The following is a 67,138-nucleotide window of genomic DNA, read 5'->3' as shown; positions in this document are numbered from 1 at the left end:
TTGCCCTTTTCATCTTTAAAACAACAACAACAACAAAACAGAAAAGCCAAAAACCGTCTCTCAAAATGGTTGCTCATATCCTTTAAAAACATTTTTATGACAACATAAGGGCAGAAAGCTAAAAAGTGACACCACCAGCCTCTTAGCTTGTGACCAATTTGCCCCATTCTACTATTACAAGTGGCGGCGTGTCTGTGTTGATTTGAATGCCGAAAACATCTTGGGTGTACTGGTTTGACACTGGTGCCATAAGAAAAATCATAAATATGTACAGATTTGAGCACATTCAACTTTCTCTTAAGATTGTTAAACATTCGTGAGCATATAAAACTGTCTGGTTTGCATGTTAAGTCTCATGAGCACACATTTTTTTACTTGAGAGCATAAAACTTGTCAAACTTTCGTACAAGCTTGTAAAGTTTTCTCTGGAGCACATTAAAATTTCTCTTGAGTGCAGAAAACCTTCTAGAGATGTAAAACTTTATCGGTACATTAACATTTCTCTTGAGCACTGAAAACTTTCCTGTGAGCATGTAAAACTTTGTAGACTGCTCCAGAAGCTTGTTTATTTGTTCCCAGTTCATGTCCCTTGAGGGGCTACAAGACAGACGGCAAGAGCATGTGAAATTTAATTAAAGTGGTGTACATTGTCTCAACTTGTCACAGAGAAACTCCTTTTATTTAAGGGTTGCATTGCTTTAATCACTGTGCAGAATCCCTCTATGATAAAACAGCATGTGGTTTAATCAAAGTTCCTGAAAGTCAGTGTCAATACACTCTGTCACGATACGAGGAGATGGTGCTCAATAATTACAGTCATTCATACACTTCAAATTTGTTTACTCACTTTCCCCTACCTTATCTGACAAATGATGTGCTTCTTCATTGCTTTGAGGTCATTATCTTAAATGCAGGATTGAAGTAAAGTGTACACAAAAGACCTGATTGATTCAAAAGAAGCTATCCCACCGTGAATAGGTGGATCAACAGTGAAAATCAACAGTTAAAATCAACAGTTTAAGCTACCAAGGAGTGAAACCAAAGTTTATTCTTCTTGATTTTGGAATGCACAAACAAAAAAGTGTAGAGCAAGTAGAGCCTTTGGTGAATCATACTTTGCCTTACTCAGTATTTTTAAAAGGATTTCATCAGACCTGTGTAGATGACATTTTATCTGAGTCAAGGCCAACAGGTGAGGCAGTAAACATTCTGGAGTAATTGGCAACATATCCCTGAAAGACACAAATACCCCATGGTGTAGCCGGAGGAAAACCAGTCAGATCTGATGTAGAGGAGGGGTAGAGAGAGAGAGGTGGAGGTGGATGTGGCACAGGCTGAGCTAAGTGGCACCTATGGGTGGTACACAAGTGCATATAAGTCATATTTCAGCACATGTTGACTAAATTCCAGGCCTCAGGTTTAAAAGGTGGCAATAAAATTGTTCTCAATCAATCTGAATGTGCTGGGCGCTTTCTATTGATGCGGTTTAAAATCTGTATCAGGAAAAAGAGAATTTAGAAGTTTACTAGGGTTATGCAGAATAATATATTTTATTAGTGACAAAATATATTGAAAAAGTTAACATTCTGTTAACTTAACGTAAGGATGTTTTCATTTTCCCAGGGCCCGGGTCATTTATGGTGGTTTTCTTGCTGGCAGTACTCAAGACCTCAGGCCTTGTCCACACATAGGCAGGTGCTTTAAAAAACAAAGGATTTTCTTTGCATTTTGTTCTTCCATACACACCCAAGTAGTGTTTTAGATCACTGTATACCATGTTTCTGTGTAGACGAAGAAAACTGAGAATTTGTAACGATACACTGACCTGATGATTTTTTAAATTGATCATCTTGTTCATCATTGTTCATCTATTTTCATAAAGAAAATGATTTATACATAACACGGGGCATGACTGATTTAGGTGCAAGTAGTCATGATGTAACTGTTTGTCAGGATACTTGAGACCTGCCTCAACTCAGCCTCTTTGTCTTGTAACTAGGGTTGATTAAATTAACTTGACAGTGTTTCAATATCGCTGCGAAGGCGCTATGAACTCAAAGGCCACCATAAGCCCCAGCATCAGGCTTCTTCAAACGTTTTCTACGGTTTATGTTCCCAGGAGTAGGAAATTTAAAGTCAGCCATTATCACACCGCTGTAAAAAGGAAAACCACATCATGGACTGGAAAAGCAACAGTGCTATTTGTTCAGAGAGCAACAAGTACCAAAGATGGATCAAGGAGGTCATCAAGATGCAGAAACAGGCCCACAGGACTATGAACTGGGATGAGAGGGCTTACATGTTGCCCCACACCTTGGATGCTGTCCTCAAGATGCTGCCAGGAGGCGTGGTTGTCTTGTCAATCAAGACAGGTCCTCTCTGCCATTTTACTATCTCAATAAGCTTGCAATGCGCATACTGACAAAGCTGCATTTACCTTGCCGCTGGCAAATGTGCGTACAGGAAAGAAGGAAGGACAAACTGTGCTTAGGAGTAAGGGGCTTCTTTTTTTCTTTCTCTTTTTTGTGATCAGAAGAGAAAGAAAATAGGGCATTTTTCTTTTAGTAACAGATTAGTTTTGTGAAAATGTAACTAATAATGGATTACTTCATTAGTAAAACTAACACATTACATTACTCGTTACAACAGAAAGTAATCTGAGTACTCTACCTGATTAATTTGTAACGTGTTGCCTCCAAACCTGGTCATCATAATCCTTTAACCACCTCATTATGACCTCTGCAGACAAAGTCTCCAGCCTTCGATCACTGGTGCCCCACCTAAGGGTTCTCGGACCCCAGTATAGGAACCAATGTCTTAAGTATAATAATAGTAATGGATGCCATGGTGCAGCTTTATAATTTATTTTTAATGTGTTGAAGTATAAGAACAAACAGGTTTATGACAGTTTATTGAACTGCTATTTTGTGTTGAAAAACTGAGAAATGAGGGTGCAAGTTATTACTTGGAAAACACCCAGTGCACTATATCAATCCAACATAATATTGCTACATTGAAGTGAAAATATCCAGCTTTGGTGCAGTTCATTTTTTCTAATAAATTAGAAGAAAACAATGAAAGTCTTTGCAGTCTGTTCCTGAATCTTTGCTACATGAATCATCTTCTGCTGTTATTTTTATACTTTGAAAAATGCAGGGTAGTTAAACTTCCAATATTTATTTATTTATTTTTTCTTTTTTGGAAACTGGTCCTTCAAATCTTTGCAGCACTATAAAATAAAAAAATAAAGAGAGCAACATAAACACCTTAAATATGCAGAGAGGTTAGAAGGTTGCTCTCTGTTACATCCAGTGCAAAAAACTAAGTCAAAGTTCAGGATATGTCGGATTGACGCCTAAGTTTAGTTCAGTGTGCAGCCATGAAGTCTCGTTTCTCTCCCTGACGATCCGTCTGCTCTCTTGGCGGGTGCGGCACAGGTGGTCCTCACTGAAGCCTCATTCAGGTTTTTTAAATTTGAGCATGAAAGAAGACCCCTGAAGATGAAATAAAAGCTTTGATAAGGCAGGGGGAGACAGCTGCATCTTGAATAGGAAAGCTAAAACTACAACTAGGAGAGCTGAGCCTATAGATCAGCACAAACCATGCCCGACCAATGAAAGACTGGTGGTTATCACCAACAACAGAAAAAGACTTTTGGACTGAAGCTGTCAGAGCTGTGAGTGAGAAATGGCCTTCCTACATAAGGAAAGTCAAAACTTACTCAGAGTCTAGTCAGCCTCACTCCATATCTGTGGAAAGGTTTAATATAAAATGACAGGAAAGAGGTTATAGTATCTTGTCACTGCAAAAAAGATGAATTTTGTTTAAGATGGAAACAAATGAGTAACAATTTTAGCACTTAAGTTCCAACTATCATATCTGCTTGACTATACACTATATAGCCTCAGAAAATATGTCAAACATGTAAATACATTTTTAAACTAGAGAAATGTCCTTGCTAATGCTATGTACTCTGTCTTTACGGAAGTAAAACTGAAGAAAAATATTATCTCCTTGTGTTTGACTCAAAAGTTGGATCCAAAGTGCTAAAAGTGCGCCTCATTCATTAAAGTCTGGAGTTGCTGTGGAGGAGAGCAGGAGAGCGGCTGAGACAGAGTGCACTCATAATACTAAGACTAAACACTAAAGCACAACCAAGGAGTCAGTGTCTTTTACTTACACAGATACCACTGCACTCACTCACTGCAGAGCTTACTTCTTCTTCCCGCCTAATGACATATTTTCAGTTTTTTTCTTCTGTGCCTCATTGAACAAAAGACACACCTTTATGTTAGCAAGTGGTTTGATGGAAATGTGACACCACCCAGTTAAAAAAACAAGGTGTAAAAGCCACTATTTTTTATTGTTAAGTTCAGTTGAACATTTCAGATAGCAATGAGCAGCCAGATTTAATTTACAGTTTACCTTATCCCTCCTTATGGAAAACGGAATTACTACATGTTTCTAATCAACTTTAAAAGAATCATGATTTATGATTGCAGCCTTAAGAAATAACACTAACATGCTAATAATGTACTGCAGCACCCCATTATTAGGATATTTTTTAAAGATACACTATATGGACATAAGTATTTGGCCACATTGAATTCAGGTGTGTCAGACTTGTTGCCACAGGTGTAAAAAATCAAGCTCCTAGCCATGCAGTCTCTATTTATAAATATCTGTGATACAAAATGGATCATTCTGAAGAGTGACTTCAAGTGTGCAGATGGGTGCCACTTTTGCAATAAGGCAGTGTGAAATTTCATCCTTGCTGGATATTCCACAGTAAACTTTAAGTGATATTATTAAAAAGTGGAAGTGTTTAGGAACAACAGCAACAGAGCAACTGCTCAGGCGCATGGACGTAAAAGTCACTAGCACTCTGCTCCCTCCATAGCTGAAGAGTACTGAACTCTCACTGGCATTAATAACAAAGATTGTGCAGTGGAGCTTCATGTAATGGGTTTCCATGGCCAAGCAGCTGTAAGCAAGCCTCACTTCACTGAGGCCAATGCCAAGCATCAGACGGAGTGGTGTAAATCACTGGACTGTGGAGCAGTGGAAATGTGTTCAATGGAGTGACAAATCACGCTTCTCTGTTTGGCAGTTGTGGGTGAGTCTGGGTTTAGCAGATTCTGGGAGATCTTTGCCTGCCTGACTGTATTGTGCCAGCTGTGAAGTTTGGTGTGGGAGGGATAATAGTATGGGACTGTTTTTCAAGGTCTGGGCTAGGCCCCTTATCTCCAGTGAAGGGAAAACTTAATGCTTCAGCATACCAAGACATTATTGACAATGCTACGCTTCCAACTTTGTGGCAACAATTTGAGGAAGGCCCCTTTCTATTCAAACTTGACTGTGCCCTAGTGCACAAAGAAAGGACTATAAAAACATGGTTTGATGAATATGGTGTGGAAGAACTTGACTGGCCACTCTGAGCCCTGACATCAATTCCATCAAGCACCTTTGGGATGAACTGGAACAGGATGAATGGGCCCACATTCACACAGAAATACTCTTTAACATCTTCCAAGAAGATTGGAAGATGTTAAAGCTGCAGAAGAGGGACCAACTCCATATAACACATATTTGAATACAATGTTGTTACAGTCCCTGTGGCTGTAATGTCAGGTGGCTGAATACTTTTGATCATATAGTGTATTTCTGGTTGGTTTATTTTTCAAATTTAATCACCTATCTGGAAAGTACCAAAAACTTAGAGACCTGAAGATAATATGTGTTGTCTAAAGACATTAACTTTATGTTGGGTGGGCCTCAGGCTTCTGTATCAGGCCTGTTTTGTTTGTTCTACATTAATCATCTTCCGAAACCCTTTTTAGGATTGTTGTATGCTGATGACATGGTTCAATGCAAACATGCAAAAACCAGCCGAGCTAGCAGGATTGTCTACTCAGAGCTTCTGTAGAAACACACTGGTTCCCATGGTAGACTTAATGGAAGAGGACATGCTTATCTAAGGCTACGAACCAACAGAAGAGGATTACAACCATGGAAAATAGTTCTGACTTATTTTTCATTCTTCAGGATTTAAAGCCAGAGAATATATTTTAATGGCAGCTAGGTTCCTGTGACATAACACCATATTCATATATTTATTAAAAAATATCTCTATATTTACTACCATTTACCTGTAACATTACGTTACACTTATTTTAAATGAGCAAGGAAACTGCATGTGAGATGTCTTATTGTCAGCATAGAAAGATAGACAGACAGATCTAGATGGATGGGTGGATGGATAGAAAAGACATACCATACAAGAGAACACAAAGACAATAAGTTCTACCTCTGTCATAGCGTCATCGATCTGCTTCAGCTCCTCATAGTGGTCACGAGAGTCTCTCAAAGGTTGAACCATAATCTCCTCTATTTGCGGAAAAAGCTGTTGGATAGCAAAGTTTTGTTTATCGGTATGTATGTTTTCATAAAGAGGCACACAAGTACAGACGTGATCCAACCTTCATGACGGTCTCAAACATTGGGATGAGGACAAACTTGATGAATCCGATCTGGGCCGTGGGCTTGGTGACTTTATCTCTGTCCATGAAGGGAGCCACAGGGAGGCCCTCTGACTTCTCCCTGTCACTCTGAGAGGCACACAAAGTGGAAATACAGCTAAATAAATCCAGCAGTCTTAATCTACACTAGGAGTATAAAACTCACTAAGTACTCTGCCCTTGACCTGATTGATTTACATGATAGATTTCTGAATGCTTCAGTTGAGGTCACCTGCATGAAGTATTCCTCCAGTAGGCAGTCCACCCATGGCTCGGCGACTTCAGTTGGCCTTACTTCGTTGGAAATATCACAGCACTTAATCAAAACCATCTTAAGCTGCAAACACATAAACAAACTTATATAGATGCAAACACGCAACACCTGAAACCAAGAACAGATACAGGATAAGGAGCCTATCTGTCATAAACATGAACACATCTTTTAAGGACATTTACCATTGCTACTTTTCCAATTGCACTAATACAGTCTGTTTGGAAAAGTCATCAGATAAAGGCTATGATCTTGTCAAGCATAACATATACGTACGCATGTCACATGCTCTTCGTTGGTGAAGTCAAAGTTGTCCACTTTGTGCTTGAAGGAGTCCAGTATCTCCCCATGTCTGGCCATGTCTGTGGCCAGAATGAGGGTGATAATCGCCTAGAATCAGAGGAGCAAAGCAGCTTGAAACTTCTGAATGATATTTCCTCACATTCATATACTTTAATATTCAACATTTTAAACATAAACATGGCAGATTTCAAATATATCCTAACTAAACATATTATTTGGTAAAGGCTTTCTAGAAGAGAGTTCCCTCTGGGTTTGTTGTTCTCAGCTCTGTGCTCAAACTGACAGGACAGTACTTCCTTTAGCTTGTTATTTTGTCACTCAGAGGCTCGAACATGTTTCAAACTGTTTTTTTAACACTTCCATCTATAGCCATGCACCCTGCTCCCACTAAAGGAAAGAGAGATGGCCCTAGGCTAATTATAAGTGTCAGATAGCTCTTGAACACACTCCAGGTTTGAACAGTAGGGTAGTTTGGTGTAAATCATCCCTTTTCCTGTTAAAGCTTAACTCAGTCACAGAGATATACAAACATTTCCTATTTAAGAAGCTAAACATTTAGTTCTCGAGTTTCCTTTTTTAATTTATCTTTTGTTAACCTTCATTTAAGCAGGTTAGTCTTTATTCTAAATCCACAATATTTTTCAAGTGATATTAAACTGTACAACAAAACTTTAATTAGTCAGGCAGCCGGACTACTTTATTTTTAAAATAAATCTAGCTCATTCATCAATTATAGCAAATAACGAGGAAATCTGAAAAATCACACTGCTCAACTTTGTTGAAAAAGCAATGTTGCTCCCAGGGATTGTCAAAGCTTTGATTTAATGCTACGTTATTTTTTCCAAGTCATATCTTAATAATACCGCCAGAGACACACTGCAAAGCGAGTCCACGCTGAGTTGAAAACTTGTGCATACACAAAGATTCTAGTGTATCGTACGCTTATGTCCACATAAAGAAAAGCTGCTCTGTTTGTGGAAATGACCATACACCCCAAGTTTCTGATGCACACACATTTGATAAATAAGGGCCACTGTATATAGAGGCAGAGTTTTATTGCACATTCAAGGAGCACCAACTGACTTTCCAAACTCATTTAGTCTAAAAGACTTCAAAGAATTTAGAACTGAATCAACTTCAGGCAGCATATCTGAATCGAGACCAGTCCTTCAAATGACTGCAGCCAGTCAGAACAGTGAGGGAGGGGTAGGGGATCAGTGCTGTTTGTTTAGACTGGTGCTAAACTGCAACTAAAAAACAACATCTACACCTAACATCACATACCTTTAAGAGCTAAAATCCAAATAGTCCTCAGAACTACATTTAAATATTTCCGCTTTCCATCTGACCTGTCGGATCTGTTTGAAAGCCTCAGGATCCACATTTGCAAAGATGTTGCACTCCGGCAGAGAGAGGATTTGGAAGGCCACGGCGCAGTGGTGGTTCTCAAGTGGAGATATGTCATTGTAGCGCACTGCAAGCTCTGTGCGGGCATTGATTTGGTACCTGATGGATAAAAACACACATGAATGGATGAATGGACAGTTTTTTCTTGCAAAGTTTACCTCATTAGAGGGATCTGTGACTGCCTGAAACCACCAGCTAAAAACAAGGTGATAACCTGGATGTTTTCATACCTACACTCCCTCCATGCTGAACCAGTTTCACAGTTCACCGATGACTGTGTTATGAAGAAGATGTCAAAACATTTTGGAGTCACTGGGTGCCTACAGTTCAAATTGTGTCAGTGCCTTTACGGGAGGAAAGTGAGTCTTACGTGTTGTTGTAGCCAGGGTGGTCCAGGTCATGACACACTGCAGCTGTCATTAGAATGCCCATGTCTGTCAGAGTTAGCTTCTCCTGGATGAAATGACAGGTGATATGTGGGGGGGGGGGGCAAAAACTTCCATCATCAGGACTTCACCTTGGCAAGCATTTTGTTTTTTAGTATGTAAGTTTATATCAAAGACAGTTAAATCACCTCGATGATACTCTGAACATGCATGAACACAGAAAAATCAAAGAGCTTGCACTGTACCTGTAGGTTGCAGAGGTGGATCATGCCATACATCATCTGACTGACGCAGAAGCAATGACGGAAGTTGTGGAAGGGGTTGTTACGATAGTTCTCCTGAATTGCCAGCTAGACCACAGAGAATTTGATTTATTAAGTCTAGTCAACTTTTCTTTTTGCACATTAAAACAAAAAAATAGATCGGCTGAAGTGCCGTACAGAGTAAAAAGGTAAAACAGGAAACAAGAGTATGATGGTAAATAATATGAACAATGATAGTCAAATCCTCTGGAGAAAAACATTCACATCCCGAGATGTGTCCTCAGAAATAATCTAAAACATTCAAAAGCAGATAAGTCCTGTTTGAAGTGGTAAGTTATTCCACAAGTTTGAGGCAGTTACTGCAAAGACTGGTTTTAAGTTGTTTCCAATTTTGGCACATCCAGGAGCAGCTGTATGGTAGACCATGGTGCTCCAGCTGGAAAGGGTCAGCTGGGTAAGGTGGTGCCAGTTCATTTAGAACTTTAAAAGTCAACAATAAAAGTTTGAAATCCATCTGTGATGGTCTGGAAGCCAGCAGGGGAAGTAAAACATTGAGTAATGTTATCCCTCTTTTTCTCAGCAGCTGCATGGATGACTGGTCCAAAGCCACAAACAAAGAATTACAATGAGAAAGTTGGGATGTTATAAAAGCACGGATCACTCTATCAAAACCTTTAGGAGGGATATAGGCCTTCTTCAGCAGTAAGCAATGTAATAAAGGATTAACCAGGAATCTGCTGCTTGACAAAAAATTAAAAACTGTTGAAATAAAACCAAACTCTTAACAGAAAAGTGAACATTGAAGGCTAAAGGAGCAAGAGTAGCTGCTGCAAACCGTTCTGGTTGTGCGAATACAATGACCTCACTAGTGTTTTCATTTATGTTGGGGAAGTCAGATCCAACCAAAGCTTTAGGCATCATTGTCAACCAATTAAGGACTACAGGGAGCGTTTAAGCTGAGGTTAGACAAATTTTGAGCACGATTATAACCAACCCTGACAGAACTGTCTGAGCGAAAAACGCTAACTGGTGACTCACTTAATAGCATTAGCATCAAGCTAGCGTGTCATTAATTTCAATTTCTGGATTGACAAAGGAAAAGTATAGTTCTTATAGTTGTTTAGCCCTTTCTGTCTCCCTACCAGCGTCATCACATTGGTTGCTGATGCCAAACCTCCATGCAGTCTGTCATATCTGTCTCTAACATCACAGCAATAATTTATAGCTCTGTGAGTAACCAATCGCAAAGGCATGTTTACATCTTTACAACATCTGCATAACAGTGGAATGAGAAATGGTAAGGAAATTCAGAGAAAAAAGCCCAAAACCGAATCTTCATGGACACCACAAACAAAGGGTGATCTTTTGTCACCTTTTTAAGCATCATCTTAGGATGTTCTCACACTAAGCCCAGTTGTGCTGTACCATGCTAAAGCAAGATTGCTAGAAAAAAACAACAAACTAAAAATACCAAACAAAAACCAGTACTTTACATAATTTTTAGGCATGTTTGGGCCAAAAACTGAGATTGCAGTAAGATGTAGATGTGGTGAGTAAGCTTCACTATTGGGCAGGAAGGAGGACTGACACAACCCTGGCTGTGCTCTGGGTGTCTTTGCACACTTCCAGGGGCATGGGAAAATTATCATTTGGAAAAATAAACAACACACACTTAGGGCCAAGTAAGGCATGGATGTGGAGAGTAATCAGGTAGTTGGGGTTGCCACAAACCCCTGGTTGTGCTGTGAATGTCCCATGGGCCCAAAAACTGCATTTGGCTGCTGCATGGAAGGCCACTTCTTCCATCAGAGCCAGTGCCAGGGAAGTGTCCCATATACTCAAACTGGCCAAACAAACATCACTTTTGGTGTTAAATGTGTTTTAGGCATGGTAAAGATTGCCTGGTGTGGGTGCACCCTTAACTTTGATTATTTTGTAACATTTATGATCCTCTCTGCTTTAAAGCTAAAACATTGTTGGAAATAAACACCAGGTGCATTTGGTATGTGTATATTTTACCAGCCAGCGTTTGAGTGTGATGGGGTTCATGTTGAATTCCTTCACCAGCCCCAAGTCATGGTACATATACTCCAAACAACTCAGCATCTGCAGCCACAAAGAAAGACAAGAACTTTAGACTTTACTGAGCTAACATGACATAAAAACAGTCTACTTAGTGACTGAGAGGCGTTATCAGCAAACCTCATTGTGTTCCCAGTGCCACACATCAAATGTTGGCTTCTTGAGTGCCTCCACAGTCTCCTGAGACAGTGTGTACTATAATGCCAAATAGGGAAGGCCATCAGAACTTCAAACAATCTAGAAAACATGTAGTTTTAAAGGCCTTGTTCCTCAAGGACATACCTTTGGGTAGTTGGGAACATCTCGTCTAGGGGTGACCTTTTTCCCATCATCTGAGAAGTTGTATTTGCATGAACAGTTTACTCTAAATTTATAAGAAAAAACATCAAGTTAACATTATCTGCATTTCTGTTAATGTATCTGATGTCAGCCTTGTTTATTTCACCTGCCACCTCCTCTTGAAGTCATCTCATCTCGTAGTTTCTTCAGGTCATTTTTACACTTCTCAATCTCCACCACTTTCAACCCTTCCACTGCAAGAAGACAAACAGAAAACTCTGAGTTAGTTAAGTCTATTGGCTGCATTTTTTATTTTTATTGACATTTATTGTTTAACTGTGTGGATTATTATGCACCACGCACGTTCCACTCTCTTCTCCAGCATAGCTAGCCTGTTGGTGACCTCAGTCTTCAATTCGTTGATGCGAAAAGCTCTGTGATCAGAAACCGTGATAAGAAAAAAAATGAATGGCAAAGATTTCCCATAGCTCAATGGTCATTTAAGGTCAAAGAAAACTGTAATGAGGCATACAGAAAGGGGAAGATCTCATTGTGTGATCTAACTTGCCTCTATGGGTTGCAGCATATATTATCTTTGAGAGTCACTGCTGTCAGGTATGTGTGTGTGAGGTATGTGTTAGGGCGGGGGAGGGCAGGCTTCATCCATAACACAACATAAACAAGAGAGGTGTTACCTGCTGAACTGATCGGCTACCTGGGAAAGCACGTTCTGAAACATGTCCTCCTTCTCTGCAGAGAAAAACAAACCCAGATAAGTTGTTGTAAACAGCAAATACCCTTTCATATTTGTTATTTTTAAGCCCATTATTCCCTCCATGTTAGATATGTTGATGTATGAACACATTTAAGAACTTTTTTTACATAGTACCTTAACAACGAAGGTTGAGAGTTAGCAGAAGCATACATCAGAGCAAAGTACTACAACCAAAAATTTAAAGAACTCAAACAAAAATAAAAGACAAAAAAAAAAAAAAAAACAACAGCACAGCAACCACAACAACAATAAACCCTCCTCATAAAAGTATTTATACAACAACCCCACCAACATGATTAGCTGAAAAATCACAAGAGCCTTGGGCCTGAGCCTGAAGGGTGAGGATCATAACATCAACGAAGATCAAAGATACAAAAAAATCTAGGAAATTAAATGAAATAAAATCAAGAAGAGACCAAAAGAGATCAAAAAGACAAATAAGCAATGCAAAGAGAAAGTAAATAATGCAATAAGAGATTCAAAAGAGATAAAAGCAACATAAAGGAGGAAAAGGCAATTAAATAGTACAAGAAAAAAAGGATACAAAAACAGCAAAACCGGAGCAGTATTTCATAAGGAAAAAGCAATCAAATAAAAAGTGGAAAATAATGAAAAGATAAAAGCAGTGAAAAAGAGAAAAACTATGGAATAAATACAATTATAGAAAACAAATAAAATCCAAAATATTAATATTGAAGAAGATGAAGATAGCGTGAGAATAAAACAATTAAAATGAATAATATAGGCCAAAAAGATGCAATAAAGACAAGAAAGAGACAGAAGCAATAAAAAAGGAGATAAAGTCAATAAAATAGTAGAAGAAATATAAAAGAGATGAAAACAATTTCACAGGTAAAGCATTCAATAAGGCAAAAGCATTAAAATCAACAAAAGGATGGAAAATAAAGATAAATAAAAGCAGTTAATAGCTGTGGATTAATAAAAATTACAGAAATCCAAAATAAATATATTGAAGAAATTGAAGATAGTGTGAGAATAAAACAGTTGCAAAAAATATTTTATGAAAAGGTGCAATTAAAGATTAGAAAGAGACAAACATAATTAAAAAGATTTAACCCTCCTGTTGTCCTTGGGTCAATTTGACCCGGTTCTGAAATTTTAAACATCCTAACTTTTTTTTTCTTCCATATAATTGCCTGAAGACATCATACCATAAAGAACAAAAATAAGTGAAATATATATATCAATGTGTTGGAAACAAGTTTACTAAAAAGATTAAATAAAAGAAATTGGTAACCATTTTATACCTCATGCTCTATAAGCAGTCAAAAAAGACCGGGTCAATTTGACCCAGAGGACAAAAGGTGTGTAGTAAAAACAAAGACAACAGGAGGGGTAAAGGCAATACAATAGTAGAAGTAAAGCATTCAGTAAGGAAAAGGCAGCAAAATCAACAAAAAGGGTGTGAAATAATGAAAATATAAAAACCGTTAAAAGGAGAAAAGTCATAGACATAATCAAAACGTGAACATGTTAAATAAAAAATTAAAAAATCTACATTTAAGAAAGTAAGGATAGTGGATGAATAGAGCAATACAATAAATAAATTATACAGACTGAAGAATGCAGTTAGAGGTGAAAAGAATTAAAAGCAATAAAATGGAGGTAAACAGTATAAGAAAAAAGGAGATGATAACAATGAAATAGGCATTCAATAAGGAAAAAGCAATAAAATCAACAAATGGATCTAAAATAATGAAATGACAAAGCAGATAAAAAGAGAAGGCCAAAAAGTGTAAACTGGTGACTTTTAGTTGAGTTCGTCCATGGCTGTGCTAGTTTAGCTTTCCATTGAATTCATATCTGATGAGTGTATTTTGACATAACCACAGGCACAACACACTAAACAAAAGGATATTATGAGGACTCCCTCTTTTCTGTAACAACTGCTACAAACACAGTTGCTTGAAAGTCACCAGTTAGCACAGTCACTAATTAAGCCATTACACTTGGAGCATTACATCTTTTCATGGAGGAAAAAGCTGCAGGTAGAAACAAAGTGCAGATGTAACACAGGTTACATTAAGACAAATACATTTACAAGAATGTTCACAATGTAGTCTGAAACATACATAGACGCAGTGTAAAATAGCAAGTGTATCTCTGGCCAGTAAAAAACAGTTTTAAAAAGTGAGCTTAAAGATGTCACCAGTGCATTAATTTTACCTCCAAGCTGACCGGTGGACAGTGGGACAACTTTGTACAAAGAGCTGTAAGAAAATCAGTTCAACAGTTATAACTGATCAATGACATCATCAACATTATTTTTTTTTTCTTACAAAGATTTAGAGTAAACAAAATATCAAAAAGTGCTTTATAGGACTGTGCATTGTTGAAAGCTTTGAGTAACATTTACTTAATGCACATTTTTAGGTGAGTTTAATCTGAACTTCCTTCCTGTCAGGCCACACACTGAATTGAACACCTTTGTGTATTGACTCCTTTATGTGATATTTTGCTCACAGCTTAAGGAAGAGATATGCCTGACAGAATGATCTTGATCTCAGATTAAGTATATATTTAAAAAACTATAAAAGGGGTAAAGGTTTGGCAAATGCTAACATAAAGGCTTAAAAATAGTGCATAAAACTGTCTCAAAGCAAAAAATGCCAGGTTAGCATGTCCCAGTCCTAAGTTTGAGCTAATTCTGGGCCCTGCCCCTGAACTGAAGTGAAATGATCATAACTTTACAAACACAATATGAAATGCTGGTTTGTTACTTTGGAGAGTTGGTGGGCATGGTAGGATCAATGGAGACGAAGGCACCATCTGGGTCTACCATCACAATGGCAGTGTTCCTGCAAAAAAGTTCAAGAAAAAGAAAACATAAAGAGAGAAAGGTACAGGTATAAGATCCAGTAAGATATTTTGCCTTGTGTTAATATCACCAAGTACTGCTTGAGATTTGCACCCACTAATAGGTTATGGATCACCAACACTACAATGAAAGAGTAAGACAGAAAAAAATACAATGTTCAGACCAAGAACTAGCTCATACAGTGATATGCAGTGAAATGCACACATGTTGGCACATAAGATGATCATTGAATGATTAGGTGTGATTCAGAAACTGTATTCTTGAGGAAAAATGGTTATCAAAAAGGCAGACTTTTATTCCCCAAGATCTTGAGAAATTAACTCATCACCAAGGAAAAGCACCACTCTTATCCAGGGAGAAAGCTGTTAAAAGAAAAATGTATGTATGTTTGTCCTCTTAGGGCCTCCATACAAAAAAATTTGAATCATAAAGAAGGTTTGTATGTCCTCTTTGGGATTCAATACATAAAATGAAAGTGTAAAGAAGGTATGTTTACTTAAGGGTTTGATACATAAAAATAAAAAAGTAAAGAAAGAATGTATGTCCTCACAGAACTTCAATACAGCAAAATTGAAATGTAAAAAAGGTGTGTATGTCCTCTTAGGGCTTCCATGCATATAAATAAAAATACAAAGAAGGTATGTATCTCCACTTAGGGCTTCCATACATAAATATAAAAACATAAAGAAGGTATGTATGTCCTCTTAGGGCTTCTGTAAATAAAAATAAAAATGTAAAGAAGGTATGTATGTCCTCTTAGGGCTTCTGTAGATAAAAATAAAAATGTAAAGAAGATGTGTATGTCCTCTTAAGGCTTCCATACATAGAAGTAGACAAGAGTGCGAACAGTTTAGCAGAGGTTAAATTTCCACTGTTAAGGTAAAGAAAACCTATTGGCAGATAATTTTTTAAACATATAATTTGGAATTGTCTGTATTAAGGATTGAAATGAATTCCGTACTTCTAAACATTACATGGAGGTCTCCATGCTTGTTAGTGGCATCTCTCCAGTGCCACAGATAGGGACTGATGTATTCTCCACCTGATTACACTGAAAAGCAAAATGAACAAGTGAGGAAACAAAACAACAAACCTGGGAATGTTGGATGAGGAACACAGAAGCTCCTTGATGTCACATGGGCTGCAGTGTCGACTGAACACCACCTGCAAGATAAAAAAAAGCCTTTTAAAATGTTCTATGTTCAAATCAAGCTCAATTCTGAGTAGTTTTCTATTTGTTTATTTTACAAAGGAAATGATGGCAGAAGATTGGATTTTTATGACTTCATTGTAAACAAAGTTGCTGATGAGTGACACTATTTTTTTTCGATGACCCACAAATTGGACACAGTGTGATCTGTCCACGATTTCCAGAGGCACACCTGCACACAAACAGCTGCCGTGCTTTTGACATAAGGCCTTTGTGTTCTTACTGGGTGGGAAGGTTATCAAATTGCATGTGTCTTTTAGACAACCTCATCACATGGGAATGTAAAGTAAGTGCTCAGTTCGTTATGATGGTTGAATATGGTCACATCAGCAGACGGACGGACCAGTGAGTGGAGGAAAAAAAAGGACAGCTGGAGAGTGAAAAAAAATGATCTACAGCTGTCATGCAATCAGCTCGGTTTAAAAGCCTCAGCACAGAACATCTTCAGAGAGGAGAAAATCTAACCATCAAGAGTTTGAGAGTGAAGCGTGGGCACAGATATCCTGTTCACAAACTGTGAACTTTCATCTTGAGGTGAGCAGGTGTAGCAGACAAACATTCAGCCTCAGGCCTTGAGCTGGAGGCTCTTGAAAAGACATGTGTCATCCCCAGCTCTGTACTTGAACCACTCTACATCATCAGATCAGCCAGGGCTCCATTTATCTGAATGTCAGTATGTGAGGAACGCTGAAACATTACACTTGAACCTTACACCCACTGTTCAAATGCTTGTTTAAAAGCTTAAATAAATCTGTGTTTTACTTGGTATTTCTGTCCACTTATTGTCTTTGCATTTGTGTCTCTACTTCTGGTGACTAATGTGTGAAGAAAGACAGAGATCTTGAGTCAGCGTAGATGACAGCCAACTGATTTTTAATTTGAAGTTAGAAATCAAAAATAAAAAGCGGTTTTCAAATTGCTGTCTCAGAATAGAACAAACAATACACACAAACAATCTGAACTACCAGAAAGAGTCAAGGGCATGTTTTTTCCAAGTTTTATTTTCATATTTTAAACAGTAATAGGGAGTTTTTTCTTGATTTTGGATTTTCCATGTCAAATAAAAATAAAAAAAATCAGTTGGCTGTAAAATACACTGACCATCTTGGTTCCTTTATTCACAAACTCAGAGCTTTGACACAGCTATTGACAACAGGTGTTTGATTCTGTCAGCAACACCTGTAACACAACCTACTTTGCATCACCGTCTATATTTAGCACCTGCAGGTAAGCTCAGTCCACTGGGAAAAGGAGGTGGATTAAAAAGGGAATTATTTGACTGCTGGAGTTAGAATTAAATATGGATGATTATTATGTTAGATAATGATACTAAAATAATCTGAAGTTGTAAAATTCAAACAAATAAATCTCTTGTGATTTTCTCATGTATCTTGAATGTTTAACCTAAACTTTTGCAACGATTTAACATCTTTAACTTAACATCTTCACTCAGAAAATCTATAGCCCACATACATATAAGAATACTCAAAACAGCACAGTAAAGCTGCCTTTGTGGGAACAGGGATAAGATAAGCACTGACATGCCTTATTATTGTTCGAGGCATTCTGTAAGGACAGTCAAAAGTGGGGAGATCAAACTCAACAGGAACAAAGTGGTCAGGATTTGTAGAGCCCTGATATGCTGAGGTGTCCTGCAGCTGAGCCTGCTGCACTCTGATAACTTTGCTTGCAGGTTTGACCAGTTTTGCTCGCTGGATTTTACTCGACATTGAGGAGAACCGAACAGTGTGACACTCTCTATAAATCACTGATGAAAGTAAGTCATCACACACCTCCCCCCGCTTTCACCACCTTCAGAAAATGTGTGCTGAAACAAGCCGTTCTCAGATTTTCCCCTCATGATGTCATGTGGGGAGTTAGAACCACCCCCAGTTTCAGTTCGCCCTCTCCTGATACTCCTCTCAGCTGCCATCTGAGAGGAGGATCAGGAGAGCCACATCCATTAAGCCACATCCATTTCCAGAGTGGCAGAGTCAGGGGCGGAGTCAGACAGCTTATTACCATTTAAAGCCACAGTCACAGAAACAGCTCATTCTGAGCAAGGATGAAACAGAAGGGTTTCTAGACATGCAATCCAAAAATCCAATACTGGAGTGATTTTTCAGCAACAAACTTCACAGACATGTTATGGGGACCTTTGAGAGCAATATAACCTTGTCTTAAAGGGATAAATATGTGACCTTTAAGCATTATTATATTCACTGCAGGACCCTTTAACACATGGCATCAGTTTTGGGTTCAAAACTCGATGAATTATAAAAAGTGATTTCCAAGAGAAGTCCAACATCCACATCCTCAGTAAAAGTATGAATAAGACTTGGCTGTGACAGATAAAACAATCACGTCTTAAGTTTGAGACACATTTATCTGTTGTTACCTGCTGATAAAATCCTTGACTACAGAGCCATACTCAACATTTACGATCATTATTTGAAAGACTCACAGAGACTGTATCATCTGCATATTTCATTAAATGCCATTTGTTGCCTGATTTACTGGGTGCCATGTTTAGGTTTGGGGTATAATTTTGTATCAGCCTTTACTGTCCAGAGTGCTTTTTTAAAAACATAAATATTATGTTTGTTCATTTTTGTATTTCTTCCTAGGCCTTTCAAATTTGTGGGGGAGAATTTGCTTGCATGCAATCAAATGAATAGGCCTACCAGCGTCAATTTTGTAGACTAAAAATGTGACTAATACTACACTTTTTTTCAGGAGAAAGACTAGATAGACACTAACTAAAAAACAGATCTTTGGTCATAAAAACGCTGATGAAAACTAAGTTAAGTTTTCATCACAGTCCTAAACTACACTAAAATATTAGTGTTGGACTTTTGAACATTAAAAATCCATGATATTTTCCCACAGTTTATAAAAGGCATGTCTGTATTTTCATCAGTGCAATACAAATTAAAGTATTGATAGTAAATTAATATGAGTTTTTAGTATCTATATTAATTCTAGAATTTTGCTGATTAAATTATTGCAAAGAAATGTAATACCTTGTCTAAAAGTAAAGACGGAAATATAAGGACTTTCTATTGACTGTAAACTGGACTAAAATGATTTTTGAGTGTAGACTAAAACTATGAAGGTTAAAAGTGAATAAAATGTGACTAAAAAATTGTAAATGTAGAAACTAAGGATATGTCTGAATGCAAAAATAGGCTTCTTTAAATTAACATTGAAATGTACATTCTGCAACAATGCATGAATGAACATTGTTAAAAAAAAAGGTTGTAATTCTACATAAGAAAAAAATAAAAACCATAAAAACAAACAGAAAAAAAACGTATTTTTGCCCAGAGAAGCTGGACCTACCTTTTGCACTTTCCCATCCACTTCCAGGTAAATGGTTTTGGGGGCATAGGAGGAGGAGCTGGAGCCCATGTTGACCTCCCTCTCCTCTCTTATACACCTGCAGAAATTCTGGCTTAGAGCCCTGATCAGCAAATCTGAGGAGGGAGGAAACAGCAAAGAAAGACACGAACAAGGTGAGATTTATATATGAAGATAGTACAGTTTAAGAATTCACCGGGGAAAATTTTTGTAAAGGCAACACAAGAAGACAACTACTTTTGCAATGCTCAAAATTTTTAGCCAGATTCTAAAATGACGTCTAACTTTCTATTGAAAACAACAACAAGAACAACAACAATAACAAAAGTGAAATGCAGATTAAAAAAGCCAAAATAAACAATTTTTTTGTAAAGCAGCAGCTACAGATTGGTAAAACTCACAGAGTCAGCGATGCAGCTTCCCCGCTGAAACCTGGAGGTAATGTCCCAGGTGCTGAGGATGTAGCTGACTAACATACAGACACTCAGATACAAACGCACAAAAGAAGAGCTACAGGGGAAGAGAGAGAGAGAGAGGATGTGAGTGATGGAGAAGGTGAGGAAGGGTATGTATTAGGGAGCTGAGGGGGCATGGAGTACTATGAACACAACTCGCACTCTAATGGTTGCTTAGGGACTGTTTCTATGGAGAGAGAGAGAAAAAAAACGAATGTCTTAAGTGGTGCAGTGTTTTGAACTACACCAGTCCTTATCTACATCCTTGAATTAACTGTTTCAAAGGAGAAAAAAATTTCCCCTGTAGCAAATATTGAAGCTAAAGTGTTTACTGCACTGTTATCTGATTGAAACCTGGTTTTAAAACTGTATTACACCAATGTTCTGTGGAAAAAGTGATTACTGTGTACCTTGAAGACAAGCAGGCACAAACAAAACACTGATAAGAGCACCCAATGATAAAATTATTGAAAAATATTTCTTATTAGGGGGCCTCCACTTCTAACCAAGGTTGACCTATAATTTCATAGGCAGAGTTGTTTATTCTGTCAGCTACTGAGCTGCACATGCATGGCAATTGCATGAACACTTGTGTATGGACAAAATATTTATTTATGTGTATTTTTGTTTATTTATTTCAGTCACGTTTATGTGTGAGCGTGTTATCACCCCCAGTCCACTCATCCACTCCACGGCTGAGAGTGGGTCGAGCAGATGGTTTGGTCAGACGAGTTCAGCTGAGCACTTGAGGAGATTTTCAAGGCCCATTTTTATTTTTAGAAATGATTTACTCATTTAAGGATCACATAAATATAGAGAAAACACAAGCGTTTATGAAATATTGTGGCCAATTTAAGGGAATGGGATTTTTTATTGCTCTATGATAATCAATTGATTTTGGATTTTTCCAATCAGAAGAAAACGCATCACTCATATGTTTAAAATGTATTTTAGATATGATAACATTCCCAAAAATATTCCTACTAGAGAAACAAACACAACCTCAATTTCAAAAAATTTGGAGCACTGTATAAATTTGATGTTGAAATAGGGACATGTTGCCATTTCATGAAAAATAGAAGCTCACTTTGAATTTGATGGTAGCAACACATCTCCAAGAAGTACAGACAGGGCAACATAAAAGTAAGGCAGCTAGAAGGACATTTTACAACTAATTAGGTTGATTGGTAACAGGTCAGTTTGGCTGGATATAGAAGGAGCCTTTAAGACATCCAGAATCTCTCAGGAGTAATGCTGGGTGAAAATTCATTAATCTGCCAAAAAAATGCATCTAAAATTCATGGAACAGTTTCAGGAAAAAGTTCTTCAACATAGCATTGCGATACTTTGAATATCCCACCATCTACAGAACATAGTGTCAAAAGATTTAGAGAATCTGTACAAATCTCTGTGTGCCTTGGAAAAGGCTGAAGGTCAGTAACGGATGCTGGTGATCTTCAGGCCCTCTGATGACACTGCATTAAAAACAGGCATGATTCGGTGCTGGCCATCACTGTATGGGGTCAGAAACACTTTCAGAAATCATTGTCTGTTAACACAGTTCATCATGCCATCCACAAATACAAGTTAAAGCTGTATCATGCAAAGAAGAGGCCATGTGTGAACACAAAACAGAAATATTGCTGTTTTTTTAAAATAGACTGAGGCAAGATGGAAAACTGTTCTGGGGTCAGATAAGTCAAAATTTCTTAGAAGGGACCATCAAGATTGGTATTAGTGAACAGCTGCATCTCTAATGGTCTGGGGTTAAGTTAGTTCCTATGGCACTGAACTGGCCTGCCTGCAGTTCAGACCTTTCACCGACTGAAACATTTTCAAATGATCAAGGGAATAATCCTGCAAAGAAGACCCAGGACTGTTGTGCAGCATGAATCCTACTTCAGACAAGAATGGGACAATTTTCCTCTACCACCCCAGCGTTTGGTCCCCTCACTGCACTGTTGTTAAAAGTCTCTTGATTTGAACCAGCTAGGCTTGCTTTGCATACTAGCTGGCTCATAACATATTTTTCCAAAAAGTATTTTAAACAGACATTATATGGTAGGCAACCACTCTGTGTTTATGAGCTAAAAGAGAAATAACATCTTTGTTGTTCATCCAGTTCTAAAATATAGTTTCACAAGTTCATTGATACAGTTCTGCTTTTTCTGGTCTAATTAGGTTTGACTTTATTCTCAAAATGTTTTTTTTCCCTTGAATTGTATTTCAACTTTGTTTCCCAAAATTTCAACTTTATTCTCAACATTTCGACTTTTTTCTGATCATTTGGACTTCATTGTCGTTGTGAACAGCATCATTTTTTCCCTCACCTCAGGCCCTAATCCTCTTCAGAAGAAAAGTGATACAACTCTGATAAAAAACTGATACTATACCATAGCTACATTTGAGCTAACTGCTACACCGATAGCCATTGTTAACAGCTTACAGTACAACTAAACCCCGCAAGTAGCTGCCACCTCATTCTCCTCAAATGACATAGATAGGTCTGGTCTGTTTTTTAGGCTGGGCATAATTATTTCAGACTGAAGCTTTGCAAGATGGGTCTGCCTGATGAGAGACATAGAATCTGGCCAATCCATTGATTTGTAAGATTACATACCCCTATCTTGTCCTCAGCAACCATTTTTATGCAGACAGTCCAAATGAATGCAGTCAGCTTCAGTTTTTGGCCACATATGGGACCAAAGGGATCTTATGTCAGTGTTAAGATTGTCACCTGAGTTGTGTTGCCTCTTGTAACTCAACCTGGAGCTGAAACAGATATAATGTATTGTTTGGTTTCTATATAGGAAGCCAGGTGGAAAACACACATCATGTTGGGCCAGTGTTGCCATTGTCTAGCAGCAGTGATCCCATTCACTCACCACTTGAATACAGAGCTTTTCCTGTACATGAATTCAAGCCTTGACCTCGCATCTTTCCAAGTTCCACTTGAAGGCCTAATCAACCTCAGCAATCATCATGAAGTACTCAGCAGCCAGCAATCAACAGGCACGTGTTTTATGGTTACTGTTAACTCATTAGCGCTAGCTGCTGTTATCTTGCTCACTACTTTTGTCAACTGAAAGCCTTTTTTCCACCATCTATTTCCAGTGTTCCTAGAGAGCAGACAGCCTAGTCAGCACTATGAAGTCACTGTTAAAACACCACAGTTAAGTGCCTTTTTCTAATTCAAGGTGCTACTCACCACTTTTTGGTCACACTCCTCAGACACAGTTGGAACAGCCAACAGTTGACAGTATTTGAACTGGGGCAAGTCTTTTCATGCAGGTATTAGTAGTTTGATGAGTAGGAGTTTCAGTGACTTGAAAACCATGTTTATTGTTTTCATTAATGGGAAAATGTGTGCCATGTTTGTTTTGTTCTTAGCCACGAACAGTACTTTTTATTTGCTAGTAGGTCTCTATTCACAGAGTGAGGACTCTACCAGCCACCTACCTGTTATAGACCGCTGGTCCTGACCCGTCACGCTGAAAAAAGCTAGATAAGAGCTTTCCAACAATATGGACACCCCTCTCTACTGGGAATAACGTTTCAACAGGTTGGTGTGAACAAGGGCATTGGTGAGAATGCCCAACCAGGCAGGAGAAAGGAGGTAATTAATTACAGCTGAAGAGCTTCATACATCATCTCTATTCAACTCATAGTACAGCACCTCCCCATGCACAGACACATACTCGTGAACTGTGCGCACACAGATGTGATCTTGATCCCAAGGGTTTAATTAGAGCCTCGGCTTCCAGGCTCCTCTGACACACTGGAGGAGAGGTGTTACACGACAGGCAGACTGTATGACTAAGAGACGATGTAAGATACAAATCAATTAAAAGCTGTTTCAAAGCCCCAAAAGAATGGCCCACTTTCATTATGCTTGGACATTTAATTTTTCTGCTTACTGTACATCACAAATGATTATGCACGATTGTTTGCTTGCATGTCTGTGTCCATGATGCTGCTTGTGTATTCATGAGCCTGTGTGCCAATGAATAAATTTTGTTTCAAAAAGAACAAAGAAAGCAAAGCCCAGATCAAAACAGCCAGATCTGATATGCTTATGTAACGACAAGACTCGTCACACCTTCAGGAAGGGAAGGGAGATTTTAGGATTAAAGCAGATACATGAAATCCTGCAGATTTTCATGACAAAAGATGTCCAGCTGGACCTCTGAAGGGAACAAATTATTCTGATAATGTGATGGATCAGGCTCCTGTGTATGTCTGCATCAGAACAATCTTTCACAAGCTTTTACCTCACACCTCAATGTAGTTCAACACACCTTTAATTCTTTCTTCTTTTGCTTTTTCATTTCATGCTTCCCTCCCCACAATATGCAGGAAAACAAAGCTAATAACATATAATTATTTCCATTATTTTGTGGCACTATTACCATAAAAGGTAAAGCTACTTGTTTGTTTGTCACAATCAAGATGAGATGAGATGGAAAATCAGTTGAGGGCCAAATCACTGTATGGCAAATATTAATCAAAGACTGATTGTAAGGATTATAAATGGCTTGATTCTCTGTGACTTCTGAATGTCATTTAAAGAGTAGGATGTACTCCTTCATCAGTCTTCAGTTGCTCATTGATGCCATCAAGGAAAATTTATAAGTAGTGTGGGTCGTGAGTAAGTGCCAGGAAAAATATGGTCAAAAAAAGGGTTGACACTGAAAAAAGGGGAAATATTGGCTGAACTTAAAAAAAAATTACTTCAAGTGGTAACACACAATTGAATATAGTTTTCCCAGCTCAAATGAACAAAGTTGTTTTAACACAGTTCCTTTCAGCTATTTTCATTTCAAGCCAATTTTACTTGTACATTTATGTTAGGTTAACTTCACTGTGGAAACTTTCCAACACTTAAAATTAAGTTTAAATCCAACTTGAAAAGACTTGTTTAAGTAGTTTTGCATTTCTGTCTCATACTCCAATCTTGAACACCTGTGCTTCTAAAGGTACATCAACTTAAGTGACCACAGATGAGAATAACTGACAGGTAAGTGTTGTACCAGGAGAACCTCTCCCATCATGTTCAGACTACCATTCAGTGTAGCTTATGGTTGCTCCCCAAAGAAGGACTCCTCCTGAGTCAATAACTTCACTCATGGTGCAAAAGTGTGAAATGCCCAAAGGCATTCTGGGAAAACTCTTCAGATTAAGTAATGATTGTCAAATAATTTAAGTGCAATTTTAAGAAACGCTCAAAGTGATTGAGTACTGCTTTCTAAAACCTAAAAATGTATCCTATTAACTCTGACTGTTTTTTTAACAGCCTTTGACTTTACAGTCTTACAGTGAAAGACTGAAAAACATGCATCATTTAGGAAGTACACCTCCAAAGAGTTCAGTGCCTTTTTCTACAGATTATGTTTATTGGTGCCCACAAGTGAGACTTATCTAACTGAGTCAATAACTTCCCTCATGGTGCAAAAGTGTCTAATGCAAAAAGGTATTCTGGAAAAACTCTGCAGATTAAGCAAACACCCAGGAAACCCTGCCCCCAAGCAAACTGATTTACAGCAGTGAGGCATGGGGGCTCTCTGGTGGGCAGCTGATCTCACTTAAAATTACAAAAGGAAAAACAACTGCTGTAAGGGTATAATGTTTTAATAATGACAGGCTAATCTTAAACATGCTTCAATTATAGTTTGCATGGCTTTCAAATTCAGATGGCTGGTATGGCTGTGTGATCATTTTAAATGAAGCAGTACAGACTAAACAATCTGGACGGGTCATTTGAATGCAACATGTTTTTTAATCTTAAAAATACAACTTTTTCTTGTTATTTTGTTTTACCTTACACAATTCGCAGTTCTTTTCAGTCCAGCCAGCAACAAGGAAATGGCAGTTCAGCTCCAACTGAGGGAAGGTTTGAAATAAGTGTACATTGTGACATCAGACACAAAGAAATTAAACTTTTATAGCTCTGTGTTAAAGGAACAACTCGCAATTTCATGTTGAACTAGAAAAGCACTCAGAGAGTGCAGACCTCCACCATTAGCCTTATCTCCCAATAGTGAAGAATCCTTTAAAAACATTCCTGGATCCAGACGGTGATCCAGATCTCTCCCAAAATCGAATTCGCCGATTACTCCCTCCCTGGTGGGGTGGAGACACAGTAAGGCAAAGCATTGGCTTTGTTATGTGTGGACTGTCATGGCGGAAGCACCCATGGTCTCACCGGATGACTGGAAGTCATGGCAGAGGGTGAATATTCCTCGATTCCTCCCAGCATTGTGAGTACTCTCGCTACAATTCACTGTCTTTCTCTCTGTTATGCTCCGGCTCGTCTACTCGACCGGGCATGCATCTTTCAAACTCTGTCAACTCCAAAGCTTTGAATAGAAACACACCAAAAAATGTTGCTGGGATTGAAGTTACTCATGTCCGCCATCTCCTGGTGTAAAGTGGTAACAGCGCAGACCTCCGTCTTTAGCCCTATCTCCCAATAGTAAAGAATCCTTTAAAAAATACCTGGATCCAGACGGTGATCCGGATCAGTCCCAAAATCTAATCAGTTCTTCCTTATGCCATTTCTGACATTTCCTGAAAATTTCATGAAAATCTGTCCATGACTTTTTGAGTTATGTTGCTAACAAACTAACTAAGAAAACGAACAAACCCACCCGATCACATAACCTCCTTGGTGGAGGTAAAAAGCCCACAAAAGTAAACTGCTGCCACTTAAGCACAAAACTGGATTAGATTTATGCTAAAAATGACACTACTTCACCAGACACTCAGATACACTCTTTAGAGTGTATGATGTCTAATACATATCCATACTTTTTAAAAAGTTTACGTAGATATCCTGTGATAACAAGAACATCTTAGTAAATTTCTCTAGATTTTGACTTATTGATCATCTTTTCTTGGGATAACAATGCTTGTTTTCCCAAGAAAATGGGGGTAAATCTTTAAGAAATGACCAACATTTCCATACTATCTTGGAAAAAATGGGTAGAAATGTACGCATACATGCCTTTCTGTAACTGAGCAAAACATGTTTGATGTGTCCCGTTTCAGAAATGTTTTGATCCATAAAAGGTCCAAAATGCAATTTGTTTGTAATTACACAAATTTGAGCATAATTTATTTATTTATTCATTTGTTTTGTTTGTTTGTTTGTTTGTTTCTTTTTACAAATTTGGCATCTAATTTCTTATGAGAAGGCCAAAAAATACAGCAAAGTTCACATGACATTGTTGTGTAATGCATTCTAGGAAGTGATGTCAAATGGTTGCAGTAGTAGTGTAGTGTCATCCTCAAAGCGCTTTTAATTTAAGCTGAATCCAATTTTTGTGCAAAGGCCAATAGGGAAAAAGATAGTGCCTTGAAGACTAAGGTAAATACAATTGGAAAGATTTAGGATGAAGAAGAATGTCACTCATGATGCACTGATACCAAATTTTTTCAGTCCAAGAAAAATGTCTTAGATTCATGCAGTCATCATTACTGTGTACAAATATGGATACTTGATAATACCTTTACAGAAAGTTACAGAAAGTGAAAGTTTGTTTTATTTTCAGCAGATGGTCCTCAGCCCTCCATTTGACAATTCCGCCTTGCAGCGTGCTCTGCTTTTTCATCCTAAGATTGTTTTTGATTTCTAAAAGATGAATTTTTGGGGCATTTTCCTTTATTGTAGAATTATGGCAGTGAGTAGAGCCCAGAACAGGGATGAGGCAGTGCGAAATGACACACTGCGATAGAGCCACAGACCGGCCTTGAAACTGGGCTTCCTGCATTCATGGGACACAACCTCTACGCCATCTGCGCCCCTGGCTCCTAACTGTTGTTGACATATCACCAAACTGAAGACATGGTTCCAACTTCCCTAAACTCCAACATCCCTAAATGCAACCATTTGACATCACTAAGTTAACATGAAAACAAGACACAAAAGCAGTATTTCAAAGTCAGTAGCATTTCTATATACATCCAGAAATATGTTAAATTATAAGGCTTTGCATTTAATCTGTTACCCATTAAGTGTTCCTTTTATATCTTAACATGTGGAATTGTGGGGCTCTACCTTTAAAACAACCATGAATTCAATAATAAAACTGCAAAAATGATCCATATGTATTATAAATAAAGCTGAGTACTATGCTCACAGAGATCCAGGTTAGCCACCGGGCTATAATCCCATATATTTACATGTAAATATCCATTAATGCATACTGTCCCATTAAAAAAAAAAAAAAAATCTGAAATCTCAAAAGGACATGTGTTTCTACTGCAGGGGGTAAACTCTTGAATAATGCCTACATACATGCCTACACATTTAAAAACATGTAATTCATTTTTGTTTTTAAGAAAATGTTTTGTAAATCTATTTTTGAAGCTCATAGGTGTGATTGATTTCTCTGTTATTTTTCTTTGCATTCTTAGAAGTTGGTAGCTTAATTTGATAAGAATACAGGATTTGCCTTTACAAGCAGTTTGCTTCTGTCTACCTTTTAAGTTACGGCTCAATACATGACTACTGACTTTGTCAAAAATGTCTAAACTGTGGGAAATATTTGGAACTTGTGCTACGACTGAATAAAACATCTACTGCTACTACTACCCATAGGGCATTGAACAACAAGGGCAGCCTATGTGAATCTATTTTTTATCCAAAATGTTTGAATGTAATGTGTTTGTAGAATTCTCATAAAATACTTAAGTTAATCTAGTAAATATATGCAGGGTTCCCTTTAAGAACTCATCATTTAAACTGTGCATTGGCATAGAAATGTGAGGGTGACACCTAATGGACTGAAATAGTATTGCACTTGCACTCTAAATTGACAAAGTACTTTTAGCTTCCTCCAGGCAGACTACAGAGAGTAAAACATTTCTTTGCTTTGGTATTACTCATGTTAATATGTAAAATCCACATACATAACACAGAAAACACCAATGACAGTCTGTAATGTTTTTTTCACGGTCCTGGTCACCACATTTAAAAACTGATGACAAACCACAAACTATTTCAACAGTTTTATTACCTAAGGATTTACAGTGACCTAATAGACTTTGTGGTTTAAGAAAAACAACCAGAGAGAAAAACATCAGTCCTGAAACTTTTAACTTACATATGTACAGTTTTCTTAACAAAATTTCCCAAAAATCTTTATAAAGTTGCAAAATACTGTATATACCAGAGTTTTCAATCTTCACTGTCACCTTCATATACATGACATACTACATGCTGTTGGAAATAATTTTACATTTAACGTGATAAAGTGTCATCAAAAGAGAATGGAAATGTGCATAGCTGTAGAGAGATGATAAATAATGAAATATAAAGACAAAGAGTTAGCTGAAAGGGAACCCATCTTTAATTCTAGTGCATCAAATCCATTATCTCTGTGGCAGGATGCAACAAAATACCAACAAACTATACATGTGCTTTACATTTCACAGAATAAAAACATACATCCAAGCAGCTGTTACTGCTGTGATGGACTCTGAGTCTGATCACTGTCGTCTGGACACTCTGCCTCTACAGGCAGGTGGCTCGCCGGGATGCCTACTGGAGGGCGGACTTTTCTTATGGGGCTGTAACTGCGTGGGGATGAACAGGGGGACTGGCCGGGGGAGCGAGCGGGGCGTAGAGGAGGGCCTGGAATAGGCTGTGGGAGAGGTTGTGCCAAAGGAGAGGAGCTGCGGGGGTATCTGCGTGGGGCAGACCAAACAGGCCGGTCAGTTCTGTTGGAGGGTGGGGGAAGGACGGGAGCGTAGGTGGCAGGGATACTCATTTCTGATTGGCTGACAGCATTGCCAGAACATTCCTCCAGACGCTCCAAAGTCTCCTGTAACACAAAGGCAGAGGCAATTTATTCAGGTGTACGATGATGAAAGGGCCGTTCTTCTCTGGCTGCATCAACTTTTATTTGGATTGGATTTGATTGGATCTTGGGTGAAATACAACACCAACTTGTGGGTAACGCTTTATTTGAAGGATTATGCATAAGACTGACATGACACCTGTCATTCACATGAGGAAGGCTTTGTGAACATTTTTGAACCTGTCATTAAGGGTCGCTCAGTCAATGTCAACTTTTGTTTGATCCCTTTCTGCTTCTTTGTACAGTAAGGTAAGGCTGTAGCCAGCTATCTAAGCCTGGCATAAAGACTAGAAACAATAGAGGAGATTGGGGTAAGATCCTGTTTTTACTCATGTGGCTCTCCAGGTTAGTTCAGGTCAGTAATCTCGCCCCCAATGATTCACACCTGACATGCATCTTAAATCACATGACTCAAATCTTCCTAATTCAGAGGTCTATTAAAGCTGCAAGATTTCCAGTTTCTCCCTCTGATCTGCAATCTGCTGCTTTGCCCTGGATCGGCACTCGCTTTAACCCACCTCCACCCCAGCATCCACCTGTTGGCTCTGACTGGGGGGTTAATGATGGTATCTCATCACTCCTCAGTTCTGCATGTAAGATAAATCTGTGAGGAGTGATGAAGTAAGAGCCTGATGCTAAACTATGCTGTCACCATGATAAATGCTTGAACAAATTACAAACCTGAGATGACTGAAATGTTAGTATCATGACACACTCAACTTATATAATATCAACCCTACAGATTGAAGTCGTCTCATAGCAAAAGTCACACCAATATTAATGTATATTAAAAACTTGGGGGTCATGAAATGTGACTTCAAGAGAAAAACAAATATGGAAGGAGATTGACATCCTCAGCCGGCTGGGATGGTATGCATTCACACATACATTTTCTGTTTTTCTGGCACAAAACAAAAAATGAAGAAAAGAATAAAGAGGCTGAGGCGCAGTATGTGTTTATGTTTCTGAGCAGCAAAACTGTGACTGTATCTGCTTGTTCTGATTGGTTATTGTGTGTTTCCCATCAGAGGCAGCCTGGCCCATAATTGTAAACATCAAACATGCATGACTTTTACAAATTAACATAAGGGAGTTTCCCTTATTTCAATTATATTGACTGTACATATAAGGATTATCTGGACAAAAAATCAGTTCAAACAAACCTTAAATATGGTTATGTCCCTCCAATCAGGACAGTTGAACAAGAATGTTTCTTTTAAACTGTTGTAGTATAAATGCTAAAAGGAAAAATAGAGTGGCTTACGTCTTCATTGAGAACATAAAGAGGCATGGGGCTCCTCCTGCTGAGTGTGGATGGTTTGGGAACAACATCAACTGAAAAAGACATGATTTAGTTTCATTTAGGCCTACCTTTGTTTAACACACTGCTGAATAGTTTATTAACTAAAACAATGTAATGTGCAAAATCATAATTACTTATTCTCACCATCATGGCCATTTTCACTCTGCTCCACATAGACTGGAGCTCTTTGGGGGACAGGTCGATGCTTCTTTCTATAATGGAAAAAAAAAAAGTTCAACCATTGTTGTTGAACAATTCAAACAAGCAACACATCACTGTATGTTTTCACCCTATTCAGACTATGGTGGCACTGTTGAGCTACTTAAGATTCTAGTCCCATCCTAAAGTGCAATAACAAAGCCAATGAGAGGAGGTGGGAAAGAAACGAGAGGGGAAGTTAAAAAAAGAAGGCAGAAAAAGAGGAGAGAAAAAGGAAGAAAGAGCCAGTCTCACTTGGACGGTTTCCAACAGGCGCACACCGTCACCAGGGTGATTAGGAGGAAAATGCCGCCGGTGGACAGGATGATGTATAGCGAGCTCCGTCCTAAACCAGGGTGATACCGAGAGGTAGAAAAGAACATGAAAAAAAGAGAGAAGAAAGAAAGATTGTTGTCAGTAACAGCAGGGCATTGGCGTTTACCTCTTAGTGAACCAGTGACTCACGTCTTTCCTTACAGCAGTAAGGCCGGACCTGCTTTACATGTATATCTATTTCACTGGACTGAAGAAAAGAAATGTTTGAAAGTTGAAAATATATTTTCTTAACGCAAGTGTGGTATTTTTGTGCCATATGGACTGAAAGATTTCATGGAAATGTGGACAGAATATGGAAAATGACATTCGTATGACTGTGTTTTCTACGTTTCCTGACAAGTCTTTGCATGAATAAAGTGCAGTGAAGTAGGACATTAGTGCAGTCACTTTGGGACTTTGTGCCACACTGCTCTGCATGCAGAGGGGAACAGAGAGCCGTTCGAGGGCCCTGTAGCTGTCTCGTCATGCAGCACATCACAGTACAGCAATAATGAAGTGAGGATTACTGATGTCCACTGGGGCACAGCATACTCCCCACCTGACTCCTTTTTTCCTGCTCCCTCCTCATAAATAACTGTCCATTCATTGGATCAGACGGCCTCTCTCTCTCTCAGCCTCACATGTGGCGCTTTACTGGCGCCCAGTAACAGCCATTGCGGGCCAGCTCTGCTGCACTCAGCCTGGATTTGCACTTGTTGTAAACAACATTGTTAGAGAAGCAGGCATGCTTGTGTATGGGTCAGTGTGAGACGATAATTGCTTCTGCCAGCTCCTGGGAAAGGATGGCTGCTGAACAATGAGCTGAAATATCCCCCATTTTCATAATTAGATTCTATGGGATTTATATTTTATAATTGTCTAGTATAAATTAGACTCTAAAACCATGAACTCAACTTATTATATCCATCCAAGTTTTGAACTGAGTATTGTATTAACGTAACTTAAATGTTTCTATATCATGGCACATTATACCTTTGCCTGATTTTCAGTGAGAAGAAGGATCCTTTTATTCATTGACAGTCACAACTGAAGAGCAGATTAAGATATGGATACAAGTTATATGATCACTTCACACAGCTTAAAAAGCATTTTCTAAAAAGTATTATATTGAAAAAATATATTTTATTTACTAAGAAATCTTCCTTCTTGTATTTTATTGCTTTATTCTTTTTAAATGAATTCTGTTTGTTCTTATCAACCTGTCTGTCTTTGGTCTGATGCTCTATTTTTATTCTATAATTTCTCAAGCTCTAACTTTACTTTATCTGGAAGGAGAATTAGAAACAATCTGCAACCCCCCCCCCCCCCAAGAATCAGAAAAATCCATTCCCTCCCCACCTCTCTTTCTCAACCTTTCAGAAAATGTGTGCTCAAACAAGCCTTCTCAGATTTTCCCCTGATGATGTCATGTGGGGAGTAAGCACTGCCCCTAGGTTTGGTTGGTCCTTCCTGCTTGGCAGAAAGTTCAGCCCTCCTCTCCTCCCAGATGAGGAAAGCCACATCCATTAAGCCACATCAGTTTCGTGAGAGGGGTGTGGTCAGGGGCGGAGTCATACAGCTCAGTAACATTTAAAGCCACAGACACAGAAACAGCTAATTTTGAGCAGGGCTGAAACAGAGGGGGTATTTAGACATACAAAAATCGAATACTGGAGTGTTTTTTCAGCAAAAAACTTCACTGGCATGTTTTTGGGACCTCTTAGACCAATATACAGTAAACTTATCTTAAAGGGGTAAATTATGTGACATTTAATCATTTGACATATTGAGTAGCCTATTTTAATAGTTATATCAGAATATGGGGAAGTAGGCCACAGTTGTAGACTCTAGTCTCTTAAAATTTTTTCCAGAGGGTGAACCACTAAAATTGTGAATGAACCAAAGTTTCTTTTCCTTAAAGAGATATTTTGATATTTCTGGAGTTGGGTTGTTTAAGGTACCTAACAGTACTAGTGCGATAAGCCTCCTTGATCTCATTGAGTGTTACCCCTTCTAAAGGGGGTGCTTGGAGAAGCTAGGCTAAACAGCCTAGCACACAGGTATAGTTTCTCTGTGTAATTCAGCAAATTTAAGGTAAAAATGGGACAAAAAAATGCTGAAGCTTGCGTTGCAAAATAGTGCCACACACAGAGGGTTTCTGGGTGAAAAATAAAATGTTTCAAAAATGTTTGACAAAGCGTACAACTTACCAAGCATATTTTTTTTGGGTCCCATTTTTAGTTTAAACTGGCTAAATTACACAGATAAACTATACCTGTCTGCTGCACTGTGTGGTCTAGCTATTGCCAAGCACACCCTGTTTGAAGGAGCAGCACTCACTGAAATTACTGGCTAATGGCACTACTATCACCAAGTACCTTTTACAACCCAACTGAAATATTCCTTTAATAGCATGAATAAAATAAAGCTGACTAAAACCATGAACTGTAGAAAGAAACTGGGCTTTAGAAGTGTGTATGGAAACACTGAAGTTTGGAGCACAGACCACCAGGCCTGTGTTTAAAGAGAAACTAGGAGTGTTGAGTCAGAAGAAGCTTGCATCAACAAATTATGCTTTATCATTGTAGCTGGGAAAGTTAAAGAACTTGTATAAATGGTTTTAGTAGTGCTTTAGCAGATCACACGCTTCTAAATGACACAAGAAAACATGCAGAGAAGCTCACACTGACTCTGATGGTGAAATAATGAGTCAGAGAGCTGGAATATAGGCTTCACAACCTTGTTTTAACTGCAACCCCACAGGAACATACATGTATGGTTTATATTTTTTTGTTTGATGAGAAGATATCTGTGGTTGTTTTTCTCAAGATCGCAGCTTATTTATGGTGTTATCTCAAAGAGCTATCCTTATTTTCCTGTGATATGAGTTGATTTTTCATATCTTGAGATAACATGTCACTTACTGTAGACAGTGAGCTTGACAGGTAAGCTCTTCATGCTGCTGATGGGGTTCTCCACAGTGCAGGTGTAGACATCATCATCTGACATCAGAACCCGGGCTATGGTCAGCACCTTTTGGTCATGTGAAAGCAGCAGGCGCGTGTCATTGGTCAGCACCTTTCCTCCTTTGAGCCAACCGTAGACAGGCTTTGTGCCGTTATCGTGGGAGCAGTGGAGGTTAAAGTACTCGCTGTACTCCAGGACAGATGAGGCCATCATCTGGATGTAAGGTTTTGATACAGAAACTAAGGAGAAACAAGATCACGTTTCAAAGATACAGCATGTGAGAGCTGTTGACCTCTTGTTACAAGAGTAAACAGATAAAAGGATCCTAGCAAGTGCCTTCAAAATAAAAGCACCAACACAATGAATCACTCTGTTTCATATTACAATTACTCTCTCTGGGGCAAGATGATGCTCTTTCAACTTATATTGATTTTCTTTTAGCTCATAACTCCTCTTCAGAGCCGTGCTCAGACTGCTCAGATGTTTGGAGAATGGGAAAACCCGGCTTTTTCAAGCCACTGTGAGGAAAAGTTCAGTCCTGGCAACCCTAGTTGAGAAAGAACTACATCTTACATTGAACTGATCCTGTCCTGCACATAATGAATTGACCAGTTGCTATCAATTAGCCCACCCTCCAATGCCACAAGCCAGTCATACCTAAAGCAGTGACATAATTCCCCAGACATCTTGCTCATAGTCTGCCATAGAATAGCATCAGAAATTTTGATTTTTCTAACAGTTTATTTAAAATTTACACTGTTATAACTTAGAAAAAGGTTAAAGGATATGCAAGTGGTAAATACAATGATATCATTGCTGTCTATCTCCAAAATCACCACCTTTCAGAAAATAAAAAAAAAAACACACATTGTGTTTTTCATATTATTTAAAACTTAAAAACTGAAAAGATCTTATGGACAAATATGTCACTCTTTCGTTATATCTATCTCTAGATTTGTATGATTAAAATATCAGTTGTACCTACAAAAAAAGGGTCTTTATGAAAAAAAAAAATCACTGTACTGACAGTAAAAAGTACTGAAAACTCTGTCACTTTCAAAACAAAACAATACTTTCTGTCAACTCAGCCACATTGTGGTTTCACCACATGGAGTTGCTGGCGTAGTCAAGGTTTGTGATCTCACCAAAAGGTGCAGGGTGAAGGTGCAGGATCATTCGGTAGATATTTTCAAAGGAAAAATTGCATTATGCCCCCTTTAATTTAAAGATCACATATTTTGCAAAATACACTTTTTTCTGGCTTTTTTAGCAAAAATATGCACCCCTGGCCTGTCCACAATCCTCCCAATAATCAGCTGCCAGCTGAGAGGAGGATCAGGAGTGTCGCATCCATTAAGCCACATCCTCTTCCCGAGAAGGGTGGCGTCAGAGGCAGAGTCAGACAGCTCAGTAACATTTAAAGCCACAGACAGATACAGCTCGTTCTGAGCAGGCCTGAAACAGAGGGATTTTTAGACAAACTTCAACAAAGGCAACAAACTTCACAGAAATGTTTTGGGGACCTCTGAAAAAAACATAAACTTGTCTTAAAGGGTTAAAATATGTGACCATTAACAGTCAAATATATCACTCTTTGCTAAACATATAAAAGCTTTCTCTGTCTCTGCATGCATGTGTAGGAGTAGAAGAGTGGAATTCATCTTTGAAGATATTAGCAAAGGCTGTTTCTTCAGGATGTGATACCATGATCAGTACCCACACTGATGGTCTCAAAAGCTTCTGCAGGAAATATAGAGGTGTTGATAATAATTTCTGTTTGTTTCATTGACGGCTTAAACTCTGAGGAGCTGCAAAGAGGGGTCAATCCATGCTTACCATCCACAGTAAGCTCGATGTAGTGCTCTCCAGTGAAGGTATCATCTGTGATGGAGATCTCCACCTCGTACGCCCCTTCATCTGATAGCTGCAGGTTATGAAGCAGCAGAGACCCGTTCTCAAACACCAGGATACGGTTGCGATACTCTGGCCTCAGGTTCCCAATGATGTCTGTTCCTATGGACTGCACCACAGTGATCGGCTTCTCCCTGTCCCTCTTGATCTGCCACTTGATAACAGGCTTGTCTGAGCTGCTGCTGGAGTAGCTGACTGACAAAAGGGCCTCTCTGCCCACCGTGCCCCGTACCAGCTGTGTTTGGCTGGTCACGTTCACTCCTGACACCTCACCTGAAGAACATGCAAAGAGACAGTGGTGACGGTTTGAAATGAGGAGGAAAAAACAGAGGAATATTTGGATAGTGGGAGTAAATACAGAACAAGCAGCTTTGATGCTCTGCCAGTGAGCACACATCAGAGGAATCAACTCACCAGACACGCACACACAGTGTAACAATAGAGGGCTTATGCAAAAAGCACCAATTACTGCCACACTAATTACTACTTTTACTACAAGAATGAGCATAAATGAAAACTTAGAGCAGGGAACAGGCATGGATACAGTTAAACAACAAAAGTACTTTTATGCAGACACAATTTACATGCATTACAGTACTACAGTACTTTAATGAACTACGTTGTCCTATCTGAGAGATTTGTGCATGGGATAGCATACTTTATAATAAGCCCCAAGCTGTGATTATTACGTAAATGTTGGACATAACAATATTGGTTAATGGGTCCAGTTAATCCACTTCAACACTGAAACACACGTAACTCAAGAACAGTGTGTAAGTGCAGGCTGACATATTATTTTCATGGCTGGGTTTTATTTCATTGAATCACTCCCACAACATCAGAAACAAACAAAAAAACAACAACAAAAAAACAAAAATGCAAACACTTCTGCATGAAACAATGAATTTATTACTAAAACACTGACATGATCTATGTTGATTTATCTTCTGTGAGCTCAACATCAAGCTCAAAATCAAGTGGGCTGTAAATATTTCCTGACTCATTTTCTTGATTGAATCCTTGGCTATGTTTTAAGCACAATAGACAGTTAGTTTTAATAGCCGTGGGATATCTTGTCATTGGTATTCGTAGGTGAGTCACAGTTATGCATAAGATTTATTATGAATCCAACTTGCATGACAGCATGTGGGTGTGTGTTTCTGTGTGTTTTAGCAAGAATGTTCACTGAAGTGGGCAAGCAGGGAGGGGAGCTTGTAAACAAACAAACACAAACAAAAGCTTTCTGTCTCTCCGCCCTCCGTCTTGTTATAAATGTATGAACTGATATTAAATTGTGGAGGAGGTGTACATCCTGTGGAAGGTCACTGATTATAGGCCTGCTTTTCTATTGTGCCCTCTAAATTTCACCACAGACTTTAGACTCGATATAGTTAGATTTTCTACATCCTCATGAGAGCTGCGTATTTTAAGACCGGAAAGAAAGAACTTTTTTTTTTTTTTTTTTTTTTTTCTTATAACATGACAGCTGGGTGTGAAAATGACAACAGCATCAGGTGGGAAAAAATGAAAGACACCTGCAGTGCACACCAAAATGCTTTGCGCGCAGTATTTGTTAGGGCCCACGGTTACAAACTGGTACAAAAAATGAGCTATCCATACATCCATTATCGATGCCACTTTATTGGTTCTCTTCACACTGTATAGGGGTCATCAAAGCCAAGTTTTATTTTAAGAGTTAAAAGTATTAATGTACATGAATTGGAGCTGGGTGATTTGACTCACAGCTGAGTGTGCAGTAGTTTTTGCCGGGAGGCTTTTAACCCTTGGCAGTTAAAAAAAGAGCTTAGCTGATCTGTTATATTTTTAGGGGTATGGCTGCAGACTACAGGTCTCAAAGTCCCCTCTTGCAGACTGCCACTGTGAGACACTGCCTCTTTCAGAACGGAAGGGATGTAATTTGATGGTACAATATATTTCCAGTCTAAGTTAAAAAAAAAAAAAAAAAAAACTTTATCCATAAACAAGGCTGAGAGTTACATCCATGAAGTAACCACATCACAAACATTAAAGACTAAGAAGCATTTCATAACAAAGCTCAGAGGTCTAATCTGGGATTAAATAGCTCTGTTTTAAAAGTAGTTATACGGACAATGGCTAATATTAGCTTTGCTAGCTTTAACTAAAGCTAACAAAGCTATGTTAGCTATATGGTTAACTAAGTGAATGTGGCTAGGATGTGTCAAACATAAAACAGGCTTTACCCTTACTTTAACTCATACTCCAACCATAGCTGGAAGTTAAGTCTAATTTTATTTTTGAAGTTAAAGCGTGTATTTGTGTTCTGACAGAGGTGGCGTCTCTGCTCTGTAGCAGTCTGCAAAAAGGGGTGTCTGAGAGATTGTCTTGTCCAAACCAGCCCCTGCATGCTATGCATGTAAACAAACTCATATGCATACCACAGCCTATAACTTCTTCTTAATCCCCCATCTGTTGCTCAGAAACTCTCATCAGGAATTCCACATGACCACATGCAGCGAACAAGTAATAGACTAATTTTGATTTGTGTTCCCTAATTATCCTGTACCTCCCAGAGGTATAAGGTATGACAACATGGGCCACATTTCATCCTTTAGAGAAGAGCTCAGTCTGGGAAACCAAACACAGCAGAGCTATTATGTTCACAGTGGAGGCTCCTATAACTCAGCTGTAGTCGGACACATGGAGGTTCAAACACTGGCTGCGTGCCTAAGAGGGGACATCCTACTGTTAGGGCCTCAGTGATAGAAAGATCAACCTAGAGGAGAGGAGAGGGAGAGCTGGCACTGTTCACTATTCTCTGCAGTGAGGCAGTTAGCAGGGCATCGCCTCATTGCCGTGGTAACCATTTGGTCTGCCTGACAAGGGTTGCCAAGGCGATAAGACAAAGGGCATGATTGTTGGAACTAGTTTCCTCCCTTGAAAAGAGTGAGAGAGGGTTAGAGAGAGAGAAAGTCTTTGTCACTGGTGAAGTTGGAGATTGACACAGGACCCAGTGACTCTACCAAAACTGAACTGGTTGGATAAACTGGGCACATGGTATTTTTATAAAATTAAATAACAACATAATAACACCATTCTATAAACATTTGGCATAATTTTCCACCTCAAAACAATTAATCTGAACAAAAAAAAAAAGAAAGAAAGAAAGCAAGAAACCCTAATTCCCACCAAAAAGTCCATATCCTCACACTTAACCTCCACATTCCCTCCTAATACATTCACAATAGATACTCCAGATCCTTTAACCTGCAGATGGGGGCCTAATAAATAGCGCCACCCATGAATGAGTCCATTGTATATCAGATCATGGATCACAAGGACATGAAACAACATGTGCGACTAGTTTAACCTGAATCAACTTTACAGAAAAAAAGAGAAAACTGAGATTTTCTAGTTTAAAGTAACTAAAGAAAAACAGGGAAGTGAAAGAAGTTAGTTGGTTGAGTTAGTTGAAGTTATTATGTCCTAATAATCAGCCCAGTCAGGTTTTTCATTGCTTGACAGAATTTAACAACTGAAGAAGAATCCAAGTGAAAAATAGCAAAGTTTGAGTGAGAGCCACATCGATCCACAGACTTACCTGTGAACAGAAGGAGGAGGAGGAGGCCAAAGAGCGTCAGTAGAGGAGGAATGTCAGCAAAACTGTTGCATTTAGAGGAGGTCTTCCTCTCCGCCTTCATCTTGTGTCCTGGGCAGAGTCTTTCTCCCACTTAGTGAGCATGGTTTATCCACCCCAGGCACGTCTCTGCCAGCAAACACTCTCCCACTGCCTGCCTGTCTGCCTGCAACACTGGCCTCTGCCTGGTCACACTGAGCCCCACTCTCCTCACAGCACCCCAGTCACTGCCAACAACAGCCAACTGTGTGTGTTCATGAGTGTGTGGGAGACACAGACACACTGTAGATGAGCTCCTCTCGTCCAGTCCACGTTGCCCTTTCTGTAAGGTCTCAAAGAAGATATTATGTTTTTTAAGGATTATTTTAAGTCTTTGTCTGGTTAAAAAAGTCATCCCAAGTCAGGCTTTAACAGTTTAGATCAATATAAAGCTGAGCTTCTTTATAAGAATTCCTGCTGGGAAGAAACCACTGTACTTCAGCCAAAGCAGCGCCTCAAAGAGAAGGCCACTTAAAGCTCTGAAATGTCTGAGTTTGAAAAACAACTCACTTCCCCCCTCTCTTTGGCCCACTTTCTGTGCAAACTCCTCTCTGCACATGAGCCTCACAATAAACTCAACTATTTGTCACTTGGCAACCAACCCTGAAATTGACCCACACTCAAAACATTTTGCAGCAGCTCCTGTCAGGTACACGGCCCATGGTACTTTACCAGCCTGGGAGCTAAATACTGATATAGTTGTAACAACAAATATATAAAGAGGGTGCAGGTACCCCTTTTGACCTCTAGGTGGGGTAAAAGCTAAATTTAGACAGATGAAGAAATCATCAGTGATGGAAATGCTATAAAAGCTGCTCATAAGAGAATTAATGGGACATTAAAATGGCCCTAGGGGCCGAATTCAGCTTTTACTTGTTTCCTGTCACTTAATAAATTAATGTAGTTGTGACCAAAATAAAACAGTAGAACATTTCGGTCAACGGTATGGGAGCCTAAGGAGGAAATGCATCCATACATTTTTATTTAACTCTGCTTTTCTGTAAAATTGAGTTTGATTGTCATTTTCTTTATTTCTTGAGAAGTTATCATGTTTTATGAGAAAACCAGCATTATGATCCAGGGATAACAAGATACATGTAACCTTTAGCACAACAGAAATGTATGCATAATCATGCCAAACAGAGTCTTATAATGCATGTACAGATGTGTGTCCTATTAGGGCTTCTGTACACCAAAAAAATTGGAAACATGAGGTCATTGTGTGTGTGTGTGTGTGTGTGGGGGGGGGGGGGGGGTAGTTTTACTTCTAATTATCATCATTTTTCTATTATCTATAGTCAATTAAAAAAAACAATTATTTTGGTAGAAAGTTAGTAAGCCATTGCATTTTATCCCAGTTGTCAACTCTGTCAAATAACTGTCTCAGTCAAATAACTGTCAATTCCTTTGCTCTGTTGAATATTTTCCAACTCAGTCATATATTTGTCAACTCTGTCAGATATTTTTTAACTCGATCAGATATTTGTCAACTGAGTCAGATGTTTGTCAACTCGGTCAGATATTTGTCAACTTCGTCAAATGTTTATCAACTCAGTCAGATATTTCTAAACTCTGTCACATTTTTAACTATGTCAGATATTTGTCAACTCCATCAGATGTTTGTCCATTCTGTCAGATGTTTGTGAATTCAGTCAGATATTTGTCAACTCAGTCAGATATTTGTGAAATCAGTCAGATATTTTTTTAACTCTGTCAGATATATGTCAACTCTATCAGGTGTTTGTCAACTTTGTCAGATGTTTGTCAACTCTATCAGGTGTTTGTCAACTTTGTCAGATGTTTGTCAACTCAGTCAGATATTTCTGAACTCTCAGATTTTTTTAACTATGTGAGATATTTGTCAACTCCGTCAGATGTTCGTCAACTCCATCAGATGTTTGTCCATTTTGTCAGTTGTTTGTCAACACAATCACATGTTTGTGATCAAGTCTGTAAATTCTGTCAGATGTTTTTAACTCTGGCAGATGTTTGTCACTTGTTTGAGATGTTTTACATATTCAAAGTAACAGATAAAAAAATACTGAGTGAAAATAATTCATTTCTAAGTCTCACTACTGAATACCACTAAACCTGACATTTATCTTGAATTAATACAATTACAATTTAATACATTTTAATGTTGCTATGGAGTTGACAAAAATCAAAATATGGGCAAAAAGTTTTATATGTATATTTATTTTTAAAAGTTGAATTAAAAATCTTCTCCTACACAGAACTATGAGTTGAGACATCAACTCATACAAATAACCACTCCAAATAATTGTAATAAAACCAAATTAAAAAGCCAAGTTTGGAAGTTTGTCCCCTTTCTGAGAATCAGCCATACACATATGTCTTGCTCGTGCTTTCTTGTACAGATCTGATGGAAAAGTACCAACCAAAAATAAAGGTAGACAGTTATATTTGACTTTTAAAGCCTACTGTATAAGCATGGGAAACAAACGGATTGATGTTGCGTACAACAGATCATTTCTGATGTCAAAATGTCCCTTTCTAAGGTTTTCTTAGGTGAATTTTCTTTGGGTAAAAGAGCCACAGATTGAGCCACACTGCGTTAGTTGAAAAAGAATAAAAGCACAGGAAGTCTGATTATAAATGGCCATGTCTGTGAGTCAGATCAGTACAGCTTACATTTTTTTGTCTGACTGCTGGTTTGATTTTTGTTTATCTAGAGCTGGACTGTCACTCCGTGTTATATCAGACTTTCTGCCATATTTAAAGCCCCCATAGGTTGCGTCAGTTGTCCTAACTGTGTCTCAGACATTGAGGCATTAGCTTGTATGCATTGATGACTCAATTCCTTTGTAAGTAGTCCGCCCACTTTAGAAAGCTTTGTTTTGTTAAGACTTTTTTAGAGCATTTTGTTTGACAACAAAGGCAGGTTTTATGCAGAGGAGGAAGCATGGTGGATTTGGAAAAAAAGTAAAGAGCTGCAAGAATGCGGGAACAGCTGCTCTTCACCAGCACTCTCCCAGGGCCTTGGACCCTCAGTGAAGTGGGCCATCAAAGCCGAACCTCTCCCCTCCACCTCTGCCCTTGGTAAAAGCTGCATCTCCCCTCTTCCTCTCATCTTCTGATGCTCTCTAAATCAAGGGGGACTCTTTCCACTCGAGTCCATAACAGAGGAGAAGAGAGGGAGAACAGATGAGGATTGTCTGCTCAAGGAATGACACAAACAGTTGTCAGGTTTTGTGCCTCAGTAACACCCCCATCATGAGAATGTGTCCAAAATAACTCTTGTCATTGGTGCTCCCTACTTTCAGTCAAACAGATGGCTTTTTATGCAGCTGTGACATTAATGTGCACTCATTGTATCCCCTCATTACAGCTACGTTGTGTAATCCACTTAGTATTAAAGAAACATTATCTCCTAAGATGGCGAGGGCAGCAGCAGAACCACTGGAGAGAAGATAATTGCGCCCCCTGCTGTTCATTCTGGTGTTTTTCATCTATAATTATCACCCAGGAGACCACACTTTTTTCTCACTGACAAGCTGTCTGAGAATGTGAACAAACCAACCAGGCAGATCTTTCATATGATCAACACCTAAAATAGTCCACTTTCAGCCTGGCAAATTTAAAGGGAAATGGCAGAGCTAGTACTCTCTCTCAGCCTGGTAAGTTGAAGCTTTATCGTGTGCAAACAAATGTGTTTGTAAAGACCACCTTCTGACAAGATTTCAGGCTCTTTTTATGCAGCCTGTCTCTTCCCTCAATCCCAGAATTTAATCTACAGCATCAAGTGGGTGTTGTGCTATGTTTGGAGGTGTGCAAGATATTGATTGCTCACCCACAGTCATTAAAGAGACAGGAGAACGTGGCCATGGCACCTTTGGGACTGAGTAGGAGAAAAGAGAGAATAGGTGCGTATAAAACCCATAGAGGATATTTATGAGAGCGTGGCGGAGGAGGAACATCAGCCTGAGAAGGAAGTGCTTTGCACTCTGGCTCTGCAAAAATCACTAAGTGGAAGATTCATATTCGTTGTCCTGTCTCTACAGCTGGTGACACAAACAGCGTGTGTGCCTGTGTTGGCATGTTAGTGAGAATGAGTGACTTGAGTGGGATCTGCATATTAAAGTATGAGTTGTGTTGTTCCTGTGTGCAAATGCATGTGCAGTTTGAGTGTGTGCAGAGTGCAGTATGGCTCAGATGTGTGTAGGTGGGCTGAGTGGGAGCACCAGGAGACTGAAGATGCTCTAGTCTGTTTCTCATAAAGCGCACAAGACTGCCTGGTCAAATCAGGCAAAAATTGTGTAATTCTTTTGTGATTTAAGCAGCCTTATTGCAATAAAGGTTGGCCGGAACTGCAAAAAAAATACACACAAACAAGTCATGAGTGTGGGTTGTTTTTGACAGTGCAGCTGTGGATGGAAACGTAATATACCTTTATGCTTCAATGCTCTGAACTGTTTCTAAAAGGCTCCATCGAATAACTATAAGAACTCACAAATGCTCAATTCATTTGGCTTGTATAATTTTTCATTGTGAATTGAAAAATGCAGTTCTATGACTTATTTATGAGCTTTCTTGAGGAAGGGAGCCACACTTGAGACAAACATCATTTCAGCTTCATGGAAACTGCTCCCTCTGATTAGCAGCCCTGCTTATGTCTCTGTGACAAAAAGAAAATGAGCAGCTGTGCCTGCTGTAATCTACAAAGATCTGATTTCGCAGTGACAAATGACACAAAATGTGCTGTTTGACACCAACTGGTATTCAGCTTGAATTAATGAACTTTAAAACAGACATTTTAGCTTATATGTAAGGTGGATTTATTTGTGTAATGCCATGATTCTACAGCAAAGTTCAGCAACTATTCCATTAGTTTTAAAGCATGACAGCTCTACAAACTCTAACAATGGATTTTCACACACTTGATTTAACAAGTCAAACCCACCAACACAACAACAGAGCATACCGAACCAAACCTTATAAGGTAAAGTTTACCAAATGCATCTGGGGGTGGGGGTGGGGGGTGTAAGTACTGCATGCTTACTGTTGTGGAAGATCAGATTTATAGAAAATGCTTGAAAAGGTGATACTGATCATGTGATCAAAAGGTAATCAAGGCAGTTCTAATCTGAATAAGGTAAATAAGAATAAATAGAACATACATAGCTACGTCTCTTTTAAAGTTTAATCACTTTTGTAAGCAAGTCAAATAGGTTTAATAATGATCAGGGTACAAGCACATTAGAGAACACTGCATATTAACAAAGAGAAAAAGCCACTAATTAGGCAAAGTCTAACGCTGATGCATACAAGGTTTATACACAGATGGCATGAACAGTTCAATCCAAAATAAGCCCTGTTTAGCATTATGAGGACATTCATTTTCACATTCACAGATCATCATCTAAAAACTAGCACACTACCAGAAATTTCACAAGAACATGCAGTGAGTTGCAAATTCCGGGTCAAAGACATCCGTACTGATGAGACTGCTGGAGAAGCAGAGACGCGGAGAGTGTTAAAGTTCACAAAATTTCACACAAAACACACACACCCTCAAAACTGTTGCTTCATTTTCTACTGCTATAATTGTGTTGGAAAAAAAAGGAAAGAAAATGACTCCTGGGGTTAAAAAGGTGTGCCTGAAAGCCAGCCAGTCCAGCTTACGCCAGCCATCTCTCGCTACCTTGCTTCCAAATCTTTCGCTTCTTTCTTCCGGGTCAGGACAGGGACGTCACTGCTCTGGCACAGATGTGTCGTCCCTTTCTACTGCCCCCGATCCTCCTGTCTCTAAAAACAGAAACAGGCAAAGTGGAGTTAAGAACTGCGGACCCTGGAAATAAACAGTACTGTCTTTACCAAGGGTCAGTGCTCTAATACGTAACCATGTGACAAAAAAACACTCAATAGCAACTTAATATTGAGGTGCTACTCTTTAATCAGCCATTCATTAAGTTCCAAAGCAGAGGAGCTAAAAAAAGACCATCAAAACCTGAGTACTGCATGAAAAAGGGGTCTCCTCCAGTGGGAGGTGCCCATAATGCTTGGTTCTAGTCCGACAGGTCCATTAATTCTGCCTGGCCCTCTGAAGCTTACAGTATCTTGTACCTCATGCACCTGGAGCTATAAATAAATCTCCTAGATAGGGATTTAAGGAGCAGGCAATTGGGTTAGGGAGAATCAGTAACATGGGCCCCTTGTGTCTGTCACATCCTCAAAGTAAAATAAGGAAAAGGTAAATTCTGAAGGTTTTGTAAAAGAAAGCCTCGTCTTTTCTACTACTGCATGTAGTTCTAAGTAAAATCTGATATATCTATGTACTATAATGACATAGAATAGCACTCAAAAGAGATGTCAATACATTTTCTAGGGTTGCACTTTAAAAGTGACAAAAAAAAAACAAAAAAACAATACAAATGACCCAATCCTGGAACTTTTCCCATCCGCTGATATTAAAAATAGAAATACGTTTACCATCATGAGAATGTCACTTGACATTTTCCCAGTAAATTGAACTCTGGCAAACATCATTTTTCTCCAGCAATTTTGCAGCACATCTAGCCGTAGAATCATTTATAACCCCTTTAAACAGAAGAAATAATTGAAGACTCAATCAAGTCTAGCTGGAGACCCAATGGGCTAATTAAATGAGTCACTCAGTTATATACTGCATTAATCACACTTGGGATAACCCATAAGGGCCTTAATAGGTTTATTTAATTATGTATAGCTTTTAAATGGTTTCTTTCCCTCATCTTTAAGATGGTAAATCAGTTTGTGTTGCAGCATCAGGCTCTCGTGTTTTGTGAAAAAATGGCTCCCCTCTCGTAAAGGGCGCCTAACTCTTAAAACTTTCCCAACTTAGCTTATTGCTTATTACCTAAAATCAACAAACAGCAACTTAAGCGTTCAATCACTTACCATTTGAAGTCACAGCTCCTGATAGGAGCCTCTGCTAGCATCCTTACACTATCCATAATGCCCTCTGTCACGGCATTATGCGGCCTACTCTTACCCCGTGGTTCTACACCACTGACCTGTGTCCCCCTGGCTGCCGTTGAGCACATCCCCAGTGCTGCTCACCTCCTCCCTCTCCGTTTTGTCCTCCGGCTTCATCTTCTTACGGGTCATGTGGCCACGGAAGCCAGCCTGGATCTTTGCAGCAGCTCTGTTGGCCTCGGGGTCATCCAGGGGGATGTCCATGATGTCTTCCTCCTCCTGGGGCCGGCTGCACTCCTCCTACAGGGATGACCACAACGGCAGCAGTTTAAACGAAAGTTTAGAGGGCATTTTGCCTGATCAAAAGGTTTGTTTTTGTAAAGGAAGGCTGACCTTTCAAAAAATTGTGACAGCATATTTTATATACTGTATGCTTCAGCACCATCTTTTCAGACAGCGAGGGATGAGTGCTCGCTGCAGAGTGGCTCACCCTTATTACATGACTTCAATGGGGCTCTCAGGAGGTCAATAACCCATATTGCCACATTTTTTCTCTCCACTTTTCTTCTTGTCATAGTCTGTATAATTCACTGCTGGCAAAAACGTGCCTGAGTCAGTCTGTTTTGTAATATGTTATTACAGTCTGCTGCAGAAAAGGTCTGTGTATTGAAATTATGGTTTTCTAAGCAAAGCAAGAGTAATCTATTATAAAATGAATCATCACTGCTACACCAAATTTTGGTAAGAGGTTAGTGTGACTTATGACTGAAATATAAAACGAATTTGTGATATGATTACAAGCTACCCTTACATTTCTTCTGAGAAGCAATATAACTTTTTGCCATGCAACCTGCTGCCAAAAAAAGATGACCCAGCACAAAAATGTTGCTGTCGTCAACACCATCAGCTCATTCAGTGACTGAGAGCACAGAATCCGCTGTCCCAGAGGAAACGTCGGGTGGGTGGAAGAGAAATTCTGGCTCGTCATAAAGTGTCAGTGGAAAAGAGCCAAGGCTGTCGACAAGTTATGTAAACAGCGTTTCAGATTTGGAGGCAAACACATATCGGCTACTCCCAGCACTTTGCTTATAGAAAAACAGATTGACATTTCATACAAAGGCAGCCCACAGAACGAGCCCACTGTCGTCCCACCACCTCGATGAAGCTGTGCATCATGTCTCCAGTGAAACCCCTCCAGTGTAGGAGTGTGACCACCCACCTGTTCAGCCAGCATTCATTAGCCTCTCTGTCTGACTGCTCTCTGAGCAGCCAAAACCAGCTCTTTTACAGCACCAATCATGCCTGACTGGTGTACTTAAATTCGATGGCTACACACCTTTTCTGGGGTCTTTATATTGTCTGTTTTGCCTCATGTTCCTTAGACTTGATCTGTCATAAACTGCTTTGCAAAATTCTGATGCAAAACTCCTTCATTATTACAAACTGAATTTAAAAAATCTTGAAAGCTTCAAATTAGCTCCAAATCTCAGAAGCAAACTGACTCTGTGCTCAATTTACTATTCAAAAGTAACATGATTACTGAGCAAATACACCAAAAAAAGGGCAACTATATATCAGTAAATTTATTAAGTGAGTCAAAAGCAGTTTGTGAGCTGCTCAGCGATAAACAAGAATCTTCTAGAAAAGTTGATGTGAAGCTTTTACTTACATTGTGACAGTCCATGTCTGACTCTCTCAGATGACTTCAGTCTTCAGGTGAGCTGACCTAGTATGACTTGTGCACCTCGATTTCTATGCAGGACCAGGCAAAGCGCTCTTTAAGTGAGTCTCCGGTAAAATACAAATGCTTCACTGCTCTTACTAACAATCACTGTATGTTCAGTAACACCCGCTCACGCACAGAGTGAGAGAGAGACATACAGTCACAAAGAGAGAGAGAGAATGGAGGAGAGAGAGAGAAAAAGGGAGGGAGGGAAAGAGAGACCTCCTACAAACATGACAGCATGTGCTCTGTCTTTTCAGGCTTATTAAGGCTGCTGACCTACTGTGTTCACATTTCTGCTGCAGACCTTGAACGCACCTGAAACAGCCGCCAATAACTGCTTAAACTAACTGGAAAAGGCTGAATATAAAGACAGTTTCAGCTCATGCTTGAGAGTTTGGACACGACCACGTGAAGGACACTATGGCCCTTATGTAACTTAGGAAAACACAACCACACAAACAGGGCATCACACAAATTCACAAGTCACGGTGTTACTAATCAATGTAAACAATAAACTCCCCAAATAACAGATGACAACATAGAAATACTATGCAAAAGCCAGATGGTCAAAGAAAGAACAATAATTGCTGACTTTCAAATTCTACTAATAGCGTGAAAACAAAACAGTGTAAGCATCTTGGGCTGGCTTACACCAGGAGGTGTTATAAATTTATTAGAGGCAGAGTGAGCTAACAGCCCTCTCCATCCCTCTGATCCCAGCTGGTATGGCCGCCCACACTCCTCTGCCAGCCTCAGAGACAAGACGGAGAGGGAGAGAAACACAAAACGTCAATTTAACTGAGTTATATCTCTGACATTAACACTCTCCTGCTCCTTTACTAAGTGCAATGAATGGCGACAAATTTTACTCAGCAGATGTGCTTCATCAAGGGGGTCGCTTTGTTGATTTTTATGAATCTCCACCACGGTGAATGGTTAACAGAATTTAATCAATCATGCTTATTCAGCCTAAAAGTCATTATGGCAATATATCAATAATAAATATTACAACCAAAATTTGACCCTGTACTTTAATCATCTTGGGAGAAAGTCTTCCTGGATGCTTCAAATATCACTCTTGTTGGCAGTAAAAAATAGACAAAAACACACTAAATAGATTTAAAAGGCTTCCAAAACACTCCAGCTGGGCCACTGTAAGAATAGCTGGCCTATATTGTGTCGTTTTTGTTGAAGCTCTTTTCCAGCTGAAATAATTCCTGCCAATAAACAAGAGCACAAACAAAGAAGTGCTGTTTTTCTGTCTGTCAGTCAGTTAGAAACTGCTATTAAAGGTAGATGATTGATACAGATGGTGCATAGCAACTATCAGCATCACCATCTCCCATTAATTCCATGACGACACTAAAAGAGAGCAGGATGGTGAGGGGTTACCATGGTAACACTCTTAGTACCCCTTCCTACACTCCCCTCCCTGCGCGTTCGGAGCCCTGATGGTCCAGACAAATCAGACGGGGATAACTGTGACAGCAATAAAAATGTTAAAGGCCTAATTCACAAGACAAATTGTTACGTCGGTCTTTTATGATGATAGATTACCGTATCTGCTTTAAATCTGTGGAGGCTGCCCCCGAGAGGAGTGTGGATCCAGAGCTAGCAAAGCCAAAGTGTTAGTTTTTATGAGCAAGAGCATACATCTTTGTTCAGCCATGTATATCATCAAAGAGGCAGTCTGTGGCGGATCGAGCCGTTTGGACAGTTTTGATCATGACCCTCTCGTTGACATTCAAAGTTTCTCAGAGCAACCACCATACGTCACGCAGAAAATGAACTATTTTGGAGATGCTCTCAATCACCTCCCCCTCGAGAGTCCAGGCGGGGAAGAAAAAGAGCCCCTGTTGATCAGGGCTGCCCTTGAAAGGTTTATTTATATAGGCTACCTGAGGCAGGAATGGGAACAAAGCAGACTATAGCCCAGCTAAAGACACCTCTGTCTGAACATTTCTCCACAGCCTGCTGATAAAATGGAAGAAATATGGTGCTTGTAACAGCAGCTTTTACATTAAAATTATACAACTTGGGGCTATCAAAAGTAAACTATTTTCTCTTTAAAAAAACGTTAATTAATGGCAATAAAGCAATGAGAATGTGGGAAATATATTTTTTCTGTGTTGTGTAGGCAGAAGTACTGTACCTTATTGCTACCTTCAGGCTCTGTTGTATCCTTTTCAGACCCAGGCGGCCTCTCCTCTCCTTGGTGGTCATCAGCCAGCCTCTCTACACTTTTACCGGGGCTGACATCTTCCTCTTCAAACCTTGCATCATTCTTCTCTGGTAAACAAGAATCCATCTTCAAATCTTCCACAAGTTCCTCAGTGTGGGTTGTTTCCTCCTTTAATGTGACCTCCTTTTCTGCTGACATATCCTGAGACTGGGACTCTACAAGTGCACTCTCCTCATGTGGAAGTTGCATACTTGTCTCTAAAGTTTCACTCTCTGCCTGGCCTGTGGCAGCTGACATATTTGACTGTGTTACTTGCAGTGATAGATTTTCCACACCTCTTTCATCAGTTTTCACCACCACATTACTAGAACCTTCTGTTTTTGTGCCCTCCTCATCCTCTCTGAAGATAACTGTTTCATCTTCTTTAACTTCAGGGTCATTTGACGTCTCCACATCTTTTTCAAAATCCTCATTCTGGTGAAATTCTCCTTCACTTCTCTGCTCATTATCTTCACTTTCAAGATCTATTTCATCCTCCAGGTTCTCTTCGTCTGCCTCTGGGTTGAGCTGAAGTGATAAAATGTTATTATCACCTTCATCCTCCTTAACATCATCATCACTTTTATTTAAATCGGTGTCATTTGTGTTCCATTTCTCCCCCTCCATTTCACCAGGTGCCTCATTCTGACTTCCTAATTCCTCTCTTTCAGAGCTAACTTCCTTTTCAATTCCTACCATTTCAGACTCACCATGGCCCTGTGCACCTGATATATTTTGGTCTGATTCCACAGTTGAAACCTTGCATTCATCCTCCTGTTGAATTTCTGATAATGTAGTATCTAAGACCTGTACTGAATACTCTTCCCGCGGCTGTTTCTCCCCATCCTCTTTAGTCTGAGGAGCTTTTGGAATGTCTTCAAAGCTTATCTCAACCAATGACTCCTCCTTTGCTTTAGTATTATCGTCTAAAACCCCCTCTATATGAGCTAAACTTTCATGTATTCCCCCAGAAAAATCCCTGGTATCTCCTCCTTCCTCTTTAGTTATTTCTGCCAGATCTTCTGCTTCCTCTTGATTGCCCTCAGGGGGTTCAGATACAGACAGTGATTGCTCAACAGTCCTCTCAGGTTTTGATTTTGAGCTTTCTTCTTCAACAAGATGTGTAGTATTTCCAGTAGTGTTTTCCTCCATTGTTTTCCCTGTGTCTTCAAGCTCTGTAGCACACACTTGCACATCAGCTAGCCCTAAAAATGGAAAGACCTCTACTGGAACTTCAACCTTAGCTTTTTCATCTACTTCTAAATCTCCAGTCTCCTTGTCTACAACTGCACTTGCATTTTTAACACCTACCTCATCTTCTGCTCTTCCTAACTCCTGAGCACAAACATTTGAAGTCTCTCTAAAGGATAATATGTCAGGGGGCTCTAACTTAGACTCAAGTGTATCTTGATCTAGAAAAGAACTGCTATCTCTTTCCTTACAACTAACAACTTCATCAAATGTTGTTGCTGGAGCTTCCTCCTCCTCAGGCCCACTTAGTCCATCTGGCTGTGTGTCTTCAGCTGGGACAATGTTGACTGATTCCTCTTCAGAAAGTTCTTTTTCTGTTGAAATAATGTGCTTCTCTGCAATTTCATGTTGTTCTTCCTCTGTGTTTTCAGCTGAATCAGTCTCTTTAGAAACATTGGGTTGTGTGGTGGAAAGATCTGAGACATCAGCTGAATGAATTGATTCATCTTCAGTCAGCGATTCGGACAATTCTTCTCTAGAAAGTAGATGAAAATGAAAAATTTTAGGTGAGAAATGTGCGGTAAAAAAAAAACTTCAACTGATTACAGTGATATAGGGCCTCTTCTTTGAATTTCCTCTGTTACCTGTCACTGCCTACTTTCAGATTGACTCTCAATCCTGCTCTCTTTTTCTCATATTTGCCTCTTCAAACCTGAAACCTCTTTCCACACTTGGTTGAGGATTCAGGCCTAACTTTTGCTGGAGATGTTCCTTGCAAAGATATGTCTCATGCCAGAGAATGAAATAAAATTGCATTAAGCCTGAACACACAACTTAAAAAAAATGTGCAGTGATTATTTTTGGACGTTGCATGACGTGAGCGAAGTTTGGACAATACTAGTATATGTATATGTATGTTGAGTGATTATACTAGGCCTGCAAGATACTGTTGTACAGTATTGCAATAACTCTTAGGTGTGATAAATAAATATATATTAAAGGACACATACAAGCTGTAACTCACTGTTCTTAAGTCTACCTGAGGGCAGCGGATATCCTTCAGCTTTATCTGACTGCACCATAGTGGTGTGAAAAAAACAGACATTATGGCACTGTTCAATTCAGTGGATGCAGGCTCAGTGAGAAAATATTGCTTGTTTTAAAAAAAAAAAGATTCAGGATGACTTTAGACTTCTGCTATGCTGTCACTGTGTATGCTCATATCAAGTTATGCAACTCTTCCATGTGCACCCTGCATAGGTGGTTTGACTATTAGGGAAAGGTAGGCAATTGCCTGAGGTGAGATTATAATAGTTTTGGAATTCTATACATTTTTATTTTTATCTAGTTTTTACTTTTAAATTTTGGTTTAGTTTATATTGGTGTTTTTCCCCAATGGTTTGTTTAGTTTCTATTTTGCAAATATACTCTAAATTTAGTCTTTATTAGTTTTAGTTTTTTCCACAACAAAGGATGCTTGTTACAGGTGAGATGCAAAAGTATTAGATAACATAAACACAAATCTTTTTTTTTAAAATTCATTCTAACACTTTTAATTTCATTTATTTAATTTTGATGTTTGAATACAATTCAAGGCCTAAAATTAACCATTGTGTAAAGTCTTCTTCAGTCAAATCAGATCATTGACACTACACAGGCTTGGGTGTACATGTCAGTCAGTATGCTTCTGTCAAAGACTAAAACTAAGAAGATATTGTCTCTAATTCTAACTTCATTTTAGTTAGTTGTGTAAGCACAGATTTTTTTTTGTTTGTTTTCTTTTTTTGGTAAAGCTTAGTTTTTACATAGTGCCAGTTAACCAAATTGATGTTAACATTTTAGTTTCAGTTACGTTAGTTTTATCAACAATAATATATATATAAAATACAAGGCATATGTCTAACATTATTTTAAGTGATCAAGATGTAAAATAGCATCAAAATATATTTTTGTTTTATCAAAAAAGTCCTTTTGGAGGACCACTAGCCCCACAGCAAGGTCCAAGGCCTGAATGTCTTCATATCAAGCAAATATGGCTAGGTAGAACCTTAAAAACATAATGATACAGCTGACTACTTGGAAAAATAATTCCCCCATAAAATGTTAAAAAAAGGGAAAATGACCTCAGAAATTATCCATTGCAAGTCAAATCAGCCAGTTTGTTTCTCACCCTTATGTATTAGGCTGAAAATGCCAAATTTAATTGTCATCCTTTATTTTTTGTCTCTATATTTTCAGCAGATGTGTGCAAGAAAGAGCAAGCAAGATAAATATCACTGATTAGAAAAGGGACAAAGTAGGGTTTGAGCTTGGCTTTGCACTTTGTTTCATTACAATAATTCAATGAGGATATTGTGCATTGAGGTCTCAACTAACAATTGTGTAAAGGAACAGATTTTTAATTCAGCATTTTATTTTTCCAGAATATATTTATATATATTTTACATATATTTCTGCCTGTATCTTGATTTTGTCAACCCTGACACAGTAAATTGTATTTACTTTTCATTTTATTAAAACATGATGAATGTCAGTAAAATCATGCCTAAAGAGCTACTCAAATAAAGACTTCGCTACTGTTGACATAGATAATTTCATCTTTTTGATCGACTTGCTACTATTCTTTCCCTTATGCTCATCCTCTCTCTTTCCTCGTGATCCTCCTGGCTGTTTCTAGCACATAAGATGAGACTCACTTGGAAGGGGTCGCCTCTGGTTCTTTCTCTTGACTGGCCTATCGGGACAACACAACAGTGTAATGGTAAATGATATATACAGATTAAATTTTGAAGATTTAACAGTGGGTTCACTGTGTACCCCAGCAGCCTTGAATGCATGATTGTTGTAGAATCTATCTTCCATCCTTGCAGCCCATTCGGCAGGGTCCACTCCACTTTCTACAATTAATAAAAACCACACAATCAACAGCAGATAATCATAAAATGGTCTTATTTTTACCATACATTAAGTTTGTTACCTTCTCTCTGTTTGAGAATGGTCTCGAAGTACCGTGCTGCAAATCTGGGGATATCTTCAGGCTGGTCTCGCAGGACTTCCCTTGCCAGTCCCTCGAGGAGTGCACCAAATCCTCGCGGGACTCTCAGGTGAGTGTTGGAGAAAGGTACTGACATGCCTTCTTTTCTCTTTCTCTAAGTACAATGACACAGGCAACGTCTGGAGGAGCAAAATCGGAATACCTGTCGACCCTTTCACTAAAATTTAATCCGTTTGTTTTGTTATTTTTATTTTTTTGCACGCGAGAGAAGACAGCTAGCAAAAACCGAGAACTTCCGGTAACTTTTAAGCTAACTTTAACGCGACGTTTATAGCTAGCAAGTCCCCAAACAACATGACTTATGTATAAAATATATAAGGATATTATATAGAGATATTAAAGCTTAAAATGTTGCGAAGTATCCTGCTTACCTGGGAATTTCATTCAAAATCCAACAGGTCAGCTCCTGTGTTCTGTTGATGTCCGTTACTAGGCAACGATTGTAACTACGGGGACTGACAAGGCTCAAACATCCAAAAACTCAAAAGAAAAATGGCTTTATTGAATTAATCACAACAAATAGTCGACATAAAGTCAAACAGTGGAATTACTTAACAGAAAAGGAAATAAGTAAAGATTTTTAAAAAGTATTACAGAACGCACAAATATCCTTTCCCTTTTCTTCTGTACATCCACCAGCAACGAACGACGTCAGGCATATGTTATGACGGCGTACTCCGAGTTGGAGCTCATCTTGCGGCTGACCTCCCTCAGATGTGGGACGTGTAGTCTGTCAGCTGAACGTGAACACTGCAGGTGAGACCTTGATTCATCCCCCCACCACTTCAAGAAAAAACAAAAAAACGAAGGAAGTTCACTTTAGCAAGGTTAGTGCAGGACTTATGTTGCTGATGTGCTATCCAACACTAAGGCCAATGGCAATAAAAAAAGTGAACAAATTTAAGCCAGTGTGTCCTTCCTAATCCTGTAGCTGTCAGTTTGGCTTATATAAATAGCCACAGATAAGTCCAATTTAGGATAAGATTATCTTTGTCAATGTCTCATTTACGTCAGTAAGCATTATCTCTCTAACTAACGAATTCTTAAATATTAGACCGGGAAGGTTAAAAAGACTAGGTTAAACGTGGCAAAAATGTTGCATGAATGGCTAGATAATGTAGGGACAAGGGACTAAACAGTGATTTAAACAAAGGGGATAAACGCAGGGCTGAATAGGGAAATTATCTAATTGTCACCCCCCCCCCCCCCCATTGGGATTTACTATGCAAATAATTTTAAATTCCTCATCTAATATATTTTCAAAAACTATGGGCAATAAATGCTTCTATATATAACCAACACAATATAAGGTAGGGATGAACAATTCTAAAAATATATATAACTGTGATTATTTTGTGTTTTTGTTGCAACTATGTGTTTATTGGGCAAAGTAAGGTATTACAGATATGATTCAATTATCACAAAATCTATTACATACACACAATATTTATCCAAACCTAAAAGGCTTGGGCAGAAAAAAAAATAAAAATAGCAGTAACTTAATTCCATTGTTTGCCCCACAGCTCAGTATTTAAATTAACAATTAATAAGGCAACAAACAAGTAAAACACTTAACAAAAACAGACAAAAGAGTAAAACAATAAACATCATAAACATATAAAAGACTAACATCCATGCATGTCACACAATCTTCCTGCAATAAATTCATCCCAGTACTTCCTTAGCTTCTGCAATAATAATTCATTTGCTCCAACCCCATTTTAATGCACAGTCACTCCCTCACTAAGTATAACTGTGATTATTTTTACTCATTCTTCAAATTTGACATGCATTGTTGGAACGATTGTTTTTACATCATTCTAATTTTTAATAAGAAAAACATCTGAAAAACAAGGAATGTTGGATTTTTTCTAACCATCCAAGAAAAAAATACACTTTGATATGAATTTGCCTGATGCATTAGTATCTCCGTTGCAAAAAATTGTATTAATTTGGTGTTTTGATACACGTTTTAGGTTAAAGAAATACTGTACCTTCTGTGATTTAAAAATTGTGTTTGGACATATTGGGATTTAATCTAAATATCAATTAATAGCCCAGGCTTATTTAAAAGTGGGTTATTTTTTGCTAAAAAAGGGGCAAAAGTAATAAAATGGATTAGCAATGACAAAAATATTGCAAAATTTACTAGACAAATTAGTTAAAAGTGGTTAAAAAAGTGGCCCAAATGAATTGTCTCGACATCAGAACCCAATAACAGCTTGACTCACTTTTCAGCTCCAAACTGAAGTAACTGATTTAACACAGATGCATTGCTATCATCAATAAATCACTGCCGGGGAGGGCCCATTCTCTGGGTTTTTCAGGGGCCGAGCCAATTCTGTGGGCAGGCCTGGGCCTGAGATATATAAATGGTGCATCTTTTCTCATTCCAAGATCTAAGCTTAAAGAAAAATAAGACTACAGTGACCTGTCAAATTTTTCTTTAAATGAAGATTCTGTCTCACATTCCAGTTCCTTGAATAGTCCTACAGATATTGCGCTAAGAAAAAAGTAAAGCAAGTATGAGACACAGCTCATGCTGTTTATGCCTGTGTATGGTGATCTGGTTCTTAGATCTAAACTTAAAGAAAAATAAGAGTGTCAGGTTTCAGTTCATAGTCAATGCCATCTAAACAAAAAAAAAACATGCTTAGCCTTATATACATGAATAAATATAATATGTGTCATATATATTTGATCACCTCTTTTCCATAAATAGACTAAGAGGATTTATGGGATGTACAAGATGATATTTTATTTACACCCAGTCTGAGAAGGCACAACTTATTATGTTACATCACATGCAAGTCATATCATGCAAAAAACATCACCCCAGAGAGGAAACTTAGCCGATAAGACCATTTGAATTTAGAAATGGTTTGTTCTGCAAAAAATAAATTATGGTTTGATTTACTTTATAAACTGAAATTATAACAAGATTATGGTTCAGGCTGACTGTCAGTGTGGATAAGAAATGTAGCCTTTACTGTTTTTTTTTTTTTTTTTTTTTTTAATTTAATTTATTTTTTTTTCATTGTAAATGATTTGTTTTTTGGATTGTCAATCCCACATGCAGTATGGGTTTCAGATTCAAAGCCCCGTCTCACAAAGATCACTTGCGGCAGGATGAGTAAGAAGAGTAACCAAGATAGAAATAAGACTCTGAATACATGAAGATGAGATCTCGGATATGAATCATATATTTTGTATATTAGTCTCATTAATTGTTTGTCTTGTCAATGTAGATCTTATTTTTGTCTGGTTTTGTGCTCATAAGGCTCCCATAGGAGACTAAAGACTACAATGTTAAACAAGACAAGGTTGAGACCTAGTATATGGCTGACTGCAACTATCTGGGATGCCTGTTGAAATGCCTGAGTGGCAGAGTGATTTTGTCATTATTGTTATTTTTTTGTGAGCCAAATTTATTGTGGCTACTTAAATGTACAGCTACATGCTGTCCTGTCTCTCCTCTTAATAAAGCTCTACTCTGTGTATGAAACACTACAGAGACATGTGTCAGACTTCACTGATAGAGACAGACAGTGTCACTGGAGATTAAATGTTTTTTGTCAGATATAAGTCTTTAATGATAGAAAGTTTATACTATCAATAAAACACTAACTGTTAATGAAGTCTTTATTCTTAAATAAAAGAAAAACTGCAGCAGGTTTCATTTACATTTGTAATTCTCCTCAGACAGGTGTGTTAAGGGTCTTTATATGTGTGAAATTGAGCTGAATTTCTACTTCAGTGTCCCTAATGTTTTTTTTATATCCGTTAATGATCTACAAACAGCACATTTATCATATTCCCTGCAAAAAAAAGACGTGCTAAACGTTTAAGTAGCGCTCTCTTAACAACTCAAATGCGGAGATTTTGACATTTATTTGTTTCCCATAATCATATAGTATTAAGGGAATATTTACCAAATATTTTTTTAACATAGCGCACACCTCTGGCTCACGTGTGTGACACAGACACACACAGCGCTGATGCACATCTTCCTCTCCGTGTAACCTGTGGCCAGGAGCAGACCTGAGACATTGCTCATGTCAGGAAAAGCAGAGGTGGTCCAAGAGGAGCTTTAAGAGGATAAAGTTCTGCTGTTTATCCTCCAGTATTCTGAAACTTTTGCCCTTAACAGATAGAAGCCTGAAGTCTACACTACCAACATGTTAGTGTGTATTTCAGTATAGGTGTGTGCATGAGCGTCGCGTTTGTGTGTCATTTTTATGCAGCATGAAAGCAGACGAGGATGAGAGGAGAGCGGCCGATGCTGCTGCATAAAAGACGCGTGAACAGTCAAAGAGAAAAGGACAATAGGAGGAAGAGTGACAGAGGGGAGGAGCTCATGATGGAAAAGTTAAAAACCCAAGATTGTGCAGGAGTCTCCAATCATGAGTCTGAATCAATTACAAGAACAGCGGTCCAGTTCGAGGAAAACTGCAGCGGTCCTACAGCAATGTCCAAGCTAATAGCTAACGCCGGACAATACATGCCGTAACAGACCGGGAGTAGAGTGAGAACATTTTTTCTGTCACAGAAAACTTTCAGTGTTGCTCTCTGCGTTTGTTTGGATTGAGACACGATGTCTGATTCAGACAAAAGTGCTGCTGTGGCTCAGTCCCAGCTAATGACAAGCCTGCTAGTTGAATCATTAACCAGGACACAACAACTCATTAGCTTTATATGTACAACAACTAACCCTTTCCCATAACTATCATAATCATGCCAAAGCGGGATGACAGAAGAGCGACAACATCATTTTCTGTTGCAGAAAGCTTTCCGTGTTGTTCTCAGCACCAACTGTGATGAAGAAATGTGTTGGTCTGGCTAAGGCCGAGCTAAAATTTGGCTAGCAGCCATTGTATACAAGCACAACAAGCAACCCTTTCCCCCTTTAACTACCACACACGCTGAAGCGGTTAGGCAGAAGAGCAAAACCACCCTTTCTGTTACAGAAAGCTCTTACTGTTGCTGTCTTCACTTGTTTTAATAAAGAAATGTCCAGTTTTAACAAAGTGCTGCTGTGATTAATTCAGAGCTAATCCTTACATGAGCAGCCAGCGTACACAAGCATTCACACAGGAACTTACCTTTTCCCCCTCAACTATCACATAGTCATGCCAAAGCAGGTCAGCAGAGTTCTAGTTAAGCAGAGGCCTGGCTAAAGCTTTATCTGAGTATTTAGAGCAGTGGAGGCAGCCATTAGAGGGCTTTCAGCACAAGTAAACCCCGCTCATAGCGCAACTCTGTATGTATGGCTCTAGTCACCACAGTAGAGGCAGCCATCACTGACAGCCTTCAGTACAAGCAAACGCAACTCTGTATTCTATGGCTTATAAATTATAGTGACTCACTCACTCAGTTACTAACTCAGACACAGACATTGCCATGTGTAGGGTTGACCTCAGCGGTCAGCCAAAAATAAGCTATGGATTTATCTTTTTTTGCTTATTAGAGTGTCTACACCAATACAATCAAATTTAGTGCATCTGAAGCACTTCTTACCCCAATGAAGGTTATGATTAGTTAGACAAGTGTGTATCCAAGTATGTCTGGAAAGTTTGTATAGCTATGTTTTGTATTAAATTGTACTGCAAAATGTATTTTGTGTTTAGTCCATATCACCTTATTAATTGGAAACTAGTTGCACCTATATTGTATATTTATACAGTTCCTTACTTGTGAAATGTGTAAAAACTTTTTTAAAAAGTTGTGTAATTTTATTGACTTTTAAACTCTGTTAATATTCTAAATTTTTCAGACACCTCCTAGACACTGATGCTCAGTATATTCAGTTGCTCCTTACCTGACCTTCAGTCTAAGTGTTTATAAATCAAATTAGCAGCAATGAATATGAAGTGATCACCAACAGTGACATTTTTGGTATAAGACAATATATTTCATCTTCTGTGTCAAAATCCAGCTTTTTTAATGGAACAGACAATAGACTGTCATGAATTTGGCATCTTTAAGATAAGCAACAAACATGCTGAGTGTGAGGCTCACCTCTTTTTGATCCCCAGGAGTCAGATAGCCCACCTGAGTGAGCTCTGGTGTACTGACCCCTCGTACAGTGATCATAATGTCAGCATATGGCACCTCAGTGTCACTTTCATTATCTAGATAAAAGTAAGGATTCGGTACATCAGCAAATATCAGTCTTTAACAGGGATGCTGCACAGTCAAAAGTGTGGCGGTGCTGCTGATCCAAATATCCTCTTACCTGGTGTTGGAATCCTCAGAGTTACTCTCTCACTTTGCGTGGAGGGTGGCCCTGCAGGGTAGTATAACAGATAAGAATGACAGAGCTGAAAAACATCTTTGAACTTCATTTCATTTTTGATAGTTTCAGTTTTGTTTACCATTTACTGGTAGGCGGACAGCGTGAGGAGGTAAAGGTGACCTGTAATTAGAAATGCATGAAATGCATGAAAGTAATAGAAGCTATCAAAATTTAGGTTGCCAAAACTTTCAGCACTACCCTACTTATACTTCTATAAAGTGACCTTGGGTCCTGTGAAAGATGCAATATGAATCCAAGAAATTATCATTAATATTAATGTATTATCTTTATTACTTTTTCATACCAGGAGGTTTAAAACAATAAAATGTTTTTATTTAATGCATCAGAATGTGTAAATACTCATAGAAACTTCATCAATTTAATACAAAAACATGTAAGAATGGAATGAACCCATCAAAATTTGTTGAAATTTCATAGTTCTTACAATGTGAGCTTTTGCAATAAACACATTAAAAAGTCTAATTTAATAAAATAGATCTAATTCTTAAAATGCGAACACCCCTCACTCAACATGTCTACATTTAACTCACTCTTACACTGTTTTCATACAGTGTGATGAAACTCAAGCTCGCTAAACCTCTGAGTAATTGTTGCAAAAGCTGTGGTAAAAAAATGCTTAAGTTATTAAGGATTTAGAAGAAAGATGTTACCAGCAGCTATAACTAAATATACTATACTAATTCTTCAGTATAGGGTGTTTTATAGAAAAAAATCAAGCTTGATATCATTATCACAATAACTAAACATCACACACATTACGCATCACTTTTTTCCCTCATATGTGGACCTAAGATAGAAGTAGACTTAACCCCTTAAAGCCTTTTGTATCATATTTAATACACACTTTTATGACCTCTATCTAATCAACATGATCTATGAATTACTTAAAAAACTTCAAGCTGATAATTGATAAAAACCCTGCAGTGGATTATCAATTGCCAAAAATGGCTGGTATATCAAATTTGGTGCAACAAAATTATAGGTAAAACTTCATGGCAATTTTTCTTTTTTGTTTTTCAGAAGGTAAAATACACATTTCATTAAAAAAAAAAAAAAGAATTTTCAGGCTATTAAGGGTTATCAGGCTTTAAGGGGTTAAATCTTAAAATAATCTAATTTTGATTGTATGATTCAAATCTTATTAAGGTCTAAAGAAACTCCCTGCATTTGATGGAATAATTTTCTGTGTGTTTTTTTATTTGGAATCACACAAAATAGACATTAGTTACAGTGAGTGGCAAAATGACTTACGGCGTGATCCCTCTTTCAAATTTTTACATTATTTAAAAAATATATCTTTATGATAAGAGGACAGAAAATAATAGAAGTGATGTCTTGTAGATCGCAGATTGCCATAGATTTTTTTTACTGGTCTCATCGATTTTTCAAAATAATTTAAAACAGATTTATTTAAGTAATTCTCAAGTATCCTTATACTCACCCTGACCTGGACCCAGCATGCTGCCCTGGTGATTGTGACATAATGCATGAAATTAAACATAATTATAACGGTGTCTATAACTTACTTATGAGGATTCATCTTTTACAGCAAGTGCAAGCTCATAGTGAAATATTTGGTATTCACCTTTACAATTTAAGCTTTGTCTGTTCCGGTTCAGACACAGGTAAGCTGCCAAAGCTGCAAGCACCATGGCAACAGTGACTGTTACTGTTGCTAATATCTTGATTCCAGTAAACTCTCCTGTTCGCAGAAACCACACATAAACCTCAGTCACCATAAGCATGAGCTTAAATACATAAAATGAAAATACATAAAAGTCATTCATGCATAGAAAATTCGCTCATATGAAGTGTTGACATTTTATCTATAACAAAAAATCCTGTTTGATAAATGCTCACTAACCTCCACTTGGATCACTTGGTTTTGCAGGAGTAGATGCTGACAAATTTAGAGAAAATAATACATATATTGTATAGTTACAGCTGTGGAATATTTTACAGGATATTTTGACAATTTGAAGACTCACCATTTTTAGTTTCAGTCTTTGGGCTGACTGTCCTGTTTGGGGCTGGTGTCCGACCTTAACCGACCAATAAAAAACAAGCCTTTAAATGACATCTGCGCATTACAGTTCTAAACATTGTCTTCATAATTGTATTATATTTATGATTATGCTTGTCTACCTCTAAGCTGCAGCCTAACAGTAAGCACTGTTTTTTGTTGAAGCCAAATGTCATTTCTATCTTCTGTGTAGCAGGTGTAGTTTGTCTTGAGATCTTCGGTGGATACATTTGACAGATGAAGAGACACTGTGCACCGTGTGTGATTCCCGAGACAAGCTGACTTATCGGATGATTTACTCCAGCAGCCACGAACAAATCCAGACGAGCAGTTGAAGGTGCAGTTTAACATATGAGATTCTCCTAAAGCTACAGTTAAGACATCCACAGCCATCCTCATACTGACACAGCTCATGAATCCTGCAATAAATGATGCAATATAGCATAAAATACAAGTTTTCTTGAGATGATGAATGCATTTTTTTAAACCTGAGGTATGTACTCATTAAATCCAATGACAAAGAGTGTATATACTTTACCTTGTGCCATGCAAAAGATTAGCAAAGTGAAGTGAAGTGAGATCATCATGCCTGTTCCTTGCTTTTTCTGACTCCTCTTGTAAGACATGCAATCAAATATGTTGTGCTCTAGTGGTTGCCAATGTTTGCACCTGCAGAATCATGCACTTTAATACCACACATTTGCTCCAACCCCTGGGTAAGGGGGAACAGGATGTGGCATGTTTCAGTTCTCAGAGCTGTGTAAAAATAAGTCTGAATTTTCCATTTATTGCACCCTACTTCCTGCAAAGATCATATCTGTTTACAATATAAGGGGCAAAACAGTAATCTTGTGATACTCAAAGGGAACTGATGCATTTAAGTTAACTAAATTTTACCTGTAGTATAAATGCTCAAAGTTTAAATTTGGCACCTTGCTCCTAAAAAGGAAATGCTGTCTGTGCTTATCTGCAGATGCAACTCTGCAGCTCACTCACTAAGATCAGAAGATGTGTTTGGCATTATTTTTAAGTAAAATTGAATAATTTATTTGTAGGAGATCATTCTTTGAGGAAAAAAAATATTTTCAATCAAAACATTCTGTTTAAGCCTCTAAATTCACACAAATCCATCTAATTCTTCATATCTTTTCCACATTTGATTCTCTCTCTAATCCCTTACATGAGTGATATAAATAATTAAACTGATCCTCTAACTGAGACAATATCTAGGTTAGCTTTAGCACACAGCCATGCATTATGAAAGTAGAAGGTACAGTTACAGAACATCATGGCACACCATTATCGGCGAGGGCACTCACAAGGGAATCGCATTTCATGCTCCTGTTTCACTCTCACTGCCTGAAGGCCTCTCACTCTCCTGCCTTTAGACTATCAGTCATGCAGGCGTAGAATAAAGCGCATTAATGAAAATGCAAACAAAATGCAACCAGTGATATGAGATTGAGTGATCTGATCAGGAGAAACAATGTATTTGCTTTGTTTTTCAGCTTTAGGGTTTTTTTTGCTGCTGACTTATTCTGGACTCGCCTCAGGTAGGAGTAACGACCATTCAAATTTCATATCCAGTGCTTAACAAATTTATTAGACCACCACTCAAAGTAAGGTTTATGCCACAGCTGCCCTAAATTAACAGCATTGGTAATTACCAAAATCATTTTTTATGTTTCTGCAATGGTTAATACACCAATATGTAAAAGCTCTTTAACTGAAATGATATTTTTAATGCTAAAATATAATTATTATTGTTATCCATGAAATTTCAAATATACTGATTTACAAAAAACTGAAAAAACTAGTAAAGCCCATTAATATTTCCTGATAAATATGTCAAATGAAAGTTATTTACTTGCATTCCTGAACAGAAAAATGAGTTTTAGTGGTTGAATGTTATGCTTGATTAATTTCTCACTTCTCAGAGAAGCCCAGTGAGCCGTTCAGTTTGAAATCCCTCATTCCTTTTCAAAATGGTAAAACGTGGAGAGCTGACTGAAAATGAAAGAGTCCGCATTAAAGCACTTCATGATGCTGGATGGTCTCTGAGACAAATATGACAGGTGGTCTAATAAATTTGTTAAGCACTGTCTGTGTAAGTATATTTAACTAAGGAAACCCCAAGCAGACATACATCTTATTTCACTTCATTTTCCAGTGATTATGACTAATGTAGGCTGTTGTCTTGAGACCTTAACCTAAGAGTTGCTGTTTTGAGGGAAAAAAAAGTCAAGATTATAAGAAAAAACAAAGAAATTGACATTTTATGTTAGGATAAAGGAGTACAATTAATTTTATGGATGCATTTCCTCTCAGGGCTTCCATATTTTAAAGTAATTTAAAATTAAAAAGAGAAATTAATAGAGATATTGATTGATGACAGACTTTTACATTTTTCCTGACATTGCATTTGGATTCTAGACTCATCTGAAGGGAGTGCAGACCTTCCTCTTGATAAAGAGACTGACATCAGTGTGTGTCCAGGAGGAAAATACTTCTCCCACCAGCTCTGCTTAGAGTGTCCGTCTGGTCATTTGTAAGTCATCAATGAACTCCAGTATTACTTCTATATTTTTGCCATTTGCATTTAAAAAATATGTATATTCAACCTTTCTTCTTCTGGTTTTTGGTCTAAGGAAGCATTTGTAAGAATTTGATTAAAAATACAGCATGTTGTATTTTGTCCATATTGTACTACTGTATGTAATTTTACAGTTATCATCTATATTTAGTTACTCACTGTCAACTCAAAAACTTTATTTTTTACATCAGTGGTGCAAATGTAACAACCCACAACTATGGGTGTAGCGGCAAGATTGAAGCCTTTTAAGACCAGAATTGAATTTCTGCCAGAAAGCTGAAGATGAAAGGCCAGTTTTCACCCAAAGCATTCTTCTGAATCTATAAAAGAATTTCTTCACCAGAAAGAGAAAAAAGTTTTGACCTGGCCAGTCCAGCCCTGAGTCCTGCTGAAAATCTGTGAAGTGTGTCTGTATTTCTGTGGAAATACACTGGTAGCACTAAGTTAAGTAAGAGAGGGCAAATTTGGCCAAATTGAGCTAACTCTGATGGACCCTTAAGTGCTTCAACAAAGTTTTCTTCTAGGGGTGTACATATTTATGCAACCAGATATTTGTTTCATTAATTCCTCCTAGAATATTTTTTAAATCATTTTTCTATTGAATTTTATTTGTTATAAATAACATTAAAAGTGGAAAAAGTTTAGAAATAATTTAAATTTGCCATACCAAGCAGGATTGCGTAGCAGCCAGACAAGTGCTGGGCAATTAATGGAGTTTCAATTTCCTCCTTCTCCTTATGA

At 38.4% G+C, this 67,138-nt stretch overlaps 3 protein-coding genes across 4 annotated transcripts; all 3 read right to left on the bottom strand.

Annotated features, from left to right (window-relative positions):
- Window positions 1-6,401: 6,401 nt before the first annotated feature.
- Window positions 6,402-20,217, bottom strand: pde9al (phosphodiesterase 9A like). The gene is made up of 17 exons (XM_041801945.1): window positions 20,095-20,217; window positions 19,676-19,809; window positions 16,217-16,287; window positions 15,026-15,103; window positions 14,472-14,515; window positions 12,205-12,259; window positions 11,873-11,943; window positions 11,676-11,763; window positions 11,513-11,594; window positions 11,351-11,425; window positions 11,168-11,254; window positions 9,131-9,235; window positions 8,870-8,952; window positions 8,442-8,598; window positions 7,066-7,179; window positions 6,751-6,855; window positions 6,402-6,608 (listed from the first exon to the last, which is right to left on the bottom strand). The coding sequence occupies exons 2-17, from the start codon at window positions 19,742-19,744 to the stop codon at window positions 6,444-6,446; spliced, it is 1,449 nt and encodes a 482-aa protein (XP_041657879.1). The 5' UTR covers window positions 19,745-19,809; window positions 20,095-20,217; the 3' UTR covers window positions 6,402-6,443.
- A 9,159-nt stretch (window positions 20,218-29,376) lies between these two features.
- Window positions 29,377-40,526, bottom strand: hepacama (hepatic and glial cell adhesion molecule a). Its single transcript, XM_041801969.1, has 7 exons — window positions 40,283-40,526; window positions 36,628-36,975; window positions 34,749-35,030; window positions 31,765-31,855; window positions 31,456-31,523; window positions 31,273-31,343; window positions 29,377-29,972 (listed from the first exon to the last, which is right to left on the bottom strand). The coding sequence occupies exons 1-7, from the start codon at window positions 40,380-40,382 to the stop codon at window positions 29,610-29,612; spliced, it is 1,323 nt and encodes a 440-aa protein (XP_041657903.1). The 5' UTR covers window positions 40,383-40,526; the 3' UTR covers window positions 29,377-29,609.
- Window positions 40,527-45,136: 4,610 nt separating this feature from the next.
- spa17 (sperm autoantigenic protein 17) lies at window positions 45,137-49,145 on the bottom strand. Of its 2 annotated transcripts, none has more exons than XM_041802032.1 (3): window positions 48,942-49,145; window positions 47,371-47,572; window positions 45,137-46,123 (listed from the first exon to the last, which is right to left on the bottom strand). In XM_041802032.1, the coding sequence occupies exons 1-3, from the start codon at window positions 48,954-48,956 to the stop codon at window positions 46,068-46,070; spliced, it is 273 nt and encodes a 90-aa protein (XP_041657966.1). In that variant the 5' UTR covers window positions 48,957-49,145; the 3' UTR covers window positions 45,137-46,067. The 2 variants fall into 2 exon arrangements, with proteins under 2 accessions (XP_041657966.1, XP_041657957.1); XM_041802023.1 differs by having other exon boundaries at window positions 47,417-47,572.
- Between the last annotated feature and the right edge of the window lie 17,993 nt (window positions 49,146-67,138).

The sequence above is a fragment of the Cheilinus undulatus genome, linkage group 2, assembly GCF_018320785.1.
Source record: "Cheilinus undulatus linkage group 2, ASM1832078v1, whole genome shotgun sequence".
Lineage (NCBI taxonomy): Eukaryota > Metazoa > Chordata > Actinopteri > Labriformes > Labridae > Cheilinus > Cheilinus undulatus.
This window is presented reverse-complemented; position numbering and strand designations above follow the sequence as displayed.

Excerpts from the sequence above, each read along its gene's own strand:
- hepacama (XM_041801969.1), bottom strand. The coding sequence starts at position 40,382 with ATGAAGGCGGAGAGGAAGACCTCCTCTAAATGCAACAGTTTTGCTGAC. Across the intron at positions 36,976-40,282 it reads CCTCCTCCTTCTGTTCACAG|GTGAGGTGTCAGGAGTGAAC; the intron begins GTAAGTCTGTGG and ends CATGTTCTTCAG. Across the intron at positions 29,973-31,272 it reads TTTATGTTCTCAATGAAGAC|GAGACTTTGGAGCGTCTGGA; the intron begins GTAAGCCACTCT and ends TTTGTGTTACAG.
- spa17 (XM_041802032.1), bottom strand. Across the intron at positions 46,124-47,370 it reads CGGCAGCCAGGGGGACACAG|AGACAGGAGGATCGGGGGCA; the intron begins GTCAGTGGTGTA and ends TTCTGTTTTTAG.
- pde9al (XM_041801945.1), bottom strand. The coding sequence starts at position 19,744 with ATGGGCTCCAGCTCCTCCTCCTATGCCCCCAAAACCATTTACCTGGAA. Across the intron at positions 9,236-11,167 it reads TCACACTCAAACGCTGGCTG|CTGGCAATTCAGGAGAACTA; the intron begins GTAAAATATACA and ends TCTGTGGTCTAG. Across the intron at positions 7,180-8,441 it reads CTTTCAAACAGATCCGACAG|GCGATTATCACCCTCATTCT; the intron begins GTCAGATGGAAA and ends CTCTGATTCTAG.